Source organism: Nuphar pumila, chromosome 6 (genome assembly GCF_984573655.1).
Source record: "Nuphar pumila chromosome 6, dmNupPumi1.hap1.1, whole genome shotgun sequence".
Taxonomy (NCBI): domain Eukaryota; kingdom Viridiplantae; phylum Streptophyta; class Magnoliopsida; order Nymphaeales; family Nymphaeaceae; genus Nuphar; species Nuphar pumila.
This window is the reverse complement of record NC_143254.1, coordinates 21,103,441-21,166,377: the sequence shown is the minus strand read 5'-3', so window position 1 is coordinate 21,166,377 and position 62,937 is coordinate 21,103,441. Positions and strand designations below refer to the sequence as shown.

The 62,937-nt window shown below is 36.2% G+C and overlaps 3 protein-coding genes and 1 long non-coding RNA gene across 8 annotated transcripts in view; 2 read left to right on the top strand and 2 right to left on the bottom strand.

Annotated features, from left to right (window-relative positions):
• Positions 1 to 8,885: 8,885 nt before the first annotated feature.
• On the top strand, positions 8,886 to 10,933 carry LOC149834268 (uncharacterized). Its single transcript, XR_016432519.1, has 3 exons — positions 8,886 to 9,248; positions 9,486 to 9,610; positions 10,279 to 10,933. It is a non-coding gene; the product is annotated as an uncharacterized LOC149834268 (long non-coding RNA).
• Positions 10,934 to 13,551: 2,618 nt separating this feature from the next.
• On the bottom strand, positions 13,552 to 42,598 carry LOC149834267 (P-loop containing nucleoside triphosphate hydrolases superfamily protein). Of its 4 annotated transcripts, XM_090011307.1 has the most exons (11): positions 42,413 to 42,598; positions 41,313 to 41,385; positions 41,026 to 41,135; positions 40,475 to 40,618; positions 39,026 to 39,134; positions 38,228 to 38,589; positions 38,056 to 38,129; positions 28,013 to 28,314; positions 21,416 to 21,659; positions 13,963 to 14,190; positions 13,552 to 13,886 (listed from the first exon to the last, which is right to left on the bottom strand). In XM_090011307.1, exons 1-11 carry the CDS (start codon positions 42,552 to 42,554, stop codon positions 13,866 to 13,868), a joined length of 1,809 nt encoding a protein of 602 aa, XP_089867433.1. In that variant the 5' UTR covers positions 42,555 to 42,598; the 3' UTR covers positions 13,552 to 13,865. The 4 variants fall into 4 exon arrangements, with proteins under 4 accessions (XP_089867433.1, XP_089867432.1, XP_089867434.1 ...); XM_090011306.1 differs by having other exon boundaries at positions 13,552 to 14,190; XM_090011308.1 differs by lacking the exon at positions 42,413 to 42,598 and having other exon boundaries at positions 13,552 to 14,190; positions 40,475 to 40,580; positions 41,313 to 41,382.
• Positions 42,599 to 43,461: 863 nt separating this feature from the next.
• Positions 43,462 to 49,673, top strand: LOC149834266 (uncharacterized). 2 transcript variants are annotated; one of them, XM_090011304.1, is made up of 8 exons: positions 43,462 to 43,560; positions 44,765 to 45,073; positions 46,639 to 46,732; positions 47,081 to 47,199; positions 47,283 to 47,426; positions 48,481 to 48,573; positions 48,657 to 48,727; positions 49,470 to 49,673. In XM_090011304.1, the coding sequence occupies exons 2-7, from the start codon at positions 44,768 to 44,770 to the stop codon at positions 48,687 to 48,689; spliced, it is 789 nt and encodes a 262-aa protein (XP_089867430.1). In that variant the 5' UTR covers positions 43,462 to 43,560; positions 44,765 to 44,767; the 3' UTR covers positions 48,690 to 48,727; positions 49,470 to 49,673. The 2 variants fall into 2 exon arrangements, with proteins under 2 accessions (XP_089867430.1, XP_089867431.1); XM_090011305.1 differs by lacking the exon at positions 47,283 to 47,426 and having other exon boundaries at positions 43,465 to 43,560.
• A 1,276-nt stretch (positions 49,674 to 50,949) lies between these two features.
• The window catches only part of LOC149834265 (peroxisomal (S)-2-hydroxyacid oxidase GLO4-like), a 19,512-nt gene continuing 7,524 nt past the window's right edge, over positions 50,950 to 62,937 (bottom strand). The window contains exons 9-12 of the mRNA XM_090010040.1: positions 52,924 to 52,993; positions 52,357 to 52,457; positions 52,059 to 52,163; positions 50,950 to 51,313 (exon numbers count right to left, since the gene is read on the bottom strand). Coding sequence (XP_089866166.1) covers positions 51,134 to 51,313; positions 52,059 to 52,163; positions 52,357 to 52,457; positions 52,924 to 52,993 — 456 coding nt within the window. The 3' untranslated portion in view covers positions 50,950 to 51,133. The remainder of the gene's footprint in view (positions 51,314 to 52,058; positions 52,164 to 52,356; positions 52,458 to 52,923; positions 52,994 to 62,937) is intronic.

The following is a 62,937-nucleotide window of genomic DNA, read 5'->3' as shown; positions in this document are numbered from 1 at the left end:
ATACCGAACATGTCCACTTTTGGTACAAAACTAGAGGAAGTCGACATGCTTAGAATCTTCTCTAAGACTGTTGGAAAACTTTCTCGATTACATCGTTTCACAACCAACATCATGATAGAATTCAAAATAGGAATCAACACGATAATCATGATTAATAGTCGATCGAAACAAAAACAGGGAGCAAACATATCAATTTTTATATTATACCAAAATCCAGACAAATACAAATAACCAAACATATGCATAGAATATAATAAAAACAACATAAACATATTAATATTATGTATTAGGCTAAGGCGTACGAAAGTACTTTTCTTAGAGAAGATTCACCCCCACATACGATGCAAATAAGGTCCAGCGTCCTTCCCCCAGGATATAATAGCCTCGACGATCCAGATCAGTACACTCCGACGGTAGATCGTCCTTCGAAGACAACCTCTCGGAACCACTGTTGCAGAAAACCCCTTTCTAGGAAAACTCGGGAGAACGAGAGAAAAATAGCAGCAGGGAGAGAGAAAATGAAGAGTCAGAAGAATTTCTCTGTATTCATAACCCCAACCCTAACCACGTTTTTATAACCTATGAACGATTACAAAAACGTGGAAGAGACCCGTTACGAAATACGAGGGGTCGTGACCCGATAATGTATCTATTCGTTATCCATTCTCTTAGATCATTGGACTCTGATTGGATATGGCCCTAAAGGGCCAATTACCCGAACCCGAACCGAACCAGCCCGGCTCGGCACGGCTGGGCGGGCGAGCGCACGCGTGTGTGTGGTAGTCATCTCACTCCTTTGTTCTTTGAAACAAGTGTAAGAGCTTCCATGTAGGTTATAAAACCCACAACATACTTGAAACTCTTCAATATGGGACTATTCCATATCATCAAGTCCAAACATACTCCAAAAAGGTGTAGTCCCCACTGTTTTCCATTATTTGAATTCCCTCTTCTCCTCTTCTTACACCCAACAGTATATGGCCTTCTTCAAGAGGGATTTTTTCTAGACTTCTCTCCCTTTAAATAAGGGAGATAACATGGCTGGAGATTTACACCCTCTTGGGTAGCCGATAACCCAGCGTAAAAGTGGGCAACCATTTCACAGACATGAGCTTATCCAACTTCATTTTGGATAAGGCTCTATGCTCTCAGCTCATCATGCTCAATTTTTAAAAGAAACGTGATTTTCGTGCCAACCGAAACTCGAATTCAGAAAAGTAAAATATCATCGCGCTCAGAATTCTGAGATGCATCCAATGATATATTATATGAATATCAAATTCTGAATTTTGCCCTAAAATAACCTAAATTTTGCTTGAATTTAAAGGTCGAAATTAAAACTCTTTGTCACGCTTCGTTTGGCTCACCTCGAGCTTGTCGATGAGACCTGGGTCAAGCCCATACTCAAAGACTTCAGTCTAAAAATTGAGCCTCAAATGATTTTTCTCTCAGACCTGGCCAAATTTTTGTCAAAATTATAAAATGACTAAGTACCCAAAATATGTGATATTACAATTTCACATACTTGAGCTTATCCAAAATGACTTCATTTTGGATAAGGTCATGTGCTGGTTGGTTTCACACGTTGGAGAGAGAGTGAGCCCACCTCTCTCCTCAACGCATGAAACCCTCCATGAAACATAGCCATGGTGGTCACGACCAGCATTTGATTCGTCTGTTGACCCTAGTAGACATCGCCATCATAAAGCGATCATTCACCGCTGAGAGAGAGAGAGAGAGAGATGACGATGGTGTCAGCTCTTGCAGATTGCTCGAAGAGGGTTGTCTATCGTTCTTCTATCGAGTTTCTTGAGCATCTAGTTCATGAGCTCTTACCTCTTCAGAGTCACCACATCTCTGGATTGAGATTGACTGACCAGGTGCTTCTTTGAACCTCCTCCTCTGTGTTTTCATTTAAATTACTTTGTTTGTGACCACCAACTTTTCCTGTTACAGTCCATGGCAGAAGCTCGTTGCACCATACATGTTGTCTCGATGCGCGTTTGGCACAAGCGAGTGACCTGTTGTCGACTTTAAACAATCTTGACTTTGGACATATAGCCCATTACAAGCCTCGTAACCTTCATGCTCAGATTGCGACGATGCTAGCAGAGAGATTTGGATAGGAGACGCAAACTTTTTATTTCTCATGGAGGAAGACACCCTGTTGGTGTTGGTAAAAAGATCCAACTTGGTTGGCTTAGAGAGACGCATGCATGCATGCAGCTCTAAGAGATCTGTTGGAACCCCTCAAGATTTTTGTCACAAGGTGTTGACATATATTTTGTTATTGCTTGGTAGGGTTCTGCTCCTTAATACTAATGACACCTTGATAGATGGAAGATTCTATCACTTTTGTTTAGCGTAATTATGATTATGATTTGTGTTATATTATCGCCGTGAATCTCAATCATTCTATCACTTTTGTTTAGCGTAATTATGATTATGATTTGTGTTATAATATCGCCGTGAATCTCAATCATTCTCTAACACACACAGTATGTGCTTGGAGCAAGTTGTGCTTGGGTCTTGGAGGTATGTCTCACTCACATTATTTTCTATGCTTTTCTATCTTTCCATGATGCATCATCCTTGAAACTTTTTTGTACAAATCTGGGGCCCTTTACATCCGAATCAGATATCAACCATTAACTGCCTTATGTTTGTTTATAATTTATAAGGTTAATCAAATATCTTTTGCAAATTACATCATGGCAACCAATCAGACAAAAATATGTACCCAATTGTTCTTGGTAAGGAAAAATCGTGTGACAAATTTAAAATTTGTCTCTTGGGAACTATCTGAAAATTTTCAGCAAATGTAAAATTTTAATGTAAAAGGGTGTGTTTGATTATCTCGGATCTAAGTTCCTATTTTTTAACTAGAGATCCTTGGATCTCTAGTCCGAAACACTACCCCAATCAGACCTTGAAACCCGTGGTTTTGGCCTAAAAAGTGTCGTTTGTATGGAGTTTGGATCAAGGTGTACTCAAACGCACCCCAAAAGGATAACGTGAATGTGACAATTTCTAAAAGACATAAAAATGAAAAAATTTAATATCGTGACAAAATCATGATATTTTAGAAATAGTCAATGTTTTGTAAATATCATGATTTTTCATCCGCCTTTAAAAAAAGATGAAAATTTCTAAATATCACGATATTTTCACTTTACAATGACTTACGCGGACCATGTCGCGGATCCAACACGGTTCGGACTCACTTGGTTCCGAAATCCGGACCTTCCACTCTTACTTTCAAATTTGAAAAAGTTTACCGTTACCGCCGACCCCTTAACGGTCCGCTTCCCCGTTCTCGCCAATCGCAGGGAAATGAAAACCCCTTATAAGAACGCAGAGAAAAACAAACGCAAAGTGGGAAGCTAATCGCCATCGAAGTCCATCCATCCATGGGACCTCGTGCTCGAAGGTCGACGGCCAAGGAGATCGAATCGAAACGCGAAAACGCGAAGCAAGAAGATCACACCCTCCACGAAGAAATCGGATGCGTTTCCGATTATTCTGATCTCTCAGATGGTTCGGAGGAAGACGACCCATCTTACGACGCTGCCGAAGAAGAAGATCGTTCGCGACTGTCTAAGATTTCCATTAAAAGATCGAGGTGATTTCCTTGGTAACTCAAAAAAGGGGAAGAAGAAAGGAAAAGAAAAGGAATTTCTTGGGAAATAATGATTTTTGTGCATTTTTCTTTTGATTTTGATCCTGTTTTTTGGGTTTTCTGAAGAAATCCGATCAGAAAAGATGATGATTCCGTGAGCGATGAAGAGGAATCGTGTGTTCCGGAGGTTTGCGTGCCGCCGTTGGATATGAAAGAGGAGAAATGCTTTGAGAAGGTTGAAAAGATCATTAATGGTGAGATGGGTTCCTTTTCATGTTTTTTTTTCTCATGAATTTTTATATTTGTATTATCCCTAAAAATATTAACTGCTTTTGGATTATTTTCATTGATTGAAAGACATTAAAAGTATATTAGTTTCTTTTTCCCCTTTTCTATGAACATTTCCTTTAAAAGTTTGAATTTGTTGAGGACACCACCACTAAATGTGAAAGACACGAAAATGCTTTGAGAAGGCTGAGAAAATTATTAATGGTGATTTTCTTTTTGTTTTTTGGGGGTTTTCCGAAACCTTTGAAGTTTACAAGCAATATCATCATCATTTGGATTAAAAGGCATCTTTTCATTGATTAAAAATAAAAAAGGTGAGCTTTATTGGAAATCTTTATAATTGCAAGCTCACTGACCTTGCTTTCTAACTTACAATTTCTTGTCCCACCTTTTTGGTTTGCTGTGCCACCAAAAAAAAAAAATCTATTTTGCAATTTTGTAGATACAGGTTAAAAGTTAAAACAGGATTCCTATTTTATGTTAGTTACTGTACTAATCTCGTTCTTCAATTCTTTCCTGAATAATTATCGTTGCTTCGATAATTCTCATTGTCATCATTTAAATGAAATGATAGCTTAATTTTGCATGTTTTAACTTGGTTGTTCTTATCAAATGTGGTTATCTTCTTAGTGATGAATCAAAGTCATTATGTTTAACTTTGTTTGTTATTTCAAATTGTAGATGGTGAGTTGGAGAAGCTAAAGGTGGATGAGTGCAAGATTTACTTGAGGGGAAATATGGGTTGAGGCTAACGGGTAAAAAGGATGTACTCATTGGTCGCATCAAGGAGCATCTGGAGTACGTTTTTGCCTTTCTTCCTTCATCAATTGATGGATGGTGTTTGGACATTATGTACAAGAGGAATTGTAATTCCTAACCGTAAACGCATTGTTAAGGTGTTTGCTTAATCTGAACTTGCACTTATATATTCTCTGATGCCTACTTGGTGAAAACATATATCAGGCATTTTTCATGTTCATATTATACTGTAAGTTTATGATAAAAAATCTAGGTTTTTTCTTTATTTAGTTCGAGTCAGATCATGTTTTCTGGTACGTATGCAATGATAAAATATAAATACAGCTACAGGTTCAGATTAATCGGAAAACACTTGCAACTGTGATTGTTGAAGTGGTTAGGACTTACCAATTCCTCATCCATATAAATTAGATTTTTTTTGGAACCTCAAAAAAAATCATCATATATAAAATTAACATGCAAAATTATAAAAAACAGAAAAGTGCTAATACTGCCATTATATGATAATAAATTATGATATCTTGCATTTAAAAATATCTTATTTTTTTCAAATCTCTCCTATATCTGTAATTATGGTAGCACAAGGCATCTAGTCGCCATCGAGATCCACTCATCTACGGCAGCTCGTACTCAAGGATCGACAGCCAACGAAATCGAATCCAAACACAAAAATGTGGATCAAGAAAATCATATCCATGATGAAGAAATCGAGTATATTTCGAGTGATGTTGATGTTTCAGATGGTCAGGAGAACGATGATCCGACTTCTGGAGTCGCCAGAGAAACAGCCAGTTTGGAACTATCTAAGTTTTCTATTAAAAAGGCCAGGTAATTTCTTTGATAACACAAAGAGAGATAGAGAGGAAAACAAAAGAAAGATTTTCTTGGGGAATTATAATTTTTATGTATTTTCCCTCTCTGATTCTGATCTTCTCATTTGGTTTTAATGAAGAATTTCGGGTCTCGACAACAGTTGTTCCGATAACGATGAAGAGGAATTGTATATTTCAGAGGTGAGCGTGCCACCATTGGATGTGAAAGAGGAGAAATGCTTTGAGAAGGTTGAGAAAATCATCAAAGGTGAGATGGGTGTTTTTTCATCTTTGTGTTTATCCCATGAATTGCTTATATTTTGCATTATCCCAACAAAGAATCACATTATTTGGATTGTTTTCATTGGTGAAAGAAATTAAAAATATGTGGTGCCTTTTTTTTCTTTCTTTTTCTATGAACATTTTATCAGGCTAAAAATGTGTAGACGTTTTAGGTTAGTCATCATAACAATCTCATATTTTATTTCTTTATTTAATTATTACTTCCAATATTCTCATTACCATCGTTTGGATGAAAATAAATATTTCATTGATTAAAAGAAATGATATTTTTTTTCTTTTCCTGCTTAGGAACTAGAAATTTGACTATAAAGTTTGAAGTAGGGAGAAAATAGCTCTCTTAAATATGCTTTCACTTTTGGGGATCAATCACTATAATCATTGTAAACTTTATTTGTTATTTTAAATTGTAGATGGTGCGCTGGACAAGCTGAAGGTGGATGAGTGCAAGATTTACTTGAGGAAGTATGGGTTGAGGCTAACGGGCACAAAGGATGTACTCATGGGTCGCATCAAGGAGCATCTGGAGTATGTTTATCTCTCTTCCTTTGATCAAATGATCAATTGTTTTGGACATTATGTACAAGAGGGAATTGCTAGGTTCTAGCCATTCTAACCGCTCACAAAAAATATAAATACAAATTTTTGCTTAATCTGAAGTTATGTTGTATTAGATCAGTATGTTTATCTCTGTAGCTTAGTGCAAAGTTGTATTAGATTAGTCATTTTCAGGTTCAAATGTCTTTTTTGAGGTAATTAATATGATCTGAAGTTAATATATTTGCTTAATCTGAAGTTAATATATTGCACTAAAACTTTATGATAAAAATTCAAGTTTTTCTTTAAATTAGTATAACATAATCATGTTTTTCATTATGTAAGCAATGACAAACACAGGTACAGGTTTAGATTAAGCAAAAAGTGCTTGCAACTATGATTTTTTAAAGTATATAGAATTAATGATATTTTAGTTTAATAAATTATCCCTCCAATGATAATACCCTGGAAACTGGGATATATATATAATTGGCAGGAACTATCTGATACTGCTTTACTAAGCTAAATTAACTGAATCTGGATGCCAGTAATGCATTTAGAATTAGACTTATCAGCTACTCCACCTGCAAAATCCCCATGCTCATCATCTTACTGTTTTTTTCCTAAATATGGCACATTTTTTTAGCCATAGTATAAGACTGGAACTAGGCTCAGGACTTGAAAATAGCCTTATTCTTTCGACTTTGGGCTGCATTTGAATTACAGTTGTTTTGCAGAACAGGAAGGAAAAAGTTTTCGTGCATTAAAATCTATTACTTTTTTACATATTCAATTATTTCAGGGTCAAGGATGGTGCTGGAGAGAAATTGTACCCGGAGTCTAGCTTTGTGTTGAATTGCAAAGGTATAAATGTTTAAATTTTCTAAAGAGAACCGTATATTTTGGAACTCTAATGCAAGTTTAGAAAGGTATCCATATCTGTTTTATAAGGTAGCCATGGAATCCTATAGCTATATCCCTGTATTCTGGTGATTGTTTAGTTGCTAGCATTTGTAGTGTCTTACACAAGGTCATGCATATGTGCAGGGGATGCTTGCACTGGCGATGTGGTGTTATTTGAACAGAATGTTTATGACATGTAATCATCTCTCTCTCTCTCTCTCTCTCTCTCTCTCTCTCTCTCTCTCTCTCTCTGCAAGCGCATGCTTTGTTCATGTGCATGTATCTTGCGTGTGCATTAAATGTAATTGATAGTTTCAAAAGCATAATTGTTAAGATCAAGTGATTGGGATCATAAGATGACAAGAGAGGAAAAAGAATCTTTTTGGCCTAGAAAGCTTGACATGCTCCTTAATCTCATATCTAGATCGCTTGATCTGAAGTTGTTGAATATGTTGGTTTTGTTTCAAAATTATTAGGTAAACCATAGCTTTGTATATTCTTTTCCTACATTGACCTAAGTTTGTGAGTTATTAAATCTTTCAAAAGTTTAGTCCCACATGATAGTGAGGAGTTGCATTTATGGGTAAGGCACATTAGGGGGCATATCAATTAAACTTTGAACTTTGGTCCTTAGCTTTGGATTTGGATTTTGGTTAGGTTCAGCCCGGCTTTGTTCAGTTTGATCTTGTTTTGACCTTTGATCATACTTGGGACAATTTTATCTTCAAGACCAAGACCGATCCCCATTAACTTTTGACTGATCCTTTAATGATCCAACATTCCAAGATCCTCCGCCTCTCGCTTTTGATGGTTTTGACTATGACATGGTCATTCCTAACCCTTTGAGTAACCTTTTCGTCCTTGAACTTAGCCCAACCCATAACCTCCTTTCTCCTAACTGTTGGGGCTTTTATTGCTAGCCGTTGGCCATTAAGGGCCATTCATTGCTAGTTGTAGGTTGATTAGCCCCCCGTTACGAGGCTGGTGGGGGTACGGCTCATATATACCTCAGTCTTTTCTCATTCTTCTTATCACTCAAGCTCTCCTCTCCTCTCCTCTCCCTCACACGAGTTCCCTGTGCTCCCTAGCTTATACAAGCCCTCTCTCTCTCTCATGTCCCTTTCCTTAGCGAGTTTAAACCTTGACTTAGTCATGGCTAGGCTAAGTTGAGCCTACGATTTAAGTCTAGCCTAGTGTCTAAGCGTATGTTGAGCCTAGGGTTTACCTAATCTAGTAAAGATGCTATTCAAGATGGTCTGTGTCGAGTTGCTCAGTCTCATCTAGTGCAAGGTGTGGACCAACCTTCATAAGTGGAAGAAAGCCCGGTTGTATCCTGAAGGCGAGGTTGTACCAATACCCATTGCACCAAGGACAAAGTCCTAAGTGAGGCAACTATCACTTTAAAGATAGTGCATCTAGTGCGTGCCTTTGAGCGTACCTGGCTCAAACTCACTTGCCATATCCATTGAAATAATTTTCCAACAGAATATAAGTGTACCCTGGAGTATTAAAAGTCAGCTAAGTGAGAGTCTGCTTGATATCATTCTATGTTCTGTATAGCAGTAAACCGTTTTCTTTGTTGACCTTTATGCTTTTGTATCTGTTCAGGTATAGCATAGTGTCCAGGAGTGCCACAGCACCTCCATGTGGTACGAGGCTTGTTGCTGGTCGCATTGTTAAAGAGAGCTATGGTGCAGCCAAGCAACAACACACATTTACAGTACTGTCTCTCTCTCAAAAAAATAATAATAATAAGGATTTAATATATAAAACTGCATGGGGAAGTAAAAAAACAGAATATCCTGATACATATTTTTGAAATCAAATCATTACATTGGGAAACCCACAGCACATTATCATCTTGGTAGGCATAGATTATTGTTTTGAGTGTCACCAGCCCACTTAGGTGGCATTCTTTAATTTGTTGCCAGATTGAAGTCCTGTGGAGTAAAGGTGTGAAGCCACTCCCTGCCCTCCACCCACTGCTCATCAAGGGCCGCAATCTCTATAGGCCGAAGACAATGAGACAGGTAAATAACATATTCCTCTTTATTGCCATGTATGTCCAAAATATTACTGGTGGCATAGTCTGGCACCACACCTTAAAACCAGATGTGCATACATAAATTCTTTGATAGAAGTGGCCTCCATCGATGGGAGTGCTGATCTTAAATTACTATGAATGGATCAATTTTCTTTCAAATGAACGTATGCTAAAACTGCCTTTCTAGGTGCTTACTCTGTCTCTCTTGTTGGTTAATTTTCAGAGGTGGCCTGACGAAATGCAGAGGTACAAAGTCATACAAGAGAAGCACTCAAGGGGTTCCCAGGCCAGATTTTCAAGAGAAGTCAGGGTGCAGGAGACTAGGAAGAAACTGGCTACCTCAAATAGGTAATGAAAAGTTATCATTTCCAGCATTCCCACCTGTGGCCTCAAGGACTATGATCTTGTGTGTTATCACATATCATGTTATCATAATAAAACTATCATGTATATCTACCATCAACATTTTCACTGTTCTCTTCCACTACCAACACTTGTACCAGCAGAACCACCATTTCCAGCACATACATGATCATATCATGTGTGACCACCATCACCATAATTGTTGTAACATTATGATCATCATATTATGATTACCACCACCTTGTACCATCACCATGGCCATCACTATCATAAACTAACTTCCCATAATGACATTGAAATGCGCATTTCATGAAAACTAGAAAACTTGTCAATAGCATTTAGTGTGTCCCCCCATATTGCCTCCCCGCTATATACTAGTCATCTTGAAAACTTCATAAAAATGGCCGCATCCCTATACATGCTGCCATATCCATGTGACGTAGCATTATCATCATCCTTGGTAACAATATGGCATTTCATGTCATCACATCATTCTAGCAATCATACTAATATAAGAAAATAATTGCCTTCTGTTTTCTTGTCATTGTTCTTCCCTAGTGAACATCATGCCAACAGAGTCTCTCTAAAGATGTAGAATTGTTTTAGTATATATTACTTCCATTATTAATAGACCATCTGATCCCAACTTTCAGGACAAAGAAACAGGAGGGCTCTAAATTCCGCCAACAGGAAAATATTCCATCCCAATTATGTTCAAACATATCCCAGGTCCCAACCGCGCCAATCCTTATTTTTCACCCAAGAACTACTCAAACTATACCAGTTCTGACCAATCAAGCAGAAGTTCGGAGTATCCCTCTCAATATGAACCACCAAAAACAAACTCAACCACCAGAAAATCATCATCAACATGCTCCTGTCTTTGTTAACATCCAAAACCAACATCCCCCAAGCCAGCCTAAGTTTCATAACGCGAACATCCCTCCCTCTCCTTGTGTTAATCAGCCACAGCATAGACCAAACTTTCCTTCCCAACACTTTCACAAGCTTAGTGCGAATGGCCAAGCAAGACAGCCATTGAGCAACTTGAACTCTTCTTATTCACAACCATGGCATAGGCAGCAAATCAACAAGCCACAGGTGTGCCGACATTTCACACGTGGGAATTGTTACTATGGGGGCTCGTGCAAGTTTGTTCATGATAGAAGGTGAAGGAAAGGTGGCCATGCAATATCTGCTTGCAGTCTTTTGCAGACAAGTTACCAAATTTTGATATTTCTGTTTCAGCATACTTGATGAATATGCTCATTCATTATTTCTGGATTTTGTAATATCCAACTTTTATGTGCTCCCGTGATGTGCCTAAACTGGCATCTATAAATTACTTGCAAAAGATGAGTATGGCATTCTTCTGTTTTTTTTTTCCCATCTGATCACCAGCATATGTATGCATCTATAAATTACTTGCAAAAGATGAGTATGGCATTCTTCTGTTTTTTTTTTCCCATCTGATCACCAGCATATGTATCCAACATTTTGTTTCTACTGCATGATAAAGTTAAACAAGGGTTTAACTCCTCATGCCCTCCATAGATGTAACCAATGTTAACAACAGTTCACTAGGTGAATCGAACAAAATTGAATCGTTTGTGAATCGACAACTTTTTAAAATCAGATGCCACATGTCATTAGACTAAAAATATTTAAAAAAATTAATTGAATCGGCCCCTTTTGAATCGTCATTAAGCAAATTCAATCTGAACCAGCCGATTCAGACCGATTTAACAACATTGGATGTAACAGGAGTTAACTCATCATATTCTCTTTGCAACTTTACATATAGTTGATATTTGATAGAATGTCATGAGGAAGATAAACATATGTGGTTGCAAACCGTTTTGATTGTTGATGATGAGACTGAAAGGTAAGTTGGTGATTTTCCTTCAGAAAACATAAGTGGTGATTGACCATAATCACCTATCTCATTCTCAAGATTTTCTCAATAAGGAAAAATATTTTAATAAATAAAAAGTTATTTTATAGGAATATATTGAAAATCATGGTACATTTATGATTAAAAATGTAAATAAAATAAATAAAATGTCAAAAAAAAAACAATATAATGATAATATCACATTAATATCAAGTTAGTATCATGACACAATAAAATATAATCATACTTTGAATTTCTCATTTTTTTCAAAAATATTGCCCATATTCATGACTATGGTTGTGATTCTGAAACTTTGAGGCATGTCTGCAATGCCATGTGATTCTTGTATCCTGTGATTGTAAATCACAATTACCATACTTTCTCAAGGTTAGTGAAACATGAACAAGTACAAGTGATTGTGATCGCTAACTGTGATTTTTTTGCCTGTTTTGCCTTGAATCAAAACCTTGTGATCAATAATCACAACTTCTACTTTCTCACCCGTGACAAAAAGCAAACCTGCATGATGATTCTATTTCAATGACCTAATACAGAAACTGTGTTATGGTTGAATGGGATAGCTGAAACACGTGAGATGTAAGAAACTTTGTTATGGATCTAAACTTGTTTGCATGGATCTAGCCACTAGATGTTAGATTCAACCTTTCTGTTTAACCTAGTTTATTTACTATGCTAGTAGATTTAATCATCGTTTATATTCAGTAAGATTTAACTTTTAAGATGGTGAAAAGCTAACAGCTTACTCAGAAAGACAAGCATGAAAGTGGTCTAAAACATCATCTTGGAGCCTTTTTTCTCTTTGTTTCAGAGAACGCAATGAAAAGAAAATGTCAAATGAAAAATCCTAAATCAAAAGCCAGTTTTTGTTTTTGAGACGAAACCTAGTGTAGACCAAAAGGGTGTTATGGTACAACCCAAACCCAAACATACATAGAGTATAGTTAAACACATGCAGGTTGAATAATCAACACATTGAAAGCACTACTTTTGTGTATGGTTATACCGGAGCAAGGGGTAGGTGGGAACCACAATCCTTGAGCATGAAAATGCACTCAAATTTTCACCAATTATTTTTTATTTTTTAAAATTCTGACCTTCCAGATGTGTTCTATACTATCAAATTAGTAGGGATCGGCTTTTGAATCATCCCATGTTGGAATCGTATTGAAAATCAATGGCTAAAATGTTTTAAGATCATATTTTTCACTAAAAACACAAACCAATTAAATGCCACTTTGATGTACCAACAGGAGAAACGTATCATCTCAGCACCTACTTGTGCAATTGACTGCCACTTTGAAGGTAAAGCCGCTATAGTGTGGCTCAGCCAGAGGCACCCTAGAGCTAATCCAACTTGCCAGAGCCCATTGCAGGAAATATTGGTCTAACACCTCACTGTCACGAGCAGCTCAACCCCAGAGCCCAAAAAAAAAAAGAAATAGCCCAAATTTGGTGGGACTCTACTCACTTTCCAGAATTAATCACGGAGCTTTCTGGCTGTTCCATGAAGGATGGGAAAACCACCCTCTAGATCAGATATATAGTCGCACTGGCTCAGCCTGCTGTACTTATGGTCGCCTTCCCAGTGTAAACCTGTGGTGCACCCCTTGCCCCCAGGGAATCGCCCGGTTTCGACTGAGCAAGTATTTATCTTGCCCTCATGAATGCAAGGAGCGTGACACTCATGGGAATGGAACCCTGACCATCCGTTTAGTGGCCAAGGCCTCCTCCACTGTGCCAAACCCCTTGGGGCGTGAGCTTTACGGCTGTTCACCACAGCATCTTCAAAGAAATTTACATTTTTATAGCAGTTGTATGTATCTGGCATCGTGTATACAAACAGCAAACTGCTGAAAGGAAAAAATCCCGCCCCTGCTTGTGTCCTATGCATGCATGGGCACACACGCACACAATGTGCAAGCATGCATGCATATGCACACATGCACCCCCACACGCACTATGTGCAAGCACGTGCGGGCGCACACACACACACACAAACACAGTAAAATATCAATTCACTGTTGATAAATATCTCAATTAATCTAATGTCGACTGACAAAGAGTATCCTTACAATGCCTGAGACGTTTTTAACAAAATTTTGCACCAGGAAGCAAGAACAATCTTTAACAGAAGCAGATTGTAGGCTTTGAGCAGGTCCTACCTGTGTGCAAGGCCAGCCGCCAGTCAACTGCAGAGCATCATGTTACAGCCACCTGAGAGAGAGGTGCAGTGATGCCACCAAAGCGGCAGGCATCACTTGCATGGACAGGTCATGATCAACATCTGCAAAGCGTCCCGACAGATTCAGGATCAAGTTACCACTCCTACTTTCTTTGATGACCGACCTTGCAATGGCAACCAACAAAATCGTGATAAAACTCATCATTAGCCTTTAGCAGCAGTTTGAGCTTTTTTACCCACCTTTCTCTTTTTCAAGGGACCACTCTTTTTATGCTCCCTCTTCCTCTTCATTTGCATCTGGAAAGATTTCCCAACCAAAGATGGCTGCTCTTTCAAACCAAAACTCCTTGCTACATGACCCAGATGAAGCTTCTTCACCATGAAAATCCTCTTTAGCTCACCGCGGTGTGCTGTGTATGCACGAATCCAAGAGCAAAATGCATCCTTGGCTAGTTGCTTCATTTTTTGCTGAACCAGCAGGGGAGGAAAATTTATTCGTACGTCCATGAACATGAATAACAAGAAAATGACGTTCATAACAAATGCAACAAATACAAAGCATATTTCCTTTTAGTAACTGTGATTTGAAAATCAGAGTGTCAGCCCGACAGCCAATATTCTTCATTTTAGGGTGACAATCCTGCTCTAGAATCCCGATCCTGAAGTATCCCATGGTACTCCTGGATCCTTTTATTTATCTTTTGATAATTTTCTCCTGAAAATGTTGCATAAAAGATGCCTATCCTCATAAAATTAAATTGGATACTAAGTAGTTTATTCCTTGACCAAATCTCAGCTCATTTCCTATCACCACTTTATAACATGTCTCAACCCACACCCGCTCTTCTCAAGCTCTACCACCAAGTACTCTAACCCAACCACTCATTGACTCCCTGGACTGACTCTTGCCAGATCACTCTCTCAAGCCTCAAGTACATGAAAGCAAGTTCATGGCAGGTAGACAAAGAAAATTACCAGTCATATGGTTCATTGATAAGCAAAACACACATTACCATGTCAATGTATGCATTTGCCTAAATTTTGTTCACGTATTCAGCTGAAAAGATGAAACTTGCAAGCCCCAAGGGCTGGGCTGCTACAGATTAGACCCTAGAGAGCAAAAAACTCATGCCCAATGAGACGAAACAACCTAATTTTTATGTTCATTTAGCTAATGGGTTGTGCTTGTTTTATATTTATATATATATATATATATATATATATATATATATATCATAGTGACATGTTTTTATCGGCAATTTCTCGTTTTTAAAAAAAACTCGTGAGAAATTGAAAAAAATCATAAATCTCGTGTTTTTCGGCAAAATCTCGGCAATAAAAAAATTAATTAAAAATTTTAAAAAATGTTTTTTATAAGAAAATATTAATAAAATTTATTTAAAAATAAAAATACATGATTTTTTTCGCGATAAATAGCTGTTTAAAATGTAAATATCGTTTAAATTGCGGTATTTATGTTTTTTCATAATTCTCGCGATATTTTGTAAATCTCGCGAGAAATTGCTGTTTTAAACTTTCAGGCAATTTCTTGTGATATTATTGCGAGATTTTCATAAATCTCGCGATATTTGTCATATATATATATATATATCATCTCTGCATGTATGTATATGTATATACATATGCATATACATACATGTATATGTATATACATATGCATATACATACATGTATATGTGTTATTTTTATTTTTCCTTTTTTTTGTCTTTTATAGTTTGTGTTTGGCATTATGGTCTTTAGACCATATAGCTGTTAGGAGCTCCCCAGCAACTATATTTCTAGCCGTTGGGAGCTCCCAACAGCTATATTGGCCCCTTTTTGAGCCCTTGTATGTGGTCTATTTAAGGAACATTTGGTCTCCTTTGTAAGTATGCTTCTCTTGAGCACTTCTCAAGTAAATATTGATTATATTTTTTTATGTGTGTTCTCTTGAGTAATATTTGTGAAGTGTGCCCATTAGTGGCTTGTGTTTTGCCCATAGTGGCTTTGTATTTGTGCTTACATTGAAGCCTCATTACATGGTATCAGTCATTGGATGATTACACCCTTAGGCCTTATTGATCATAGTGATTGTATGATCAAGTGATTGTGTTTGTTGGCATTTTTTCATCTCTCTTTTTCTCTTATCTCCTTTCCTTGTTATGGCCGAAAGAGACTCAAAGATTGAGCTCTCCTTCAAATTGAAGGGATCAAACTATATAATGTAGGCGGTTGCAATGGAGAACCACTTTAAAGAAAGAAAATTTTGGGGTTATGTATGTGGCACTGTTCCCAAGCCACAACTCAAACAGCTTTTAGTGAAAAATAAAGAGAAAGAGTCATTCAAGAATATCAAATAAAGATAGAAGATTGAGAAAGTTAGCATGTCAAAATATTGGCATGGTTCATAAGCAATGTTGAGCTGAAAATTTGCACCAACCTAGACACTCGAGAAATCCAATCAGGCTTGGATTTTTATGAAAAACATATCCACTCAAAGGGACCTTACTAGTCAATACTTTTTGCAAGAAAAAATAAGGTTCACTAAGGAAGGAGACATAAGTGTACATGTTTATTATAGTGCTTTATCCCCATTATAGGATGAGCTTGCACTACTTGAACCTCAATGGGAAGGAGCGGCCATTGAAATGAGATAACATCAAATCGAGAAGAAGCATTTCTTTCAATTCCTTCACGGTCTTCGCCAGAAATTTGAGCATGTTCGGGCTTCTTTACTTCATAAAACTTTTCCTCCTCTAAACAATGCGAGTTGTGTCAAGAAGAAACTTGCCTCTCTCTATAACCAAAGAGGAAGATGAGGTACATGCCATTTCGAGACTAGGGAACAATTTGAGGACATATAAGCCTCATCATTTTTGAAAGCCAAAATATGGAGGGCCAAGGAAAATCATTTGGCACTTTTGTAATGAGCCGCGGTACATATCAACCACGATTGTCATAAGCTCAAAAAAGAAGCGGCCACTGTTAGAGAAAAACCAACCAAACCAAGTGAAGATTCAAAGAAAGGTGGAGATCTCAAAGACTTATCCATTGCCCAATTGGCGGAAGCTCTCCAACATTTTTTGAAATCCAACTCCTCTACTCCATCCACGTTCGGTGTCGCGGTCTCATCCTCAACTCCTCTCGGTATATCTTCTTGGACACTTGATTCAGGTGCTCCTTTTCACACGACACCTAATGCATCTCTACTATTCGACCAATGCACCAACTCTCATACCTCTTTTATTTCCACTGCCGATGAAACATCTTTTAAAATCAAATGAATTAAAATTTTAAAAAAGGTTATGAACTCCAATGATTTTTTTGTTCTCAAGAAATCACTCTTTTCTTAAAAAAAAATCAATTTTTTGTACATCAAATGTTACAGATGTGATCTGCATAGTTTGTTTAGTAGGAAACTTGTTTTGAATAATGTGATTATGACAAGTAATTAGGTTTTAAAGGGGTCCAGAAATCAACGGCTCACAATGTGCCAAAATTTCATAACTCAAAAGATCACATTTTTACATCAAAAAAGCACAATCCAAGGCTTGATCCATAGCAAACAAACCATGTTGAACACATCTATGTGATTATATTGAGTTGATACAATTTGCACCTATGAATTCTAGCTCATTAGTTCTTGACATTCATTAGTAGCAAATATTTTTCATATATATATATATATATATATATAGAGAGAGAGAGAGAGAGAGTTTTGGTCGAGATCAAGTGTGGATCTATATTAGGGTCCACACTTAATCCAGATATACTTTTTTTATAAAAAGGTGGGTGGGTTTCGGCCGAGAGGGCACGAAAGCCCCCTTTTCCCTCTTTCTCTCAGTTTGGGTCTAGATTAAGTATGGATCCGAGATCTACAATTGATCTAGACCAACCTTTTTTAATAAAAAGTTGGGTGGGTTTTGGCCGACATGGCATGAAAACCACTCTCACTCTCGGGTGGGTTTTGGCCGAGAGGGTACCCCTCTCCCTCTCAGGCAGATTGGAAGAACAAGAAGAGGAGTCCAACCTTAACCGGTATTGCCTCTCTCTCTCTCTCTCTCTCTCTCTCGGGCAGACTGGAAGGAGGAGAAGAAGAAGAGGAAAAGGTCAAACCCTAACGGGTATGTCCTCTCTCTCTCTCTTTCTTCTTCCTGTTTCTTTTTTCTCTTCTTCTCTTTCTTTTTCTTCTTTCTCCTCTTCCTCTTTCTTCTTCTTCCTCCCTGCCTTTCGGTTAGGTCAAGGTTGGACCCACCCGATTTGGACCAGCACATACCTATGCTACGTTCGGAATCCGCACTCATGTTGGGCCATGTCGACACATATATGGCAATCAGGTAATTGTGTCTATGTGACATAGGGATCAACCATGTGCTTTTGAAAAATGCTCACAAGTTCAATCATTAGAAGAACCTATAGTAGAACACTTACCTAGAAAGTCTCAAAGGATCTCTAGACATCCAAATAAATTTGTGTCCTATGAATCCTTTTCACCTAGATATAGGGTTTGCTTAATCTCTATTCATGCTTATCATGAACCTTATAATTACAATGAGGCTAAACAACACTCCCATTGGATATATGCAATGAAGTTGGAATTACATGCGCTTCTTAGAACCACCACTTGGGAAATTGTAGACTTACCCATAGAAAAAAGGGCCATAGGTTGTAGATGGGTCTTGAAAGTCAAGACCAAGAGTGATGGTTCCTTACAAAGGTATAAAGCTATATTGGTTGCCAAGGGAATATTCACAAAAATATGTGTTTGATTAATGAACTTTTGCCCTTGTTGCTAGGATGACTAGTATTAGGGCCTTAATTTCCCAAACAATGACCTATTTACCAGTTAAATGTCAATAATGCATTTCTTAATGATGACCTTTGTGAAGAGGTTTATATGGATCCTATGTTTGGGTTTAACATTAAAAAGGGTAAGGTTCTCAAACTTAAAAAAACTCTTTATGGTCTTAAATAGGCTCCAATGGTATTAATTTAGTAAAGTTATTATTGACAATATATGTTAATGATATGATTATCACTGGAAGTGATAAAACGGGAATTGCTGAGATTAAAAATATTTTTAAAAGAAATTTTGATATATCTGACCTTGATTTTCTGAGGTATTTTCTAGGTATTAAGGTTGTCTAAACCTCAAGAGGATATCTGCCTTCTCAGATGAAACTGACATCAGATGTAGTTGTTAGATCAGATCTAACTGATGAAAAGGTAGTGGATATTCCAGAAGTACTTAATGCAAAGATGAGGGTCAATGATGACACTCCATTGAAAAATCCTACTCCCTACCGTTAATTAATTGGATCTCTTACATATTTGTCTATAACTCAGCCTGATATAGCACATGCAGTTCACAACGCCAAACAATTTCAGTACGCTCCTACTTCAGTCCATATAGCAACACTTATGAAAATTATTAGATATTTGAAGGGCACCACAACTCCAGGTTTTTTCTTATCCTCTTATTTCTCGTTTAATATAATTGCTTATCCTGATTCATACTGTATAAGTAACCCTAACAATCATATTTTCACTACAGGTTTTTGTGTATTTCTTGGAGACTCGCTTATATTGTAGAGGTGTAAGAAGCAACAAAAGGTGTCACTCTCCTCCACTGAAGCTGAGTATAATGTAATGACAACTATCACCACTAATACTGTTTGACTAAGAAGTTTGTTCAAATATATGAGTCACCATCTTTACTCCATTCAAGATGTGTTGTGACAACAAAAGCGCTATCTACATTGCTAGCAATCACACCTTCCATAAATGAACAAAACACATAGAGATGGATTGTCATTATGTTCGAGAGGAGTTTCTTAAAGGCACTATTGAACTTCCTTATGTCACTTAAAAATACAACTTGTGGATTTCTTAACCAAGGCCATATTGTTGCCTCGTTTTTCTTTTTTTCTTAGCAAATTTTGATTATCTCACCGTCAGTTTGAACGAGTGTTATATATATACTATGTCACATGGGTGCGGGTACGGGTGCGACACGGGTGTGAAGCAATTTAAAAAATTTTGGACACAAAGACACGGCTATATATATATATAACAATAATAAGATTGTAAATTTTAAAGCAAAAAAAAAGTAATTTTATTGAAATAACAACACAAACTTACCAAAATATAACACATAAAGAAGCTTGTGAGTGTGATAACAACAAAACTTATCATAAATCTGTCCAAAATAATTTTAATAAATGGACAAAAATAGACTCGGTCAAAGTTGACCGAGTCCAAAATGTGGACGGACTCGGCCTCGGTGCGTTGACTGAGTCTGACACTTAGTTGACTGTGTCCGCCCCATGTCCGAAGCCGCACCCGTGTCGGGGCTTGTCGACGTGGATGCGTCGACCTTTTAGCCAAGTTTGTGTGACTTAGTATGTATGTATATATATATATATATATATATATATATATATATATATATATATATATATATATATATATATATATAATAGGTTATGCCCACTAGGGGCATTTTGGTTTTTTTATATGGTTGTAATAGGCCCTACCCATTGGGGGCAGATTTGTTATTTTTATTTTTATTTTTTTGTCTTTTATTGTTTGTGTTTGGGCATTATGGTCTTTAGACCATATAGCTGTTGAGAGTTTGTCCCCTCTTTAAGCCCTTGTATGTGGTCTATTTAAGGGACATCTTGTCCCCTTTGTAAGTATGCTTCTCTTAAGCACTTCTTAAGTAAATAAAGATTATATTTTTGCTTCTCTTAAGCACTTTTCAAGTAAATAAAGATTATATTTTTTATGTGTGTGCTCTCTTGAGTGATATTTATGAAGTGTACCCATTAGTGGCTTGCATTTTGCCCAGAGTTACCCTAAGCTTCTTAGGGAAGCCTGCTTCTCAGAAACTCACTTTGAAAGCATGATAATCATTACTTTTGAAACTTGATGAGAATCTCGATTCTCCTACGCTACTCTTATGCTTTCCACACACTTCATCTATGCTTTTGCAGTTTGCTCTAATAAGAGTGCATTTCCACCATTTTTCAAATCAAGAAAATAGATCAGGGTAAAAAATCTCTATTATAAGTAAAATTACAAAGCTACCCTCCAAAAAAATCCTTAAGGTAGAAATCAGGCTCCACATTCCTCCAACAAAGATTGCATCAGATGATCTGGAATGGCAATGAGACACTCAAGTAATGAGTAAAAACTGATTGAAAATCAAGTGCAACTATTTCCATAATATTTTTGTTTATTTAATATGAAAGTATGCGTCCTTTGACACGTTCTTAATTGAAAAATATTTAATATTTTGCATTGCTCTTGTGAGATAGTTGATGTTTGATGATGCCTTATGCTTCATATGTGATTTTATGGTTGTATTTTGTGCAATTCATCATTGTTTCATGTGTTATGATTTTTTTTAGATTTTTTCAGATTTTCATGAATTTTTTGGATTTTTTTAAAAAGTTATTAAAAAATATTATCTTTTCCGATACACATCTTATTTTGGGACCCACTGACATGGGTAACCATACAATACTTACAACCTTGATTATAATATCAGCAGGAAGAGAAATACACCAAGAATGGATTTGCAGCAATAAAAACATCATGAACAACAAAGTACAGTAGTAAAGTAATAAAATGGTAGCAAGCTTAACCATGCAGCAAGCTGATGCAAGGATGATACAGAAATTGTCAGTACCTCACTTGAGATGAAGGACTCAACCGACTTCTGTAAATGCATCACCCAAGGATGCAAATCCAATGAAATTGATTTCCTGTGGTTCCTTCCCCTAGAAAGAGGAAAACTGTCTAAAACCTTCAGAAGGGGAAACTCATCCAAGGACACACCATGTTTCTGCAACTCTTGCAAATAATCCAGTTCAACTGCCAGCATAAATAAAAGTGCATCTCCTTTTTCACCCAGTCTAGCAGTTCTACCAACCCTGCATTATTCCGAATCTACCTCAGCAACTTAATACATTCTAGAAATGTAAGCATACACTAAATTCTCTCTTTAAGGAGAAAAATCAAGTAAAAGATGTCCATGATAAAGCCACATTCTGCACTGAGAAATGGTCCATTTATCACTCACTCAACTGATAATATGCTCATATAATGACAAATATATAATTCCAATACATAACCTTCTTACTTTCAGAAATACTTTGTCCTGGCATGCATGGGAGAAAAGACAGATGAAAGGCCTGTAATGAAATATGCGGAAGAATCCAAGAATGCTAAAGCATTCACTATGTCCAACACGGACAAATGCAACAAGCATAAGAGAGGAAATCTACTAAGGGATATAAGAAGGGCCTTATAAAAAGGCTACACACATAAAAATAATATCTCTTTTATTGAAGAGGAGCTCTCAAAAGCAATGCCAAATACAAGGGGGGTTCCCCTTATTTATAAGAAAAAGGAGACCAAAGGGGGCTCCCAATAGAGTCGTTGGGAGCCCCAACGGTCACAATTGTGACCGTTGGGGGCCCCCAACGACTCCATTGTGGGGCCCCTTTTGGTATCCCAAAATGCATTTTAAAAAACAAAAAAACAAAAAATAAAAAACAGGAAAATAAAAGAAATAAAACAAGTACCCCTATTGGGTACTTGTGAAAAGACCATAATACCCCTATCGGGTATTATGGTGAATACATTTATATTTATATATATATATAGATGTATTATTACATATGTCTTAACACCCTCCTTCAAACTTTACGGGGAGATGACCGAAAGTTTGCCAAGAAGGAACAAGAAGCGAGGGGCAGGCAAGGCTTTGGTAAAGAAATCTGCAAGTTGATATTCTGAAGTGACGTATGACAGTGTAACTGTCCCACGAAGATATTCATCACATACATAGTGACAGTCCATTTCAATATGTTTAGTCCTCTCATAAAATGTGTGGTTGCTAGCAATATAGATGGCACTTTTGTTGTTGCAGCAAAGCTTCGAAGCACCGGTAATTTTGACTCACATATCTTGAAGAAGACTTCGAAGCCACACAAGCTCCATTGTAGTAGTTGCCATAGCCCTGTATTCTGCTTCAGTAGAAGACAATGAGACTTTCTGCTGTTTCTTGCATCTCCAAGCAATTAGCGAATCTCTTAAGAAAACACAAAAGCCAGTAGTTGAGATTCGATCATTTGGGTTTCCTCCCCAGTCAGCATCAGTAAAAGCCAGTAAATCTAAGGAAGAGAGTGAGGATAGGAATAGCCCTTTAGTCAAAGTATTTTTGATGTATCGAATGATCCGAAACACAGCACTCAGATGCACAAATGTAGGAGCATGCTGAAATTGGCTTGCAGAGTGCACAACATGAGCAATATCAGGCCTGGTGATAGTCAGATAGGTGAGAGAGCCAATGAGTTGCCTGTAAGGCGTAGGATCATCCAACAGAACTCCATCCTCCAGTCGTAGTTTAGCATTGATAACCTCGGGAGTCTCCACCTTTTTGTCATCTGAAATCCCAGATTTGGAACATATGTCTGCAGCAAGCTTCATCTGTGACAATATATACCCTCGAGGGGAGTATGCTACTTCTATACCAAGAAAGTACCTGAGAAATCCCAGATCAGACATATCAAAATTATGTTTTAACATGGTTTTAACATTAAGAATACAACTTTCATCATTGCCAGTGATGATCATATCATCAACATAAAGCAGAATGATGATGATACTATTACCTGCACGTTTAACAAAAAGAGCAGTGTCAGTATAACATGAACGAAATCCCAATTGTAACATGATAGCACTAAATCTATCATACCAAGCCTTAGGGGCTTGTTTAAGGCTATATAAAGCTTTTAATAATCGAAGAGTTTGACCTTGGTTAACACTAATTCCCGACGGAGGGTCCATATATACTTCTTCATTCAACTGACCATTAAGAAAGGCATTTTTAACATCTAATTGAAATATAGGCCATTTCTTAGATGATGCTACATCAATTAGAGTTCTAACGCTTGTCATGCGAGCCACGGGGACAAAAGTCTCTTCATAATCGATGCCATATTCTTGTGAATATCCCTTAGCAACTAATCTAGCTTTATAACGTTCTAGGGAACCATCACTTTTTGTTTTGACTTTGTAAACCCACTGACATCCTATAGCTTTTTTATTTGAAGGAAGTTGAACTATTTCCCAAGTTTTAGCCTTATTTAAAGCATCTAGTTCAACTTTCATTGCTTCAACCCAACGAGGAATATTTTTTGCTTGATTATAATGAGAAGGTTCATAGTAAGAATGCAAAGCTATTAGACAAGCTCTATAGTTAGGTGAGAGAGTTTCATATGAGACAAACCTATTAGGTGTAATTGATTCTCTAGAAGATCGCCTAAGGGGGGTTTCTTCTAGGGGTTCATTAAGCCGCAAGAATTTTTCTAAAGCACTAATAGGTTGTGCTTCCTCACGCCGAGTGTAAACTTGGAGATTGTCACCATCAGTTGGTGATACATCATTATCATGAGAATCATGAGTATTTTCTAAAAATTCTGGATGACTCAAAGAGTCATCATTTGAATCTTCTAAAAGATCATTGATAAACATATAATCAATTTCATTTGGTTTTTCCAATATTTCAAATACATTTTCATCTTCTAAAAAGGTCACATCTTTGGAGACAAATAACTTATTGTTTTTAAAATCAAAGCATCTATAGCCCTTTTGATTTTCACCATATCCTAAAAATACGCATTCTATGGCTTTAGGTGACAATTTGTCTCTTTTATGTAAAAGAACAAAGCATTTACACCAAAAAATACGAAGACGATTGTAGTCGGGTGTCATATTGAAAAGTTTTTCATAAGGAGAGATATTGTTCAATTTTGAAGATGGCATCCTATTGATTAAATAGGTGGAGGTTAACACGGTTTCGACCCAAAAACTTTTGGGAATATTTTTAGAAATAGTAAGGATCTAGTGATTTCTAAAATATGTCTATGTTTTTTTTCCGCTAGACCGTTTTGTTGAGGAGTTCTTGGGCAAGATTTTTTATGACAAATGTCATGTTGTTTTAGATATGATTGAAAATCATTTGATAAGTACTCTCCACCCGAATCGGATCTAAGAATGGATATTTGACTTTGAAATTGATTTTGAACTTTTGCATGAAATTCTTTGAAGAAGTTAAAAACTTCCGATTTAAAGTTAAGAAAATAAATCCACACATATCTAGTATAATCATCAATAAAGGTAATATAATACGAATAACCACCTTTGGATAGAACCAGAGATGGTCCCCATACATCGGAATGCACCAATTCAAAAGGTCTTGTTGTCACAAAGGTTCTAATAGGAAAAGGAATAAACTTCATTTTTCCAAAAATACAATCTTTGCAATTGATATCTTTTTCTTTACAAAACTTGTTTCCAAAAGGAAAAAGATACATTTTAGAATAACTTGGATGTCCAAGCCTTTTATGCCAAGTTTCAATATTTTTGTCTTGGACATAAGTACAAAATGAGGTATTTGGAAGCATTAAGTTATCCATAAAATAAAGATCTCCCTTTCTATGGCCTTGCCCAATCCGCTTCCCGGACCGGAGATCCTGCACAAAGCACCCTTGGGATGAGAAAGATATTTCACATCCATGGTCGGCAATTTGAGAAACGAAAAAGAGGTTAAGATTTAGTTTAGGAACTATTCTAACTTTTGGAACAAGAAAATTTTGAACATTTTTAGAATCAAGAGTTCCAATACCATTTATTTTGAGAAAAGTTTCATCGGCCGTAGAGACACAAGACATTTTTGAATTGGTGTGCATGTTGGTTAATGGATTTTTATGAGGTGTGAAAAGAGGCTCCGGAATCTAAAATCCAAGAGTACGTACCGAGAGGTGATGATGATGCAATGGCGGCACCGGAGGTGGAAGTAGCCTTTAAAATTTGTTGGAGATCCAAGGAGATTTGACCAAGAGTATCTTTGAGATCCTCGTTCTTGCCGTCATCTTCTTTGGTGGATGATTCTTCAACGGAAGCCACCTTTGGCTTGAATGCCCCATTTAGCTTTGGGCAAACGGGTTTAATATGTCCCGGCTCATAACAATGATGACATATAATCATTTTTCTTCCACCACTCCCTTGTTTACCAAAATGAGGTGGTTTGTATGTTTTAACATGATTGCCGGGTTTAGATACGGCAAGAACTTCATCTATGCTTTTACCCATGCTATGCCTAGTCTCTTCTTGAGTAATCTCGTCAATAGCCTCTTCTAAAGGAGGAAATGTAGATCTATGGAGAAGTGAGGATCTAACTTGTTCAAATTCGGGACGAAGCCCAAATAAAAATTGAAACAATCTATCTTGTTCCATTTGTTTTTGTCTTAGTACCACATCCTCCATAGCTACACATTTAGGCTCTAAAAGAGCCAATTCATCCCACAAAGGATTTAGAGCACTATAATAGTCTTGTATGCTCATGTCACCTTGTTTTGTGGTTCTCACTTTTTCTTGCAAGATCCTTTTGGGTAAACATACCCTTCATAAAAAAACCAAGCTTCATTTGCCCGGCGGAATTTTGCAATATTTGCACATACCTTAAATTCGACATTATTCATAAACCATGCTAGGATTTTTGCATGGTTGCTCTCCCAATCTTCCATTTGGTGATGATAATCTTCTATGGCCTTGAGACGAACATCACCTTCAAGTGCTTTCTCTTGATCTTCTTCCATCTTTGTGAGCTTAAGTTGGGGTTTCGGAACGGTTCCCATTACATAACCCCAAAGCTTCTTGCCTTTGGGATTATTCTCCATTGCGGATGCCCACATCATGTAATTTTTCCCATTGAGGTTGAATGATAGATCGATCTTGACTTCCATTGCTACAAAATGTAGATGTGAAAGAAAAAAAGTAGGGAGAGACACAATTTTACCTTAGAAGATCGTATGGCTCTGATACCATGTAATGAAATATGCGGAAAAATCCAAGAATGCTAAAGCATTCACTATGTCCAACACGGACAAATGCAACAAGCATAAGAGAGGAAATCCACTAAGGGATATACGAAGGGCCTTATAAAAAGGCTACACACATAAAAATAATATCTCTTTTATTGAAGAGGAGCTCTCAAAAGCAATGCCAAATACAAGGGGGGTTCCCCCTATTTATAAGAAAAAGGAGACCAAAGGGGGCTCCCAATAGAGTCGTTGGGAGCCCCGCCCCCAACGGTCACAATTGTGACCGTTGGGGCCCCCAACGACTCCATTGTGGGGCCCCTTTTGGTATCCCAAAATGCATTTTAAAAAATAAAAAAGCAAAAATTAAAAAACAGGAAAATAAAAGAAATAAAACAAGTACTCCTATTGGGTACTTGTGAAAAGACCATAATACCCCTATCAGGTATTATGGTGAATACATCTATATATATATATATATGTATTATTACATATGTCTTAACAAGGCCTTGCCTAAAAACGGGTACAAGGTAATATTGATCTAAACTCAAAGAAAAATCAATTATAGTAGTACAATTCAAAGATTCCATATGATCGATTTTATGATTAAAGAGATCAGATAGAGGCATTTTTCACCACTGTAACATGCAACAACATATCAGCCAAATGTATTTTGCATTACTGCACCATGCGATACCAGAAAACCACTCTAGATCTTATTCACACCTATGTCACAGGAATACTCCAATTTAGTCCCATGTTTTGTATGTTTGTATACTATTCTTAATGGAAAAGAACACAAGAATGACATATCTCGTGCCCTTTTTCCATGTCCTTGCAACATAGATTCACAGGCTAAATTCAATAATACCACATTAAGAAACAATTTCCAAGAAACTCCTTAGAGTTAAGCACAGAAACTTGATACTCGATGAGAAAAGTACGAGTTCACATGCATACACATGCTTCATGCTTGTGCAGTGTTGTGTTTTATGAGCTAGCTGGATGGTTAGTCGCAGTATCATAACCAAGGTGTTTCGGTTTGAATCCTACGGATGTTATGACCCAGCTTGCACATCACATCAAAAAAACACAGAAAAAACAAATATTGACAGTTGACACCAATAGCTTCCTAAACTTGACAGCACTAAATATATGTTATATCCAAAAAAATACGTAAAATAAAAAGAAACAAACTTTAATAATATAAAAGGTGTAAATTGAAAAAACACGTATGAACATAAACATGAAGCACTAGAAAAAGTGTACAGCCACATACAAAAACATTTAATGATACCAAGAAGAAGATTGCCAGAAACAAGGAAAAAAAGAACTACCCGGAGAAAACAACATTTCAAACCCATAAACAAGCACTTGAAAAGCTATCCCATGATTACCTGTGAACATATTCAATAGCATCCCCAGGGGAATCATACTGAATAATATATCTCACTTTTGGAAAATCCAATCCTCTAGCTGCAACATCTGTGCACAAAAGGACAGCAGACCGTTCAGTGTTGAACCCTTGAAACGATGTCCTTCGGTCATCCTGTTCCATGTTCCCGTGCAGTCTGAGCACTTTGCAAGTTAAAAATGCTGCCATTTGCTCAATTTCTTGAGAATCAAAGGAGAATCGTAACTCCCTCAGAAGTGAAAAATGAAAATCTACACCATCACAGGTCGAGAAAAAGACTACAACCTGTAGAACTGAAATGTCAATTTTATTGAACTCTTGGATGTTTGTAGCCACAAAGTAAATGAGAATGACAATAATAATGAGCTGAAACAGAAATCATGAAAACCATAAATAATGGTAGAACATATATCCAATTTGAACAAGGACGCCAAGTTCAGGTGGTAGGACAAGCAAGAACGATGGAACAGTCCAAATAAAAAATTTAGTTTTTCTATCATTTGAACTTCAGAAAAAGCATGAAGTGGAAATTACTTTCTCATTGACTTCAAAATACCAGATAAAAACTGATAATTCAATTCTATTCAGTATGATTTTCTAAAATCAAACCAGTGGAACTGATGTTTATATTGAAATGAATCAAGATTGATGAGGAGTTTGTCAATGATGCTCAACATGCACTTGTTCTGAGTGCCTATTATTTACTATTGGTATCTATTGATTTTTTTTAATCTCTGCATCTATGAATTGATCACAGGTTGAAACATGGTTACGGCACTTAAGTGCTTAACTTGTTTTGAATGCTCATAACATTTTCTAATTTATTCAAGTTGTAACTGTTTTTCCTTGGTTGAAATTTTGTTATATGTGAAGAAACGTTTTCAAATCATAAATCTTCGTTGTCTTTAATCCTATTTCACAAAACATATAATATAGTCTATGTCACATGGGTGCGGGTGCGGGGATGCAGAGGTGCGGCAAAAATAATATATATATATATATATAAATGAGCCTATACAAGTCAAGCTGAACCCAGCTTGTTCCCAGCCCTACGTGAACCCCGTTGAGTGTTATTTGCACGAGAATGGGTAAACCCTGATCCCACACAAACTCGACCCGTTGACAGCCAGTCCATGGACCATGACCAACCCGAAATTGTCCAAGTTGGATTTCCCTTCAACACGAAAGATACTCATCAGATAACTATGAATCTGCGCGATGCTCCTACTCCTTTTCTGATATGCCCTCACGACCACACGATTTGTACCTTCGAATCATGGCCGTCAGATGAAGAGATAGCGGAAAGGGCATCGCTCCCCTGACGGATTCGCTCGAAAATTCAAATCTCGTTTATTTTTTCCCTTACATGACGCACCCTATAAAAGGAGGAAGGGGCCCACTATTTTTCCTCCTTTTTATTGCCTCTCTCGTTTACTTCGTCGTCCTCCCTCATTCGTCTTCTTCTTCGGAATCTTTCTTTCTGCTTCAAAGGAAAGGGAAGGAAGGAGGAGCAGTCTAGGGTTTTTAGCCATGTCTGGAGCTGCCGTGACTCAGGAAGAAGACAAGAAGTCGATGGATCAATCGACCCATATCAATCTCAAAGTAAAGGGTCAGGTTCGTCATTGATCTTCCTTCCCTCGGTCTTTTAGCCTCTTTCTTTATGAATTGATCTATCATCTTGCCAAATATCTGATTAGATGGTGGACATTTTTGGGAAGATCTTTTCCTTTCTTTTTTTTGGTTGACGCTAACGTAACCAGATTGCTTGAATGATAGTTGTTTGCTATGATGGTGCTTAAGAAAAGAAGGAATCCTCTTCTCCATGTTGATGCGTTAGGAAAAAGGGAATCCTGTAGGATTTGTTGTTTATTTTGGTGTAGCTTCGGTCTTGCTGTGTTTGTAGTTTGACCTTGGCAAAAAAAAATTAAGTCCAAAAAATTGGACCAAAATGACCCTGGGTGCATTGACCGCACCCAGGGTCGGGTTGACCGCACCCACGTCGACGCGGGTGCAGCACCCTGCTAGCCGAATCCCTGTGACATAGAATATAGTTTAAAATTTTAAGCTATAAATTATGAAAGAATGAACATAATTTAAAAGAGTTCCAAACTGAACTCAACCATGTCATAAGACCTGCCGTTATTTGCATAATTATTGTAGTACACAATGTATAGGGATATACTACGATCAGCCGCGGTTCACAATGGAAATTATGACGATGGCATCATGATTATTTTGGCACTATGCTAGTCAGATACCACTATGATAATGTTACTGCCATCAGCTATGGTCAGCATCCACAGGCCTCAAGTGGAGGCAATAAGTCTAACCATAGCTATCTGTGTTTCCTGTGGTTTCACCATTTGGCCAACACCACAACTCAAAAATCATAGAAGTAAAGAAAATAACAAGCTATGTCACACGGACACTTCATTTACAATGATTATTTTGTGTCGACACACACACACACACACCATGACACTTCATGGACAGTCAAACCAGTGTTGGACACAGTGTTGACTATGTCCTTAACTTTATTCATTTCCTTCTATGATCTTGACTCCTTATTGTGTATTCACTTGTGTTGTTTTCATTTCAAAATTTGGCATCCACTACATTACATTTTATGTTTCAATTTACTTTTATTATCTGATATCTTCTACAAAATCATTTAGAGATGTTGTTTAAGAGTTTGCGCTTAAGGTAATATTCATGTTCATTGCTTTAGATTAAGAATTTTGAATGTATATAATCCACACACACACATATATATACATGTGTAAATGTATATTCTGTATCCTTAGTTGTTAAAAGCGGCGCCTGGGCTATTGGTCACAGGTGGTGGGACCCTATTTTTCCGACTAGGCACAGCCTAGGCTGTTCCCCGCCAAGGCGGCAGGATAATCATGTCTTTTTCTTTGTTTTATTAACCATGTTGACCAGGTTTGGAAAAGTCCAAACCTGGTCAACTGCCTATTAAGGCAACTATAAAAGGGAAAGGGCTATGCTCTCTCTCTCTCTCTCTCTCTCTCTCTCTCTCTCTCTCTCTCTCTCTCTCTCTCTCTCTCTCTCGACAATAGCGAGAAGGAGGAGACTACCATATACTTTTTTTTCTTTTTTCCTTCTTCCCTTCTCTTCTTTTTTTCTTCTCTTTTGCCCTCTCGCCCTCTTCATTTCTTCTTTTTCTTTTTTTCTTTTTTCCTTTTTTCTTTCTTTTTCTTCTTTTTTCCCTTCTTCCCATTTCTTTTTTCTTGTTTTTTTATCCTCTTCTTTTTCTTCCTCTTCTGACCTCACACCATCCACCCACTTCTTTTTCCTTTTTCCCTTCTTTCTTTTTTCCTTTTCTTTTCTTCTTTTTCTTTCTTCTTCCCTTATTCTTTTTTTCCACTTTTTTTTTCTTTCACCTTTTCTTCTTCTTCCTCTTCTCACCCCTCCATTCGGTTATATATAGTCCCTGGAATATAACTGAATAATGTGAGAACCAGTCAGAACTGGTCTCCACCATTCAATCAGATTTGATCGAACAGTGGAGAGACTAGTCTCCACTTTTTTTCCTGCAAAAGATGTTGACAGGTCCATTTTACGAAACTGCAAAACCTGCAAGGAGAGACTGCAAAACCAACAAAAGTCTCCTCTTTCTCCCCTCAAGGTAAATCATCTCTCTCTCTCTCTCTCTCTCTCTCTCTCTCTCTCTCTCTCTCTCTCTCTCTCGGTAAGTTGCCGAACTTGGTTATTCTGTGTTTTCACAGGTATATAATCAGTGTTTTCAGTTATATTATATAATCTGTTTCTCTGTAACTTTTTTTCACATGTATATAATATATGTTTATTAAAAATATAAACATGTTACATGAGTCTGTAAAATATATCTGGTTTCCGCAGATATATATATATATATATATATAGAGAGAGAGAGAGAGATGGTTACACACACTATTTTTATTCATAATTGTCTATTTTTATGTCATAGTTGCTTCATTCATTAATTGTCTTTTTTATAATATATTTGCTTCACTCATAATTGTCTTTTTTTTTATTATATTTGCTTCATTCACAATTGTTTGATTTTATGTTATATTTGCTTCATTCATAGTTGTCTACTTTTATGTTATATTTGCTTCATTCATAATTGTTTGTTTTTATTTTATATTTGCTTCATTCATAATTGTTTGTTTTTATTTTATATTTGCTTCATCCATAGTTGTTTTTTTTATGTTATATTTGAAATGAAATGGGGATCTTCGAAACACGAGCTTTGATTAACAAGAGCAAGTGTCAAGAATGACACTAAAGCATAACCCTTAAAAAGGGTATAACTGGAAACAAAATAAAAATAAAAATGTATTCTTTATTGATATGAAAAACCAATTGCTTAAGAAGCATTGGAGTAAAATACAAGAGGGGCTGCACCCCTTTATATACACAGCTGAAAGAGGACTCAATAGAGCTGTTGGGCGCTCTATTGCTAGTCAAGTCTGGACAGGACTTGACTAGCAACAGTCATTCTAGTTCAAACTGAACTAGATGACATAAAGACAAAAAATAAAAATAAAGGAAAAAAAATACAGAAAAGAAAGAAATTAAAAATGTATTTATATATATATAATAATATAATATTATTATATATACATATATGTACAATTTTACATTTTAACACTCCGCCTCAAACTTACGGTACAATGAGCGAAAGTTTGTCTAAGAGAAAGTGAAATCGGGGAGCAGCGAGAGGCTTTGTAAAGAGGTCTGCTAACTGATATTCTGAAGTGACATATGGCAGATCAATTATCCCGTGTAGATATTCCTCTCTGACGTAGTGACAATCCATTTCGATGTGTTTGGTGCGTTCGTGGAATGTTCTGTTACTGGCAATGTAGATCGCACTTTTGTTGTCACAACACATTTGTGAAGCCTTTGTTGCTTCAACTCCCATGTCAGCAAGCAGTCGTCGGAGCCAAACTACTTCCATGGTCGTGGTTGCCATGGCTCTGTATTCAGCTTCGGTGGATGAGAGAGATACCTTCTGCTGCTTTTTATACCTCCACGAGATTAATGATTCCCCTAAAAAGACACAAAAGCCAGTGGTTGAGTGTCTGTTATTGGGATCACCTCCCCAATCAGCATCAGTATATGCAATTAAATCAAGAGAAGAGGAGGAAGATAAGAAAAGTCCTCATGAAAGAGAGGACTTGATGTATATGATAATACGCATGACTGCTCCCATATGAACAGAAGTAGGAGCATGTTGAAATTGACTTGCTGTATGAACAGCATGTGCTATATCTGGTCTGGTAATGGATAGATAGGAAAGTGCCTCGACAAGCTGTCTGTAAGGAGTAGGGTCTGCAAGAAGTTCTCCATCATCAATCTTCATTTTAACATTAACAACTTCTGGAGTGTCAACTTTCTTATCATCAGTAATACCAGACCTGAAAACAATATCAAAAGCAAATTTAGTCTGAGATAATAAATATCCTCTAGGAGAATAAGCAACTTCAATGCCTAAAAAATATCTCAACAAGCCCAAATCAGTCATTTCAAAATGAGATTTAAGAAGTGTTTTGATTGTTTCAACTCCCTGTTTATCGCTTCCGGTGATGATCATATCATCCACATAGAGAAGAAGCACAATGATCCCTGCATCAGAATTCTTAATAAACAAAGCAGTGTCAGTTAAACAGAATTGAAAACCAATATCAATCATAACACGACTAAACCTATCATACCAAGCTTTTGGTGCTTGTTTAAGTCCATAAAGAGCTTTTTCTAAGCGAAGGACTTTACCCTTAGGAATACTTAGACCAGGAGGGGGTTCCATATATACTTCTTCAACTAGCTTTCCATTTAAAAAAGCATTTTTGACATCCATTTGAAAAATAGACCATTTTTTGATAGAAGCTAAGGCAATTAAGGTTCGGACAGTAGTCATACGAGCCACCGGAGCAAAGGTTTCTTCATAATCAATCCCATATTCTTGGGCATAACCTTTGGCTACTAAACGGGCTTTATATCTTTCAAGAGTACCATCACTCTTGGTTTTAATTTTATAAACCCATCGACATCCTATAGTTTTCTTCCCTGGAGGAAGATCTTGAATATTCCATGTAGAAGCCTTTTCAAGTGCATCTAATTCAACTTTCATGGCTTCTATCCATTTGATATCATTTTTTGCTTGAAAATATGTGGATGGTTCTTTATATGAGTGAATTAATGCAATAACTGCCCTATATGTGGGTGAGAAGGACTCGTATGATACAAACTTTTCTGGAGGCCTCGAGATTCGGGATGATTGTCTAGTTGGAATGTTAGAATATTTCTCAAGTGCACATGGAGTATTAGACTCTTGTCGCCTGGAATATTGAATACTAGTATCTCTATGAACTTCTTCATTTTCAACATTAAGATCAATAATTCTTGGATCATCATCAAAGTTACAATCAAGGTCATATTCATCAGATGTTGATGTTAGATCTAGCAAAAAGGAGTACTTTCTAAAATCAAAGAAGCTCTCCTTTTCAAGAAAGGAAACATTTCTAGACACATATAGTTTATTATTTTTGAAGTCAAAACATCTATAACCTTTCTGGTTTTCAGCATATCCTAAAAAGGCACAGGGAATCGCACGAGGGGAAAGTTTATCATTTTTGTCAGTAAATATGAAACATTTGCACCCAAATATTCTTAATCTAGAGTAGTCTGGAGAAATGTTCATAAGTTTTTCAATGGGAGTGATATTTTGTAACGAAGAAGATGGCATCCTATTAATGAGATAGGTGGCAGTTAAGGCAGCTTCTGCCCAAAAGTCTTTAGGGACTTGATTTGCTATTAATAAAGTTCTAGTGGTTTCTATAATATGGCGATGTTTTCGTTCTGCCAGTCCATTTTGTTGAGGTGTATAAGGACAAGATCTTTGATGTGTGATGCCATGCAATTTAAGATAATTTTGAAAATCTGTGGATAAAAACTCTCCCCCTGAATCTGTGCGAAAAATAGTAATATCATTTTGAAATTTGTTTTTAACCATATTATGAAAAGTTTGAAAGTATGAAAATACTTCAGACTTATGTTTGAGAAAGTACATCCACGTATGTCGGGAGAAATCATCGACAAAAATAACATAGTAGACAAATCCTCCTTTAGAAATTACTGGTGCAGGACCCCAAACATCCGAGTGTATTAATTCAAGTGGTCTTGAAGAGAAAAAGGTTCTGTTCTGAAATGGTAATCTTTTCATTTTGCCGAGAATACAATCTTTACAATCAAATGATTCAGAGTTACAAAATTTCCCTAGATTTGGAAAATGTTGGATTTTGGCTATATGTGGGTGACCAAGTCTCTTATGCCACAGTTCCAACTCTATTTTTTGAATATTATAACAAAAAGCTTTCTTCGGCATTTCCAAAAAATCCATGTAATAGAGTCCTCCTTCTCTATGGCCTTCCCCAATCAGCTTGCCTGACTGCCGATCCTGTACCCAACAACCATGAGAAGAAAAAGAAATATTACACCCATAATCAGAAATTTGAGATACAGATAAAAGATTTAAATTTAATTTGGGAACATGTCTAATTTCTGGAATAAAAAATTTTTTTGTTTTATAAATTTTTTCAAAATCTCCTATTCCTTCTATTTCAAGAGAAGTCCCATCAGCAGTAAAGACCTTTGACACACTTGTTTTATTTTTAACACATTTGGATAGACTTTGATTATTTGGGGTCATATGAAAAGATGCACCAGAGTCAAGAAGCCAAGAAATTTTACCTAAATCAGAAAAAAATGAGGCTGCTGCGCCGGTTGAAGCTTCAGATGAGGAAGAGGCACCTTTGATGAGAGGCTGAAGGATCTCCATTAGTTGGGCCAGGGAAACTGGTGCATCCTGATCTTTAGACTCCGATCCAGCAATTGCAGCTCTTTTTTCTCTCAGCTCCTTAAGTTTGGGACATTGTGGCCTGTAGTGTCCCGGTTCATGACAGTGATGACAAATAACTTTCTTCTTATCATAGTCACCATTTTGTCGGTTAAAGTGAGGAAGCCTATATGATCGAACATGATTCCCTGGTCTAGACACGGCTAAAACGGAATCATCTTCAATTTTTAAAGAACCTTTCCGGAGACGATTTTCTTCCATTGTTAACTCTTCAATAGTTTCAACAATAGAAGGAATTTTTCCCCGGTGAAGTAGGGCCGATTTAGTGGTTTCAAATTCCGGCCTTAATCCAGTGATAAACTGGTAAAAATGTTCAACATTGAGTTGTTTCTGACGAAGCTCGATGTCTTCGGCACAATGCCACTTTGGTTCTAAAAGGGAAAGTTCTTCCCAAAGTTCGGACAACCCATTGTAATATTCACGAATAGTTTTGTCTCCTTGTGTCATCATTCGAACTTTTTCTTGGAGGTTGCACACGTGTGCAATATCTTTAAGGGAATACATATTCTTAAGGTATTCCCATGCCTTATCGGCATGATCAAATTTGGCAAGACTTGAGCATTTTTTAATGTCAACGCTATTGATAAGCCATGACATTATCTTTGCATGAGATATTCTCCATTCTTTCCATTTCTTCTCGTATGAGGCAATAGCCTTGATTTTCTCTTCTTCCGATAGAGGGACGTCTTTATCTCCCTCCTTTTTAGTAAGAGATAGCTTAGGTTCCGAATCGGAACCATCCACAATCCCCCATAAGCCTTTTCCCCATATATGGTGCTTCATGATTGAAGCCCATGTTACATAGTTCGTATCGCTTAGTTTCATAGGCATGATGGTGACTTTATCATTGTCATCCATCGATTACAAGGAGAGAAAGAATAGGGATAGAAGAGAAACAAGAAGGAAAATGAGAAAGAAAGAAAAAAAAAAAAAACAATACAACAAGATGTGAAATCTTCTTCAATGAAGTGATAAAACACTTCTCTTCAAGTGGCGAACACTTTTGCAAACGGGCACGGAAACCGAGGCAGCTTTTCCTCAAGATTTAGTACTTCCGCGGCTCTGATACCATGAAATGAAATGGGGATCTTCGAAACACGAGCTTTGATTAACAAGAGCAAGTGTCAAGAATGACACTAAAGCATAACCCTTAAAAAGGGTATAACTGGAAACAAAATAAAAATAAAAATGTATTCTTTATTGATATGAAAAACCAATTGCTTAAGAAGCATTGGAGTAAAATACAAGAGGGGCTGCACCCCTTTATATACACAACTGAAAGAGGACTCAATAGAGCTGTTGGGCACAGTCCAACAGCTCTATTTAGAGCTGTTGGAATGTGTCAGTCCAACAGCTCTATTAAGAGCTGTTGGACTGTGTCAGTCCAACAGCTCTATTGCTAGTCAAGTCTGGACAGGACTTGACTAGCAACAGTCATTCTAGTTCAAACTGAACTAGATGACATAAAGACAAAAAATAAAAATAAAGGAAAAAAAATACAGAAAAGAAAGAAATTAAAAATGTATTTATATATATATAATAATATAATATTATTATATATACATATATGTACAGTTTTACATTTTAACAATATTTACTTCATTCATAATTGATTCTGTTTATGTTCAATGTTATGCAATTATACAAAGTTTGTGATATGTTATATTAAGTACACACTTATACTTCATTCATGGTCACAATCACGATTGTTTCTGGTTGTTACTTAAATTTAACAATTCATTGTAACATTCTTACTTTTTTCAATGTTTTTTTTGGGTCCTGCCTAGGCCCTGAATAGGTCTTTTAGGGGTCGTCCACCTAGCACTTTTGACAACTAACTATGTATCTATCTATGCATGTATGGATGTACGTACGCATGTATGTGATGTATGGCCTTGTCCCAGTGTCAGTTTTATGTCACAAGTCCCTAAAAAACTTATTGGCTATGGAAAACATGCATATATCTGAAACATTAACATGTCAAAGATAAGGAAGAGAGATGTAGGAATAAACTTAAGATATCCAATCCACCCGAAGGATAAAATGCTCTTCTTATGATAGATGAAATTGTGCCGTAAAATAAATACAAGCCTTAGACTTACCTTCTGGGAAGCTTCTCTTTCACATAGGAATCTCAAAGTTGATAGAAGTGCAACAAGCCGTGATCCACAGGTTACTAGATGTGAAAATAGGCAAACCTCAGAAACATTTAGGCATAAGAGATCACAATTTGCAATTGACAATACAATAGTGATGAGCAAATCAAAGACTAACCTTTCACATATTTTTGGACTAACTGCGTAGGGAGCATATAATCTCCAGTAGGACAAGTTGGTGGTTTGGTTGTATGTGTAGATTGTGTATGATTAGTAGATGTCATGGAATGCCTATCAGAAAAATTCATCACATGGTTTGTATGTCCTTCTAAGCCAATCATAGCAGGGCTGTCTAAGCTGATGTTAGCAAGATGGTTCACTTTTTCATTCAAAGTTGCAGATAGTAACAAATTTTGCCTTAAGGACCCCACTGCGTGGAGCTTTGACACTGTACTGTCCCCAGAAATCAAATCTGGCTCTCTTGTCCCTAGAATATTAAGTATTTCTTCTATATCCTTGCCATAGCCAAGCTCCAAAATCCTACAGATATTTAACCATATTAACTATTTTAGTAAATGCACAATCAACAAGCAGCATTAGATAACTACCAGTCACAGTTACCAGCACTAGCAATTCTCTGTGAGACAATCACTATGATGGAAGTCAAATACAGTAAGTATCTCACAAAATCCTCCTAAAAAGGTTCGTAATTTTGAAAAATAAAATGAGTCAATTTAAAAAAAATCAGATAATAATTTAAAAAAAGAGTAGAAAAACAAGACACAGCTATAAGATTTAGGATTTCTTAATAAATAAAAAATAATGAGAAACTTGTAATAATATGACTATTTTTACACTGGAGATATTTGTCACTATGCTACTGACATAGTGCCTTCACAAAACAAAGGCAGTATCAACACATGACATGCAGAATTTATATTGTAAAAAATCCAGAAGAAGCTGCAAGAGCTTGTACCTATCAGCTTCATCGAAGATTATCCAACGCAATTTTTTGTACAAGAAAGATGATGTATGTTTCAAATGGTCCAGAAGTCGGCCTGGGGTCGCAATAAGAATTGATATTCCTGAGGCACGATATAAGCATAAATAAAAACTTCAAACAAACAAGCAGACAAATTATATAAGGAAGAAGGCGAAGAGACTAGGAGGCATGGAACATCAAATCTGTGGTGCTATGGGGAGCACAACACGTCTTGTCTTCTGTGTTTTATATAAACCTTAAATTACTTACAATTAGTACCACATTAGGGACATGCACCTTAGTTGTACAAATAATAAATCATAAAGTTGCCACCATTATATCTGGAAAGACTGAAATGCCCTTGTCAGCCAGCGTATTCCCTTTCTATCATTACGCCCCTGTCCATGACTGATTATCAGGGTAATGAGGTCCAGCACATATGCCTTAACCTAGCTACTGATCAGTGGAATTAGGGCTTGCAGCATCCAGCAAGCATGCCTTAAACTGACAAGCTGACCGAGGGAATTAGGACTTGTAGCATGCCAAAGCTTATAACAAAAATGCACTGCCCCAGCATCACAATCATATTACCTGAAACCTATAGGATACACCAAGAATACCCTTTCCACACACACACACATACAGGCTGAGTTCCAGCATCGCATCCACATTACATAAAAAACACATCCAGTTTGTCCAAATGCAAGTCCAACGGCGCTACCAGCCTATCACTAAACCAACATGCACACCCGAACAAGAAAGATACTTAAACACTAAGATATGGGGTGCAAGTCAGATAGCAAAGCAATGGTCATTTTTAAACATAGTCACCAAGTCTTGCAACATTCTGAAATACCGTGTTTTCAAGTTTCTTGAGGAAAAAGAGAAAGTATCATGATATTTTCAAATAAAACTTCAGATTGAAAATATCATGATATTTCCATCTTTTTTTATAAACTTTCGGTCTTTTATTTTTAGTTTCTAAAACTCCAATTATACCAATTTATTCCAAAAATCCCTGAGGTTTTCTTGAGAAAAAACACTTAGTTTAAGTTCTCAGAGAAAAAACATTGGCAAGATATTGCCAAGAGTAATAATTGAGACTATGGTCTCAATAAGCAATAGAGCAAGTAAACAAGAGAAGATAAAATAAATTTTAAAGTTATAAACTCAAATTTGGATTTTTTTCTCATTGGCACTTTAGTGGCATTTAATTTGGTCAGATGAACCCGAAAGTGGTTCAAAATGACTTCTAAAGCTATTCAAAATATATGTAACAAATCAATTATAGGATCAAGAGAATCAATCAACCATAACTCGAACATCTAGCATGGAGAATGTTGATTTAATATTACACAACAAATACTCTCACATGTCAAGTAAATAATGGATGATTTAGCATTCAATACTCGTGAATACAAACCAAGAAACCTAAATCCAAACCTTTCCGTAACCTGGCCTTCTCCTTTGACCGATTTTCACCACCCATTACATATCCGGGGACAATCCAATGGAAACGATGCAATATTATCTGCAAAATTTCATAAACCTGCATACATAATTCACGCGTTGGCACAAGCACCAACGCTGTTTCCTGTTGGTGAGTCAAAGCAAGAGATCCAAGATTTAAAAAAATGAGAACAGAAAGTGTAGAAAAGGTAGCATAATTCAGAAGAGCATCACCAGTTGACCTTAGAAGAATGAGTCAAAGATGCTATTTCTTTTCCTCTTCACAAACAAAAATGACCAAAACAATTGTAATTTTAAACTTCCATGACATTTAAATGGTTATGATTCATGAAAGATCTACTCAAACAGTACAAGATTGTAAACCATGCTTAGCTCAAACTGCACAGAGAAAAGGCTAAATGCACAATTCATGACAGAACATCTACTTATTCAATGTGGACCTATCTACACAATTATATCATGAATAAAGGATACTAAAAGTCCTCTTTTACCATATTCATATGAACAAGAACAACAGAGCTTACCAAATGTTCCATCAGAACGATTAATCCGAGGAGAGTACATTTGTAAGTGATGAACTATAGGAGCAAGATACACAATTGTCTTGCCAGTTCCTGTAGCTGCATTAACGAGTCTACACTGCATGTCAAAGAAATGACAACAAACTGCTCTTGGAGAGGCTGTGCGAGAAAAATAGAAAAAGTAAAGTCTGTAAAATTTTCTGTCTGATTAGAATCAGTAAAACCCCTATAAATTTTCCATGGAAAAGGAGGTGGGGGAGGAATGGAGCTTAGGCATATAAAAAGGATACACATGACGTCCAGACATAATGACAGGAATTGCTTGAGCCTGGATAAGAGTTGGAATTGTGAAACCCATTCTATCTGTTAAATATCACGATACATAAATGAGCTTTGATGAGATTTGAACAAAACAAATCTACACCGATGGAAAAGAAAAGCCAGAGTAACTAAACATTAGTTCAAGACACTATTACGCATGATGCCTGAATTATTGCAAGAAAACCATGCAAGGCAACAAGATCCGGACATAACATTAACTTCAATAAAGAATCTCGAAAATTCAATTCCAAGATGAACCCAACAGACAGTGCCAGATATAGGAATCTATCTAGTTTCAACTTTCAATGTTGAAATTGCCATTTAAAGGATGAACTTGATAAAATGTGAAAGTTTATTAAGGAAACATAAATTGTAGCTATTAAAGCTGATTATCTCGTGCACATTTTTCTTATCTATGCTATCATTGTTCTTTGTTTAACTATCAGATATTTTCCAATTATTTTCTTAGAAGAAGCAAAATGTTATTTTAGCAAAATTATTGTGATAAACTCAACTTATAGGTTGCTACTGTTGCATAAGTTTGGAAACTGAAGTGGTGCTTGAATTGGCAAGAGAGAGAGAGTCCAAAGGCCCATCTTTATGAGAACGGTGGGCACAGAGTTCTCGAGAATTCATCAACTCCACAGGCATAAGCAGTAACAATAATCCGAGACAACCAGAAAAAAACCCATCAATCCCAGTTTTCAGCAAACTCATTAGAATTCTCTCCCGAAGAAGAAACAATTCTCCATCATCCATATCAGTTCAAATTTAACTAGCAATTCTGTAAATCGTTGTCACGAAATCAGCAACGCCATTACGTGACAATTATCACCCTAAACGACCGAAACTAACGCGCCAATGCCCGTTATTAGCCCTCATAATCGAACACAAACGACGCCGTCATGAACGAAAAAACAAAACACGACTCGAATCACCAAACCAGTATCATCAAAATTGCTCCCCGAAACAACAAAATGCAATCATAATTCTATATAAACTACCAAAAAACAAAATCCAGTAGAAGAAAACGAGAGAAATACAAGAATGAAGGAGAGAAGGAGCGGACCTCGGAGTTGATCACACAGCGTTGGGTGGAGGCCGAGGTCTTCGAAGGAGCACGAAGCGAAGAGGTTAGGGTTAGGGTTTTTTTCGTTCCCTTCCAGAAGCTTCTTCTCCTTCTTCTTCTTCTGCTCCACCTCGGCGCCCATGGCGGAACTCTCCTCTAGGGTTTTGCTAGGTTTTCTCCGACGGCAGGGATGAGTGGGAAAAGGCGATCCCACGAGTATTTAGAGGCTTGGATCGGTCATGGAACGCAGTAAGTCCGGCCCGGATCCATCTAAAGACGTAAGTAGGTCGGGTCTTGGGTCTTAAATTGTGTTTGAAATTGTTGCAGCTTATATAAAAACTCAAGTTAAACGAGTCGAGTGATTGTAAATACGGAAGGCAGAGCCAGCGTGGCTAGGTCTCTTACCCTGGGCCCTTTTTTTTCTTCGTGTAAATATATAAAAAAAAATAACTCTAATTCTAATTAGCATATTTAAAAAAAAAATGCATTGTTCTATGGCTAAAAAATAAGATTAAAAAAAAAACATATTGTTTGAGCATTTGAGAAGAGATAGAAGTAATAAGATTTTACTATTAAACTTATTTTTTAACCAAATAGTTCAATCGTAACATATTTAAAGTATATTTTTCACTAATTAGAGATCTTACGAGTCAAAGCGAGCTGAGCCTATTTTACAAGTTTAAACAAGCTCTTTATATGAGGAACATGAAATGAGCAGGGCTTTCCAACCTACACAAAGAGCAGGGTTTGGATCATTTTCTGAGTACGGCACACCAGATAAAACATCTTAGCCAGTGAAACACGTCGGATGGATCCAAGTCCGATTAATTTCGTAGACCTAAAGGACCCAAAACCGTAAGGCATCCGGACCACGTCGGATGGATGCAAGTCCGATTAATTTCGGGCCACGGCCCAAAACAGTGAAACCCAGTCGATGCCGACTTGCCGAGTCGAGTAAAGGGATATATAGGTTATTTGGTGAAAGTAACGAGGGCATAATGGACTATTTATTGTACAAATACAACAACCCAATTAAAACCGGTAGCTGAGAAGACACCCGCCATTTTCCGCTAATTTTTTTCGTTCTTTTTTTTTTTTGCTCTGTCTCTCTCTCTCTCTCTCGATCAAATCTAGGGTTTCCTCCCGAGGTAAGTTTTCTTGGATCGTTTCTCTTCGCAATTGTTATCTCGTTTGTAGGTCATAGCGGAAATTTATAAGGTTTTGGTTGATCTCCTGTTGTACTTCCGATTGCTTCAAGTCCGTTATTTCAGTATGATTTAGGGTTAGATTTTCGAACATGGGCTCAGTGTTTAGAAGGAAGAGGGGAACGGATCGAAAATTGAGGACGTGTGGCGAAAAACCGCTGTTCTTTTAGCTGTTGATCCATAGTTATGGTGTTTATGTTCTCTTTTGATGATACAAAAGCGGTATTCGCAAATTTTGAGCTTTAGATTTGGGTTTTGATTTCAAAGATTGTTCCTTCTTGGCATTTGATTGTGGTTTTTTTGAGGATTTAGTGTTCTTTACCGTTTCGATGATTTTTTACCCTTTCGTATTGCATACATCGATTAATGCTTTTACTCATCCATTGAAAAGTATGTAGATAATTTTGCACCGGAATTAAGAATGAGCAAATGTATTTCTGCATTATTCATCTTGATATTTTTAATTGTGCATTTGTGCTCGGGGGTTTAATATATGGAACAATAACTTATGCATGCATACTGGTAATCTTGCAACACAAGTGAGTACTTAAAAAATCTTATAGTTTTGATTCAGGAACACATTTAGACGTTGTATAAAATTACAGAAAGACCATTGCTGGTGCTATCCAAAAGAAAGGCTATCATGATATCTTTATTTGTCTGCGTTGGTGATGAGAGTCTGAGACCTTATCACCACTCTTTTTTGTACCAATTGTGTTTTTCTTCTGTAAAAAAGTGTTGGGATTTTGTGTTAATTATCAGTGCAGAGGTGAAGAATTCACAATTAAAAAGGTCTTACGTTTACTATCTTCAATTACGAAATTTTCCTTTTGTTGTGTACAAAAGTAATTCATTTCCCATAATGTAAAAAATGAAATTTTTGATAGATGCAACCACTGCTGTATTTGAAAGTTTTATAGGGACAGAAAGTTTGGCGTGTATGCATGCATGTGCACACACGCCTGTGAGCCTGTCTGTGGAAGACATCTTGTCTGCTTTCTACATGAAATATTTCTAGCTAAAAAGTTGAAAAAACAGTGCTTATTTTTATGTTGTTCATGTCTTTCATGTTTATTGTTTTTTGGTTCAAATTGAAGAAGAATTGATTATCCTCCTCTTTCTTTTTTCTTTGTTTTTATCTTTCCAGCAAATGGCATCTTCAAGTAAGGCCCCAGAAATTGATTTATTGGGTAGACACTTGTTGTCAGACCCTATTTCTCATGATGAAAATGAGGACAGCAATGAAGTTGTCTTATATAGGGCCTCATTCCAAGAGATGGAAGACAATTTTGTCAAGTATCAAACAGCTTTGTGGATCCTTTCTTCTTTACCACTTATTCTAGCTTGTGGAATTGGATTACTCATGTTGATTTACCTTCCTGTGAGGAGACAGATTGTGAGAAGAGACTTTCGATCCAGAAAGTTGTATGTCACATCAAATGCTGTTGTCTATAAGGTCTCTTCCTGCCCATCCTCTTGATATTTAAACATTTTTTTGTTACCATGTAATATTGTTTAATCAAGTTGACATATTAGCTAATATAAGGTTGATTTTTCATCTAATCATCTCTACATTCGGACAGTTTGGGTTGCTTTTGTTTCTCTTTTATGCTTTTAGTTTCTTACATGTGTTGCTATTGTTCTTTGGAAGTGATTGGTTGATTTGAGAAACTTCACAACCTTAGATGATTTGAAAGACAAAAAGTTGCTATTATCTTTTAGCTCTCCAAAGCTATATGGTTACTCAAAACCAATACTTTCATGTGTGTCAATACATGTGCATATTAAGGATTTCATTGTTGAAGCCTACCCACTGTACCCTAGCATACTAGTATCCATACTACTTATTAGGGCGTCTGGGAACTTGGCTGTTCATGGCATGTTTCCTTTGAACAGTGTCACTGTCTTATAGTGTACTATATGTTAGGGTGTCTGGGAATTGGTCTGTTTCATGACATGTGAAACCATGAACCTGGTGACTGTATCATAGGTTTATATTTGCCTCATGTAAATGATAATTCACTAATGTGATGTTTGCTTTAGTCACAAGTGGGAATGGCCACAAGGTGAATCACATGACCAACTTTCACAAGATTCAAGGTAAAAACAATCACAGCTGGCAATCACAATAACAACTTGTACTTTCTCATGTTTCACTAACCTTTAGAAAGTGTTGTGATTGTAATTTACAATCACAGGATCTTGAGAAAATCCAAGAATCGCAGGACATTGCAAACATGCCCTAAGTGTACTATCACTTAGATGTTTCTTGATAACTGTGAAATTTGTTAGTTGATGAGTTTAGGCAATTAGTAAGAGGATAGGAAACAAAAAAATTCAGGTTTCTAATAGCTTTCCATGCACCAGAGGGCCCTCTATTACTGATCTACAATTTAAACCTATACACACTGGTGAATAAGATGGATGGTGTACCTGTTTAGAGAGTTGAGCGTAGTCTTGTTTGTGAAATCAAGCGAGCCAAATATTCATGATTTTTATGATCAAGAACTAGAAATGTTGAAAGACATCAAGATCTGTATTATCATCCAAATGCAATATTCGTTGTTGATTTGGGGCTTGGAAATAAATTACATGCTGATTTTTATAAGTGTGAGCTATAAATTTGGCAAGCTATCTACCTCCATTTTACATTTTTAGGTTTGAACTTGCATGTAAGAAGGAAATGGAGATGATGTCATAGAAAGAGAGATAGAAGGTGGTGGTGGTCAAGAATGTGGTTGGAAAAAGAAAAATGCCATTGTTTTTTATAGTGAGGCCATTAATAAAAAATATTTGCCAAAGTGATAAGAACTCATTTAGGATATTTATTGGAAAGGTTGTTAAAATTGCAAATCAGATGTGAGAACCTCCTTATTTTTTCCCCTTATCAGTGAGTTTCACTTTTTTTTATTACAAAGCAAAAACAAAATGTCCAAGACCTACCCTACTGAAAAGTTAGTATTCATCATAACTTTATGAGTCGTTATATTTTAACTACTGGAGTGTTTTTTCCTATTGCAGGTCACAAAGCCAGTGTTCATTCCCTTCTTTGGAGTCTTGAAGAAAGAGAAACATGTCGTTCTCCCTTCGTTGAAAGATGTTGTAGTTGAACAAGGTAAATGATTAATTAGAAATACAGTAAGTTGGAGGGTTAAAGTTGTAATACATATGGGTTCTCCTTTTTTATGTTCTTTTGGAAGATTGATAATCTTTTGTTGGTTGAACTTGCTTTGTATACTGTCACTAAGTCCCTTCTTTTTAAAGGAAGATCTCTGAATTCCGTTTTTTCTCTTTCATCAAAGTTGTCTTTTGTTATCTTTAGAAAACCTAGTACTGTTGGACCGTTGGTTACTATTCTTTTGATGCTTTGCTTTTCAATTAAAGTTTCGTTTGAATTTCTTAAGTCTACATAGAAGAGTCAGACTAAGATACTGTTTAATCATCAATTATTTGCTTTTATCAGGATACCTGCAGTCCTTGTATGGTATCTATTCCATCAGATTTGAGAACTTCGGTGTGCGACGGCCAGCCAGTGATGATGTTCAAATTCAAGGGGTTGTGCATCCAAAGGCTTTCAGAAAGGTAGCCTGTTGGATAAAAGAATCTATTCTCTTATATGGTTTTGCTTTTGGAAGAAATGTAATCATACAAGCCATACTTTTCAGGCTATCATGATGCTTCTTTCAAGTATTAGGAATGAAAACTTTTCTAGACAAGTCTCTGTTAATGATGATCTGCCCACCTCAAGAGCAGAGTTTTCTCATTCTCCTCAATCTTCACTATCCCGCATTAGAGTAACATCCAGGCCGGTAGGTTTACTTTCTTGATGAGATTGTATTATATCTGATTGACTTGTTTTTTAATCATCTGATTATTCATCACAAAAATGATTAGTTCCTATCTCATTGAAATTGATGTAGACAAGCTAGTCATCCATTGGATATTGAGATTAAGATTTTATGATGATTTTGCAGCTTCTTTTGTTGGAATGTAAGAAACCAAAAATGGATTTATAATTTTTTTAAGCAGAACGGCAGATCCTACTTTAGTGTTGAAGGCTTTAAGTTAATGTGGCATCTTTGACCATCCGTTGTAGCTTCTTCCTCCCTTCCTATACATGTGACTCCCTCACAGCCTTATGTGGGAGGGCCAAACCTTGGAGGGATTTGTATTGAAATCAAGAATTTGCATGGCAGCTGGTGAAAGTAAAATAAATCTATATTCTGATTAAGCATTGAATTTCCCTATTCTTATAAAGGTTACATCTTGGTACTGTTGCATCTATATTCTTCCCTAAACTTGGTTCAAGATTGAAAATGGAAAAAAGGAGAAACGATGTTTTTTGTTCCCACACATGGTGAAAGACATGCATGTTCACGCTCACTATCATGCACATACACATGAAAGCTCACATGGCATGTGCACTTCTGCATATTTAACTTGAAAGCAAATATGTGTAAAATAGTCTGCCATTTAGTTTGCTAGGAAACCTATAGCCGGTCTTGCAGTTTCCTGGAAGGTTTCATCACCTTGTGGTCTTCTGTATCATCTTTAACACATACTTATTGAGGATGTATTCTTATTATCTAATAGACTTCTAAAGGACTACATGATAAAATTAATCATCTTAGAATAGAATGCCGAAAAGTGAGCTCATTTCTTTTATTCTGTCAATTGTTTTGCTTTTTATACTTAAAGTTTTTGTTGTTGCCTATAGTTTTGAGTCTTTTGACTTAGGTTCTTGATTAACACTTCTGTGGTCACTTTTGTTGCTGGAAACCATGATAATGAGGTCCATGCTATCTTTTATTCTGATAAATATAGATGCAAAATCTCATTTTTCTTCTGTACTGTTGACTTTAGATGTCTCCTTCAAGATTTATGTTGCATGAGCCTGTCCAACCATCCACAGAACAGTTATTACATAAGCTTGGGGAGGTCAGCAGTGCTGTGAAGGTGTGAAAAGATGCAAGTTTGTAATTTGTCTTCTGGTTTTCTTTCCCTTTAATGAGCCACAGCATTGTTATCTTGGTATGCAGAAAATTCACAGTTTAGTTGAGGAGCAGCTTTGAAAATTGCAAACAGATGTATATATCCTTCTATGGTTGTGGTATGGTTCTGTTCCTTCCCGTCACCATATGACTTAAACAAATTAAGAAAAAATGGATCAAATTGTAACAGTATTACATAGCTTTTATAACCTAAAGATTACTATAGGATTCACGCCTCCGCAGAAAATGCATTCTTGTTAAAATTTGGAATGGTATTCTTTTGTTTATGAAATCTACATCCGATGACTGGTGGATTTTCCCTAGGTGGTGTTATCATGATTCTCTTTTTTTCCTTTAGGCAAGCATCTTTCGAAAGATATCCAAATCCGTCTGGCACCTGTTCTCATTATTTGTGTCTGCTTTTGCATTCAGTTCCTCGTAGTGCTAATGCCATGGTACTTGAGCAAATCAGGTATTTGCTTGGAAATTATATGGTTTTAAGATGGTTTTATATCATTCATGGCCGGAGTATCTCCCTGAGGTTTAAGCTATTTTACCTGACCCTCCTACAACCGCTGATAGCCGTATGAGACATTTGTCAGCATTGATACCAAAAAGGAATTCAGTGTTTTACTTCATTTTGCATCTACGGTGTATGTTTTACATATGATGCAGTTCTCTGTTTTGACTTTTCTACAAAATATATGGTATACATTTAATAAATAACTCCATAAAAAATGAATACATCTTTATCTTGGAGTCATAAACTCCAACAAAAATAATTGTATTTTGTCCATGTGACAGTTAAATAACATTTGTTCATTGTCTTAATGATCCTGACACTGTTTTCTGTTGCTACAGGATGATGAACGAACATATATATATTTATTGCATCTTATGGAACGGAATTTCATCAGGCACTTGGCAATTTTCTGGCTGTACCTCACCTCTGATTGTACCTCTTCCTGTAGAATTTGTTGCCAAGGACTAATAAAATTATCTCATTATTTTATATGTAACACACCTTTTTATTAATATTAATATTTTCTTTGCTTCCGACTGTCATTTTGTGCAGTAAACTCTGATGGCCTTTGACTGTGTCATTTTGACTGTAAAACGGGCATGGTTCTGAGTGTTTGATCCCAAGAAGAGGTGAAAATGAAAAAAAAAATAGAAAACCGGACGACCAACTGTCTTGCTTGGTTTAGTGTATGGGTTATCAGATGGTCAGGTCTTTCTGAACAAGAGCAGACATTTGTCAATGGCACACCCAGAGTTTCCTCAGCTATGGATGATTTGACTGCTCATCTGTGATTTCGCGATTGCTTTGAATCTGCCATGTTGGTGAATTGATTGAATGTCCGCAGGGAACAACTACATGTTTGAAGGAAAAACTGACACCTTTAGATCAGCGCCATCCCAAAACAGCAGTTCTGCTAAACTAATTCAGGAAGAGAGACAGATTCTGGTGGCTTGATGGTGGGCAACAAACCAAGCCTCTTGCACAAGCTGCGTGGTTTTAATGTGAGATCGTCACAAGTTCAATTTTGGGGTTATTTTAGTTGAACAATCCAGGCTCGAGTTCAAGCAATAGTCCATTAAGAGTTCAAGAACTCGTTAAGGGTTTGTTTCATAAGATGAGTTCAAGAACTCGTCAAAATGCCCCAACAAATGTCAGCTTGTGCCCCACTAGTTTTCAACCACAATTAGATTAGGAGAAGACAGTAGATGCCCCTTAAACAGCTAAACATTTAAAACAGGTGTCGAAGAATCACATTTATTAGCAAATTCGAAAATATTGTGATATTTTGTCACCACGCACCCAACTAGTCTTCGCCTTCACAATTAGATTAGGAGCAGGCATTAGAGTGCCCCTTAAAACGGTTGGCGTGTTGGACATAAGCAAAAGCCTATATAAAAAAGGAGAGAGAGAGAGAGTTCTTGGTTAACATAATGGACAGGGAGGCTGCTTGAATGCCATTTCACAAGTATTGCAAATGTTTTAAATGATCGTGATAAAAGTGGGTTATTCTCGAAGGCTGATATACTACCCAAAAAACATGATATTTTCAAGATATCATTTATAATAAAAATATTGTGCTTTATTGCAATATTATTGCGATAGAAACAATTTTATAGTATTTATAGGACTATCTGTTTATTTATATATTTTACATATTTCCATATTTTCCTATATGCCAATCTTTCCTGAGGCATTCCAGATTTTTCAAAATATCACAAGATTCTCTTGCTGAGATTTTCCTCAGAACAATTTTTTTTGACATTCCTAGAATGCAAATATTTGATTAGGTTGTAGGGGAGGGAGAAGAAAAAAAATGGCAGGAGAGCAAAAGTAACAGAACTACTACTTGATCCAACTGTATGCTTGAAAGTTACAGTTTCCCGTAGTGATGGTGCAGAAGATTAGTGAGCCCATAACATAATATAAGTTCTTCTAGCAATGATGGAGGCCCTTGCTGAACCAAGTATCTGCTACATTCACCGGTTCAGATCTTTCACGAATACTACAGCATGGATCGGAACCTGTCAGCTTCTGTTTGGATATGAGCTCGAGATATGGCCTCAAGGGAGCAACATCCATTGAGAGCCATCGTGAGCTCAAGTTCATCCCTCAAGATTTCAATGACCCTCTTTACTCCAGGTTCTCCTTTTGCTGCCAAACCATATACTACTGGCCTTCCAATCTGTAAAGAGATGGAGAGATGAGAATTCACTTTCCAACAAGCCTGTGCATGCATACACATTCATACACGCACCTAGAGGGACACAGTAACAAGACTTGAAAACTGAAAAAGAACCATCCTAAAGGTCTTCATATGCATCACTAGCCAGTGAATGAACCATTCATAAGGGAACTGTTAATGGATGGATTTCTTCCTTACAGAAAGAATAGAATGCATGCCCGACAGTGAGAAGAGATTCAACCAAGTCATCGAGGTCTCCCCGGAGAGACCAACGATGCAGAACAGGGTTTGTGAGCATGAGCAGCAGCCTTTAGATGGATTATGCCCCGAGTCACCACAGGCTTGATCAGCTCTGTTGTGATTCACCTGCAGTTAGTTTCAGCCTGTGGCTCCAACTAACCGAAAATGAATTGCACAAACTTTATTTTCCCTTCCACATGTTAGAAAGATAATTGCAAAAAGAGAATTTCAATGAGGCCTTCCTGATTAATGAATTCTTCAACATGAATAGCACTGAACGAAGATTATACAAGCACATTTTTTACGACAAAGTTGATGCTCCAAACTATACACCACCAGGGAGCATCTTACCTTACAATTAGGTTTTGGCAACATGGCAGGAAATTATAAGACCCTGACAATATCATTCCATGTGCTTGGTATGTTTCTAAGACAACAGGGAAAACAAAATGCTACTCTTTGAAGCAAACCCATCACAGGAGAGAGAGAGAGAGAGAGAGCTGACCAGAACAGCTCGGGCACCAAGAGCCAAGGCCTTGAACACATCTGTTCCACGCCTGATTCCTCCATCAAGCAGAACAGGAACTTTACCAGCAACAGCTTGAACAACCTATACTAACAAAATCTTTAATTGAGATGGAGTCATAATATCTTTCACATGTGCTACCCACTGATCAGAGAAAAAAAACAAAAGGAACAGGAAAAGGAAAATTATCTACCCACTAATTCATACATCATTTTGGCAAAAAAAAAGTTATTTTGTCACAGAACTCCATTTTCTGTCATTATTTGTGATATGTTACCTCCTCAAGGACAGAAATTGCAGCTGGCACACAGTCAAGTTGGCGACCACCATGATTGGAAACGATTAGTCCAGATACACCAACCTGCAGAGCCCTCCTAGCTGCACGAAAGAAAGCTAGCTTGGATCAGCAAGGAGAATTTTGTTTCATTCACTGCAGCATTCTAGGTGGGCATGAGGGTCAACTTCTTTCATTAGTCATCTTCATTAATTCAATCCTATATTCTTTTTCTAATATATTGGATGATGTGTTTCAAGATTTCATTGGTGGTTATGTTGATAAGAAATCAAATTATGTTGTGAAAGCGCATGCAAAACTTGATCATAGACTGTCATCAACCTAATTCATCTGTATTCTTGAACTCCTTGGACCGAGTCCCCAGCCAATGCAACCTGGACTTTATAAGAGCTGGATTAGTCCTACAAAATTAAGGTGCTTCACCAAGTATTTCTATCCTACAATTGAGACTTATTGCTATGAAATAAAACCACCTAAATTTGTTTAATATTTGAACACTTTACTTTGAAAAGATGGAGAAAATGTAGAAAAAAATAGACATAAACTGACCATCTTCTGCAGTGAGTAGACCCTTAATGAGAATAGGCAATTTGGTTATTGACCGTAACCACTCCACATCCTGCATAATAATCAGCAGCATCACTAAGGATAAGGATAAACAAAAAGATGAGTAAATCTTTGTGTGTATATATATATATATTATTCATATTGTACATATATTCATATATATTTTATTTATAATGATGTAATAGGTAAATACCCATTATGGATATTTTGGTCATTCAGTCCTTGTAATAGGTTGTGCCCATTAAGGGCACATTAGTACTTTTATTTTATTCTTTTATTTTTTTGTCCTTTTCTATTTTTATACGGACTATTTGATCAAATATCAAATATAACTATTGGGTTCTTTTTTACTAGTCAACATAGAGTTGACTACTCAATATAGCTGTTGGAACAGTCCAACAGCTATATTGAGGTCTCCCTCACTCTTGTATGTGTATAAATAGGGGGTTTTATCCCCCTTTCATTTTCTAATACTTCTCTTAAGATTCATGCTCAATAAGATGAATATTTTTTATGTTTTGTGTTCTTCTCTTTAGTTCTTTAATATCTTGAATGCACTTAGTGCTTGTGTTGTGTCTTTATGCTCTTGTATTGTCCCTTAGTTGGACTTATGTATGTGTATATGCACTTTGTGTTTATGATTTTTTAAGCCCTTAGAGGCCCTCATTTTTTATTTTTGCATACTTCATTACATGGTATCAGAGCCAAGAAATCCTTGGTATTTTGCATTTCTGGGGTCTTGTGATTCTTTTGTTCGAGTCCGTACTTCGTGAAAGATTCGTAATCATTGTGTGGCTTGGATTTAAGAAAAATATTGACCCAATATGTATCATATATCTTTAAGTGTTGTGTTATCTATCTCATGCATTATGCATGAGAAAACACTCATTTTTCTTATCTCTGAAATATTATTTGTTATTTTTATAAAAAAACTAAAATATTTAAATGTTTAAAAAAATTTATCTTTGGATTTATTTTTATTAAATATTTTACAAGGTTTATAATATTTGTTTGATTTTATAAAATTATATATGTGTATGCTTTTAGGAGATCTAGTTTGAATCTTAGTTTTTCAAAACTTGCTTTATTTGATATGTACGTATATGATTTAGTATTCTTGATCATGTATCGTTGGCATTTAGATGCTTTATTTGAATAATTCATGATTATAAATGTCAAATCATGTTCGTATTTATTATTGAACTTTGTTTTGTTTTGTTTTTGAAAATTTGTTATATATTTTAAAATAATTTGAAATGGTGTTATGTGTCTTTCGCAAGTATGATCTTATGAAATTTTGCTTAACTTGTATTTAATTTTTTCTCTCTTTACTCTTGGTGTATTCTTATGTGAAACTTAAAATAGCTTATGAAGTATTAAAAAGTATGATCTAGCTTATGAATAAAAAACTTTTATATTGATATTTGATCCTTGTGCACTTCTGATTGCCTTACATGATGAATGAGATTGGTTATTCTTGCATAAGGTATTGAGCACGATTTCTTATAAGAGTCATTCACTTTAATAAATGTCTTTTGTAGTCCTTTTTTTTTACAACAGTTATGTTATTGAGTGTTTTTCTTGTTGGTCTTTTTGTGGTCCTTATGATTGTGTTATTTTTTTAGTCTTATGGTTCTTTAATGAAAATTATCTTACATGTTTTACATGAGATTTAAATATTATGTTTCTCTTGCTTACTTAGTTTTTTAATAAAATATTAAGTTGAGAATTATGAGAAACTTCTTTGTGTTTTCCCTTTGTGGGTGTTATAAGTGTTTCCCTCATAGTTCATTTTAGTATTTGTCCATTATTGATGGGTGTGCTTGTCCACTTAGATCTTTGGCGAACATGTGTATTCTTGATTAAAGACTCTTAATTCATTGCATATTTGTCATTTATAAAATACTATTTTTTATATTGTGGCCTCTTTGGTATATACCCTTAGTGCCTTAATCTATCACTTGCATATGCTTAAATGTGTTTCTATGCATATCTTATGTGATTCTTCATAACTTTTGTATAAGATATGTGACTTTAAGTTATTAAAATTATTCCATATACATGAGTTTTTGATCTCTTTGTAAGTATTCATGATTACTTGTACTTGTGTATGCACGTGGTTTTTTATAAGATTCTTTGAGAATCTCTATATATGTTTTGACCCTCTTTAATGTTATAAATCATTGTTGTCTCATAATAAACTTGTTATCTAAATTGAGCTTATATTGACTATGCATATGATTGCATCAATTGTCATCTTGTTGTGCATATGATTGCACTATATTTATTCTAAGTTTCATCTACCGTTATTGGATTTGATTTGAAACATTGTTTTTTCAAATCGGTTCTTATATATGAACTCACTTATTTGGAAATTGATTTCTGTGATTATTTATTGCCTTTTTATAGCATTTGTTTTGTTCATCACAAATTTTTTATATGATGCATCTTTTGTTTTTAGCCTTATTGCTTTTGTTGAAATAGTTGTTTGTTGGGGTGAGTTGTGTGCACCTCGGTTTTGTCAGTTTAGATTGCCGGCTTATAGTTGGCTCTAGCTGATGTTTGTTAGCTCTTCGGTTCCATAAGTTTATTGTATCACTCATTTGTATATTTGGCCATTTGTATTATGGATGCTTAGAATTATGTCTATTTGTAATGGCTATATATTTTTCAAACCATGGTGTTTTAAAAGGTTGTGAAATTTAATATTTCTGTCTTGATTTGTAAATCTATTCCTTACTTTCTTGATGACATTAGTTTGTTTTCATTACAAGTTCTATCTCGTGTGTTTTCTCGTATTATGCCCTCTTATTTAAGTGTCATTTTATGTAGACAAGAGATGTTTTTCAAATGTGGTGAGTTATCTACACTCATTAGTTATTCATACTTTTTGTATGTTTGTTTTGCTCATATGTGACATTGTGATTATACTCTTGTTCTAGTAGCTGATATACTTGTTTAAGTGTCATTTTATGTGGACAAGAGATATTGGTTATTCATACATTTTGTGTGTGTTTTAGCCCATTAGTGGCATTGTGATTATGCTCTTGTTCTAGTAGTTGATACACTTGTTTAAGTGTCATTTTATATACGCAAGAGATGTTGGTTAGTCAGACTTTTTGTGTGTGTTTTAGTCCATAGTAGCATTGTGATTGTGCTCTTATTCTAGTATCTGATACACTTGATTGTTGAGGTTTGGAGGTCTAGTAAGGTGATTGCATTGAACTATTGTTGAGATATGCAAATATCATTCCTTTTGTTGTGTGGGATTTTTAAAATCTCTTCGTAAAATTTCTAAATTTTTTCTACTTGTACGTGAATTTCATTAATAATATATATATATATATATATATATATATATATATATATTTTAAGATTGATGTTTGGTCATTTTTGCTTACACCCATTTTAGGTTGCGTGAATGAATCCTAATGGGTTGTGATTTGTGGGATAGATCTCTTTCATTATTATATGCATTAAATATACTTTAATTGCATGTTAGATATATATGTGTTTCATATTAATTATCTTGTTCACATTGTTGTATGCATGAATTTAATTATTTCTTATTTTCTTGAGGGCTCTTTTGAATTGTTATATTTTATATGTATGTTGTCGGTGATAATTTGTTATTTCATTTGAAATGTTTTTTTAAAAATCCTTGGGATATTATTTATACATAATTGTTTATCTCTTCTTGATGATTTATATGTCCTTTAGTGATCAAATTCTTTTATGATCAATATTTATGTTTTTTTTTTTTAAATATGTTGATTTTGGTTTTCTCTGATGCGACATAAAAATGAAGACACTTGAAGACTTTAATCATTCTCGTTGATTCTTTTTGTATTTTCAAACTTTCGGTATATCACACCGTAAGTTTGAGGGAGGGTGTCAAGTTGTATATATATATATATATATTGTTCATATTGTATATATATACATATATATTCATACGTATATATGTATGTATATTTTATTTATAATGATGCAATAGGTAAATACCCATTAGGGGTATTTTGGTCATTTCAGTCCTTGTAATAGGTTGTGCCCATTAAGGGCACATCAATGGGCACATTAGTACTTTTACTTTATTCTTTTCTTTTTTTCTCCTTTTCTATTTTTATAGGGACTATTTGATCAAATACCAAATATGATTGTTGGGTTCTTTTTTACTAGTCAATATAGTTGTTGAAACAGTCTGTCTCCCTCTCTTGTATGTGTATAAATAGGGGCTTTTATTCCCTTTCATTTTTTAATGTTTTTCTTAAGATTCATGCTCAATAAGATGAATATTTTTTATGTTTTATGTTATTCTCTTTAGTTCTTTAATGTCTTGAATGCATTTAGTGCTTGTGTTGTGCGTTTGTACTCTTGTATTGTCCCTTAGTTAAACTTCTGTATATGCATGTGCACTTTGTTTTGAAACTTTTGCTTAAATTAGTGGGTTAGGCAACTGAGGTTGAATCAAGTATGCTCGGATGCCCGTGTATACATGTGCTATCTTTCAAGCGATAGTTGCCTCGTTTAGGATCAAGTTCTTGATACAATGGGTACTCGTGCAACTATGCTCCCAGGATACAACTGAGCTTTCACCTACTCGCAAAAAATTGGTACATGCCCTACACTGGGTGAGACCGATAATCTCAACCCAAACCACCTTGAACAACCTCTTGACTAGGATAGGAAGATCTAGGTTCGAATTGGGTATGGATCCTGGGTTTGAATATAGGTATGGATCCAAACTGCAAGTGGGAATGGATCCAAACAACAACTAGATTGGGATCTTAGTAATAGATCTGAACACCATCTGGGTCTGGATAGAAGATGGATCTAGATCCAAATAGCAACTAGATTTGGATCCAAATAGCATCTAGATATGGATTTGAATAACAACTGGATCGGGATCCGAACAACTGGATATGGGTTTGATAAGTAACCAGATCTAGATAGGGATCCAAAAAACAACTAAATCTGGATCCAGGATAGGGATCCAAACAAGAATCAGATCTAGATTTGGGATAGGGATCCAAATAACAACTAGATCTGAATCTTGGATAGGAATACGAACAAGAACCGGATCTGGATCTTGAGTATGGATATGAGTATGGATCTAGATACCAACTTGGATATGGATCCTAACTGGATCTGGGCTAACCGGATCAGGACCAAACGAGTTTAAGCTAACTGAATCTGGGTTAACCGAATCGGGAAGAAATGAATTTGAGCTAACTAAATCTAGGTTAACCGAATTGGGACCAAATGAGTTTGGGCTAACTGAATCTGGGTTAATCGGGCTGGGATAGCAAATGGACCTGGATCTGAATAGTACCTGGATCCAAACTATGAAATTGAGAACCAAAAAAGGAAAGCAAATAGAAAAAAGCACTCGTGAGAGAGACAGATCGGAGAGGAGAACAGTGAGGGATGAAAAGAAAGGAAGAGGGATGGGGTTTATATAGGCCCAAGCCCCCAGGCCACCATAAATAGGCCAAAACGTCTAGCAATAAAAGGTGATGGCTGGCCAAAATGGCTAGACATAAAGGCTTGGACGTTAGGCAAAAGGTGAGGCTAAACAGGGACAAAAACGACCCTACCAAGGTCAAATCCGACCTTGACTAAGTCAAAAGTCAATGGTCAACCAAGCAAAGGATAAGGGGCGGCTTATGGACCGTTTCGAACCTTTATTGCCCATGCAAAACCGTTGGGCAGATTCTAACAGATCCAAATAAGATGCAAAAAGATCTGAAGAGAATTAATGCTGAATCAAAATAAATTAATGGGTTGGTCAACGATCAGCTTTAGACTTGCGGATTAGATTCATCCCAATTACTAAAAAGATAAGTCGAAGACCAAGCCCAAAGCCCAAGGTCCAAATTCGAATCAAAATCAAATTCCAAGTCCAAAGTCCAAAGTCAAAGGTCAAGAGTCAAGATCAAGGTCAAGGTCAAAATCTAAGATCTAAGAATAAAGTGATGCACAAGCCCAAGATCTAATGCCCTTGAGAGTCTTGCCCTTTAAGACACCATCCCTCTATATAAGGACAAGAGATTTCCTAAAATCCTTCAATATAAGACTGAACTTTTGTAGATAACCCAATACCCACAAACTTAGGGGAAAATGGAAAATTAGAGGGAAACCATAGGGATAGTTTTGAGCTAAATTCCAACAATCCCCCACGCGGATCAAAACCATAGAAGAAGACTCAAGAGGTTGTTCGCGAAGATTCAGTGCATATGTGAAGGTGTTTTTTGGGTTTGAACTCCCATGTTAGGGTTAATCTTAGTTAGTTCGGGATCTCAATAGCGTTAGCTTTTAATTGAGAATCTTAATTAACCTTCCAGACATTGCAACATACACTTTCACTTCAGGTGGTCATAATGTGTCTACCAATATATAGAAGCTGCACATTAAGGGTTTTGTGTTATATCCTAGTTTCATGAGTGCTCTAGAGACAAAATCCAAGTCTTATAGAAGGTGACCCCCACCTTCACACTCACATATGTAAGTCAATCAAGGGTATAAACCTATTTGAAACACCCCAGTCACAAGGCCTATAGATCTTATTAAGAGTTTAATTCGAACTCAACCTCCTTACACAAATTTCGAGCACTTGAAATCATGAATGAGAAAAATATTAAGCACTCAATCCCATCACTCAGAGACTTGTTCTTCTCATTGAACTAGGTTGGGTTTTCGTCAACGGTGATTGTTTTTTATAGACTTTAACCTCATTTTTTTCGATATCTTAAATACGATATCTCGAAAAAGTCCCATTGTTAACGGATCTACTAAGTTTTTATAAGATTTCACATATTCAATTGAGATTACTCATTGTTTAAGTAAACTATTCACATAATTGTGCTTTACACAGATATGTCTAGATTTTTCACCATAAATATTACTTCCCGCTTTGTATATAGCTGCGTGACTATTGCAACGCATAGCTATTGAGGGTATTGGCTTGTCTCCTAATGGTGTCTCCATTAAGAAATTTTTTATCCACTCAGTTTTCATAATTTGCTTCTTAGATCCCCAAGTAATTGCTCCAGATTCAAGAGTAAATATTCAACCACTTGTGAATAATGACTTGTTAGAATCAGAATTTCAGTTTGCATCATTGTACCCTTCAAGTACAACGGGTTCTCTCTCTTATAGAATATTCTATATTCTAGAGTTCCTCTCAAGTACTTCAGGACTCGATATATAGCATTACAATACTCTTGTCTTTGATTACTAGTATATCGACTCAATTTGATCATGCTGAAAGCTATATCTGGTCTAGTTCCATTCATAACATACATGAGACTGCCAATAATACTTGCATATTTCAATTAAGATATGCTTCTTTCAGTGTTAATTGATAGCTTAACACTAGGATCAATCGGAGTAGCAACATGCTAAGAATTGTAATGATTGTTTTTTTCTACTAACATATCATCCATATAGAAATAAATAATTATAACACGACTATTTTCTACTTTGATACATATACATTTATTAAATTTATCAAAGTCATGAATTCTAAAGCTATATGAAATGATTACTTCATCAATTTTTTCATGTCATTGTTTAGGTGATTGTTTTAAACTAAATAATGACCTTAATAGTTTGCAAACTTTCTTTTCTTGACCAGTATTTTGTCTATGTATTCGATGAATTTCACAAAATTCAATGAACTCATTTGAAAGATATTCATCACCTCTATTAGATCTAAAAGACTTTATTTTGCAATTATAGGAGTTTTCAACCTTCGCTTTTAAATTTTTAATTTTTTTTTCTCAAATGATTCATCTTTTGTTTTCATAAGATAGACAAAGCATATTTTGTGAAATCATCAATAAAGGTTATAAAATAATTGTTACCCTCACGAGTTGGAGTATTTTTTAAATAACATACATCACTATGTATTAAATCTAATAATTTAAACATCACATTTTCTAACATGTTTAGATTTGCATTTAGGAATAAGTCTTAAGTTACCCATGCTTCTCAAAGACTTATAATTTACATATCCTAGTCTAGCATGTCATAAATCATATGAGTCAAACAAATAAATATAAGAAGAAACAATTTTATTACTTAAATTAAGTTTGAACAGCCCATTAGTGGCATAACCTTTACCTACAAACTTATGATTCTTCGACACTATAATACTGACAGATTCCAATAGAGATTTGAAACCATGAGTTGTAAGCAAATATGCAGATATAAGATTTTTTGTGACGGTAGGTACACGATACACATTTTGGAGGGTTAAGCATTTTTCTAGAGGTGAAATGAAGTTTCACACTCCCTTTTCCATGAACCTTAGCTTCATGTTTATCACTCATATAAATCATATGGTCTTTTCCCATGGTTTTGTATGTTTTGAACATACTTCTATCATTGCATGAATGAATCGTTGATCCAGAATCTACGTACTACCCTTTATCTGAATTAATCGTGAATATCTCACTAACTACAACCATCACGTCATCATCGAGTTTACTAGCTTTATTGCCTTGAAATTTCTTCCTGTGTTGACATTCTCTTGCATAGTGACACGGTTTTCCACAAGAATATCAAGAAACATTATTTTTTTCTTTTTAGCAATGAATTTGGATTCCTCATTCTTGTTCCTAAGTTTGGATTTGAACTTTGGTTTGCGTTCAACCATGTTTACCTTAGCATGAACTTCTTTTACTTCATCTTTCTTATCTCAAGATCGAGCTTCCTCCTCGATTCTAAGAAGTTGAAGAAGTTGTTCTAAGGTAAACTCTTCATTCTTATGTTTCAATTCATTTCTATAATCTTTTCAAGATGGGGGCAATCTACCAATGATTGCAGCCACTTAGAATGATTCATCAAGGTTCATACCCTCATACTTGATCTGATTAGCCAAGATCTGCATCTCATGGAATAAAGGTAGCAGTGGCTTATCAACGAAGAATTTGAAATCCATATACTTGTTAACTAAAAACTTACGATTTCCTGCATCATCCGTTTTGTACTTGCTTTGAAAGGCTTCCCACAGCTTCTTTGCAATATTGACTTCTGAGTAGTGGTTTAATAGAGTATCGGATAGTGCATTCATTATGTGTCCACGACATACAAAGTCATCCTACGATTTTCAACAATGGTTTCGTCCTCCCGTTCTTCTCGATAGTCCTTTGTGAGTACATACATCACTTTTACAATCGTGAGGAATATGAGCACCTTGTGTTGCCATTGTTTGAAATTGGTGTTGTCGAACTGGGACAACTTGGGCAGCTCCTGGTTTTCAACCTTCACAGTAGCCATTTTGCAGGACTATCGCTTGAAAATTGTTGAAACTTATGTTTAACTTAGTGGGTTAGACAACTGAGCTTGAACCAGGTACACTCAGAGGTATGCATATACACGCGCTATCTTTCAAACGATAGTTGCTCCACTTAGGATCAAGTCCTCAGTGCAATGGGTACTCGTACAACTATACTCCCAAGATACAACCGAGCTTTCACCTACTCGCGAAAAATCAGTCCATACCCTACACTGGGTGAACCCAATTACCTCAACACAAACCACCTTGAACAACCTCTTAACTAGGATAGGAAGATCTTGGTTAGAATTGGATATGGATCCTGGGTTTGGATATGGGTATGGGTCTAAACTGCAAGTGGGTATGAATTCGAACAACAACTAGATTGGGATCTTAGTAATGGATCTGAACACCAACTGGGTTTAGATAGCAAATGGATCCGGATCTGAATCCAAATAGCATTTAGATCTGGATCCGAATAACAACTGGATCGGAATCTGAACAACAACTAGATATGGATCCTGGATAGTGATCCAAACAAAAACCGAATTTGGATTCGGGACAAGGATCCAAACAAGAACCGGATCTGGATCCTGAGTATGGATACAAGTATAGATTTGAATCCTAATTTGGATCTGGATCCTAACTGGATCTAGGCTAATCGAATCGAGACCAAATGATTTTGGGTTAACCGAATTTGGGTTAACTGGATCGAG

Coding starts and splice junctions, on each gene's coding strand:
- LOC149834267 (XM_090011306.1), bottom strand. CDS start 42,554: ATGGGCGCCGAGGTGGAGCAGAAGAAGAAGAAGGAGAAGAAGCTTCTG. Junction 39,135..40,474: donor GAAGGCCAGGTTACGGAAAG/GTTTGGATTTAG, acceptor ATCGTGCCTCAG/GAATATCAATTCTTATTGCG. Junction 38,590..39,025: donor ATCTTCGATGAAGCTGATAG/GTACAAGCTCTT, acceptor AAATATCTGTAG/GATTTTGGAGCTTGGCTATG.
- LOC149834266 (XM_090011304.1), top strand. CDS start 44,768: ATGGCATCTTCAAGTAAGGCCCCAGAAATTGATTTATTGGGTAGACAC. Junction 45,074..46,638: donor CAAATGCTGTTGTCTATAAG/GTCTCTTCCTGC, acceptor TTCCTATTGCAG/GTCACAAAGCCAGTGTTCAT. Junction 48,574..48,656: donor AGGTCAGCAGTGCTGTGAAG/GTGTGAAAAGAT, acceptor CTTGGTATGCAG/AAAATTCACAGTTTAGTTGA.